Source organism: Castanea sativa, chromosome 11, assembly GCF_040712315.1.
Source record: "Castanea sativa cultivar Marrone di Chiusa Pesio chromosome 11, ASM4071231v1".
Classification (NCBI taxonomy): domain Eukaryota; kingdom Viridiplantae; phylum Streptophyta; class Magnoliopsida; order Fagales; family Fagaceae; genus Castanea; species Castanea sativa.
The window spans coordinates 66068885-66126256 of record NC_134023.1 but is presented as its reverse complement, the minus strand read 5'-3'; the positions used below and the strand labels follow the sequence as shown (position 1 = coordinate 66126256).

The 57372-nt window shown below is 37.7% G+C and overlaps 2 protein-coding genes across 29 annotated transcripts; both read right to left on the bottom strand.

The window, feature by feature from the left end:
• Nucleotides 1-5598: 5598 nt before the first annotated feature.
• LOC142617162 (GDSL esterase/lipase At5g03980-like) lies at nucleotides 5599-11918 on the bottom strand. 27 transcript variants are annotated; one of them, XR_012840917.1, is made up of 10 exons: nucleotides 11743-11918; nucleotides 11277-11392; nucleotides 11065-11151; nucleotides 10549-10667; nucleotides 10144-10317; nucleotides 9748-9842; nucleotides 8756-9556; nucleotides 7661-7743; nucleotides 7429-7563; nucleotides 5658-6089 (listed from the first exon to the last, which is right to left on the bottom strand). XR_012840917.1 is itself a non-coding variant. In XM_075789890.1 (9 exons), exons 6-9 carry the CDS (start codon nucleotides 9902-9904, stop codon nucleotides 6002-6004), a joined length of 429 nt encoding a protein of 142 aa, XP_075646005.1. In that variant the 5' UTR covers nucleotides 9905-9980; nucleotides 10144-10317; nucleotides 10549-10667; nucleotides 11065-11151; nucleotides 11277-11392; nucleotides 11743-11918; the 3' UTR covers nucleotides 5599-6001. The 27 variants fall into 27 exon arrangements, 5 of the variants coding, with proteins under 5 accessions (XP_075646005.1, XP_075646006.1, XP_075646009.1 ...); XR_012840920.1 differs by having other exon boundaries at nucleotides 7429-7526; XR_012840929.1 differs by having other exon boundaries at nucleotides 5658-6055; nucleotides 7429-7526.
• Nucleotides 11919-51850: 39932 nt separating this feature from the next.
• Nucleotides 51851-57125, bottom strand: LOC142615564 (putative disease resistance protein RGA3). Of its 2 annotated transcripts, XR_012840787.1 has the most exons (5): nucleotides 53078-57125; nucleotides 52641-52701; nucleotides 52454-52543; nucleotides 52334-52363; nucleotides 51851-51986 (listed from the first exon to the last, which is right to left on the bottom strand). XR_012840787.1 is itself a non-coding variant. In XM_075788305.1 (3 exons), exons 1-2 carry the CDS (start codon nucleotides 56385-56387, stop codon nucleotides 52670-52672), a joined length of 3342 nt encoding a protein of 1113 aa, XP_075644420.1. In that variant the 5' UTR covers nucleotides 56388-57125; the 3' UTR covers nucleotides 52325-52543; nucleotides 52641-52669. The 2 variants fall into 2 exon arrangements, 1 of the variants encoding a protein (XP_075644420.1); XM_075788305.1 differs by lacking the exon at nucleotides 51851-51986 and having other exon boundaries at nucleotides 52325-52543.
• Nucleotides 57126-57372: the final 247 nt, after the last annotated feature.

Here is a 57372-nt window from a genome sequence, read left to right as displayed (position 1 = left end):
TCTTGTGCTTGTCAAGGGGTGTGGATGAGGAGAGTATTGGAGAAGCTTGGTCATTCTCAAGGCAAGTGTACCTCTGTGTTATGTGATAACAGTTCTACCATTAAGCTATCCAAGAATCCAGTCATGCATGGACGCAGCAAACACATTGATGTAAGATTTCATTTCTTGCGTGATTTGACCAGAGATGGAGTTGTTGAGCTAAAGCATTGTGTTACACAAGAACAAGTTGCAGACATAATGACAAAACCACTCAAGTTGGATATGTTCTTGAAGCTGCGTGAGTCAATGGGTGTGTGTGTGGTACCACAAGTAAACTGAAAGCATTACTGCAATCAGTTTAGGGGAGGAATTGTTGGGGTTGTCAAAGTTCATTCAGTTAATAAATCCTATTATTTAGGACACGTAGGTAGAGTTTGACCATTTCCTTAACCATTTACCATGTTATTAGCCATTTAGCAAGTGGGTTGTTCAACGTGGGTTGTTTGTTTCCTATTTTGTCTCTTTGTAAGGCTTATATAAGTCAACAAGTTACTTTGAATTCAATAAGATATTTGTTTCAGATATTTTCTGAATTGCTTTATGCTTAAAGTTTACAACATTTTCTAAGGAATTTACCGTTACTAGTCTTCCTTTGTGAATTTTCTTAGAAAGCTACCGTTATATCATGCACAACTTTATGAATTTTCTTGGAATGTTACCGTTATCATGCATAGGAAAATGAGGAGGCACCATGTGGTAGTGTTGACTGTTGAGCCCTTTTACACCGAAAGAAAACCCTTTTTGCATCAATGAAGCTAAAGCCAATTTTCTTAGAACAATCACGCACATGCATAGGAAAGTAACAGAGTTTTCAGAGGCAGATCCAAATGAATAATAATGTAGGACAAACAATTTGCCTTAAAAGTCTTTTTGCTTTTTGAATAAATACACACATCTTTGCTTTTTGAGACACAGAGCATGGCTGGAAAAAAACAGAGCCTACAAAGGCTATTTTATGCGGATATCAGGCTAATAGGCATCGTTACAACACTTAACCAAGACGACTTGTCGTATATATTTGTTCTAATTAAAACGACGGTCGTATAACAGATTTTAGAGGATCAGAGTGTTTAAATTCAACACATTTCAAAGAAAAATAAAAGAATGCTGTGTAGATTCGATACCTGACTTCATGATGAACTAATTCAAATAAATTATATTCAAGCAAATATAAAAAATAAAAAATAAATTCTATTTTTTTTACCCACTCATTTTGTTTTATTTAATAAAAACAATGATAAGGCAAGGATTTTTTTTTTTCCACCATGACTATCTGGGTTGTCTTGGGGAATGCGGAATTGAAAAATTTTAGTGGCAGTGTGAGATAGCACTGATCGTTGAACATAACTTTATTTTTATTTTCCATTGCACCAAAGTCTAGAGCACCATGTGAATTTGTGAACATATACCTTGGCCCTTCTTTGCATGATTACACCAATTTAGAGAAGGAAGTGGAAGTGCTTCAACATGCTAGAGAGTGTAATGCTAGAAAGTGTAAAGGCGAAGAAAGTCACCGTTACTAGTTTTCCTTTACGAATTTTCTGAGAAAGTGACCGCTATCATGCACAACTTTATGAATTTTCTTGGAATGGCACCATGTGATTGCTGACTGTTGAGGCCTTTAGCACCGAAAGAAAAAGAAAACCGTGTGGACCCGATTGTACTATTCCCTTTCAGCATCTGCGAAGCTAATGAAAATTTTCTTAGAACGATCATATTCTCAAATGCATGAAAGTCTATGGTATGACCCAGTCTTTTTGCTTTTTGAACTCCCTTCCAGGAAATTTCGCAATACCAATATCATTCATTGTGTCAATTCCGTCAAAAAGGTGGGTCTGACAATTCAGACCTTTTAAATGGAATCTGAATGAGTGAGCCATTTCTTCAGTGGGAACACATTTTGTTGAAAGTTGAATGAGAGTGAGAGAGAGTGAGATAGAAAATGAGATATTAGATATTTTCGAGGGAAAAGCTCTTAGATTAATTTGGGTATTAAGCTTAAGTTAGTTATAATTAGAACTTCTCTGTTCTGTTCTTATATACTCCGCGTGTTTGAGAAACAGAGCATGGCTGGAAAAAACAGAGCCTACAACGGCTATTACATCCCCAGAATATCCAATCAAAATGATCGTTACAGTTTACAACGCCTAACCAAGACGACTTGTCGTACAAATACGCTTTAATATAAACGACTGCAGTATAACGGAGTTCAGAGGACCAGAGTGTTTGCAAATTGCAACTTTGCATTCACTTAATTAAGCTTAATACCCAAATCACTTAAAATTAATTGTACCAGTAAGTTTTCGGTGCGATGCACGGATATTGTTATAATATTTTTATGTAGATTTATTTTTGGAAAATATTATACATATATTATAGCATATTTATTATAAAATTTTATTAGTAATGGATTCATCATAAAAAGTAACAATTATAAACTGCACACATATGTCTATTATAATTATTTTATTCAAATAATGAATAATAGTTAAAACAACTTGGAGTAATATTTAATAATAAAAGCTGATAAAAGCATATTAATTCATTCTATATTACTGATTTTTATTATATGATGTAATAAAAAGCTTCATTACGATTTTTTTTTTCTTCATTCTTCGTTATTGCGGTATGGTAATGCTTGTTATCATCATTAGTTTCTTCATCTTCAATGTTTGAAGTTTAATTCATCCATATTTGTTCAATTTTTGAGCTTTCATCATTTTTTTCCTTTTGTTGCATCATTTGTGTTAATCGCTCATGAATTGACATCAAAAGACTCTTGGTTGGATCTTACAAAATTTGGACTATGTCGCTAAGATTTTTCATAGTATTTGCTTTTATATTAAATTTCAATAATGTTATAGTTTTTTGTATATTTTTTTATTTTTGGAATAGTGTAGCAAAAAGAATTAATATAGCATATTGAATTGTGTTTTTTTTTTTTCTTCCATACTTTTTTATCATTTGAAGGTGCATCAAAAATCTTAGCAACTATATAATTTTCAAAACCATCCTTTAGATTGAATTCATTCAAATGAAGCAGAGAAATCTATTTTTTTCCTAATTTTTTTTTCAAATCACGTGGAATTCGTTCTCCAATATCAACATTTTTACAATAATTTAAATAAGTAATACCTCAGTTTATTTTTCAGCAAGATCTTTTGTAGATTCATTTAGGATTTTCTCAGCATCTCGATCAAATATAACAAAATTTGTTTTGTTAGTTGAATCAAAAACTTCAATTTGAATCATGTATTTGAAGGAGTTTGCAATTGTATATATATAGTAGTTATAGTAAGATAAAAAGATTATAAATATTTGGAGAGTATGTAGTTAATGTGAGTGCCTCTAACTTTGGGATAGAAAGATTTATTTTTGTTTCACATTTTGCACACCAAAATGATTTTGCTTGTGATTTAACATTCCTTTCATAAAGTACGCACAAAATGTAATACCAATCTATTGTTGTATTAGTGTTACTTATTATTGCAATACCTTAGCAATTCACACCTTGCAAAGAACTTTGAAATTAATATGCATTATTTTTTTAATCTAAATAATATGATGTATTATTATTTTTTTACGTAAATGATGAGTATAATTTGAAATGATTAACAAACATTTTTCTTAAGATCTCATTCAATGCATTTTATCTTTACTATTGTCTTCATATTATGTAAATATAAATCCTCCTATAAAAATTGTTTTGCATGTATTTTTGGTTTTTCTTATATAGGATCATGTTTTTTTTACTATTCCTATCATTGAATTGTTTTAAAGAAAATATTAAGTTAATGGCATTTTGTGAGATAGTATATACTATTTATTAAACTTTTTTGTTATTATAAATTTTAGAAATATGCACTTGTCAATTATTTCAGCAACCTCAAGGATCTTAAGATTTATATATATATATTTGTTGCACCAGTCAATGACAGAAATTTGTCTGCATAAATTGCATAAAAAATTATTAATAGACAAAAGCATATTGAATTGAAATTGGAGAAAAATGAAGACATGATTTTATGAGAATGAGATTTTCTAGAAGTATCATCTATATGTGAGGGAGGAAGAAGAGAGTTTGTAAGAGGGTAAGAGTTTTTGCTTTGATTTATAAGTGGGAATGGTCAAACTTGAGTCATAATATGTAAGGTAAGAACTATGCTTAAGTTTTTCATAAACTTTGGTCTACTTTTAAAAGGTAGTCCATTTTATAGTGAACAAATTTTGGTCTAATGGGTCTAATTGTCAAGAACCGCCTATATTTTATATAATAGTAAAAAGAAGTTACTATGATCTATTGAGTAACAGTAAAAAAAACTTAATAAAAAAAAGGTAAAAAATTGCTAAATTTATATAGTGGTAAAAATAAGTTATTATGCTCTATTGGGTAATAATTAAAAAAACTTAATGAAAAAAGGTAAAAAAAATGTTAAATTGTAAAATTGAAGTGTCACGTGGCAGAACCTCATGCACTCTCACATAAGATTTCTGCTTTTATCTATTGGATAACAGTAAAAAAAATTTAATAAAAAGAGGTAAAAAATACTAATTTATATAATGGTAAAAATAAGTTACTATGATCTATTGGGTAATGGTTAAAAAAACTTAATAAAAAAGGTAAAAAAAAGTTAAATATAATACTAGAGTGCCACGTGTCAAAATATCATGCACTCTCACATGAGGTCTCTACTTTTATATATATACTAGTGTTTAACCCACGCAATACGCGGGATCGTTTGGAATCTCATAAAGTAGTGTCCAATATCCCCTAAAATTTTTATAAAGTAGTTTCTTCAAATTACTTCATGTGTGTACTTCCCTATTATGAGAGACTAAAAAAAAACTACAAAAAAAAAAAAAAAGAATCTGACTTTAAGCAACTTAAAATTACATGACAATTTCAAATAGCAAATCTGCCATTCCTAAGAACCACAATGAATCACACCGAAGTAAAACTTGCAAGACAATTTCAAATACCAAATCTACCATTCCTAGGTACCACAATGAATTAAACCATGAGATTAGAGAAAGTTTTACAACCAAAAAGTTTAAAAGAGAAAAATGGCTACAGGTTTATGAAATAGAAAGTCAGAAAAATATTAGTCAAATAATAATGCATAATTAATAGTATGGAATCTCAAATTCCAAAACCAAACCAATATATAACCCTTAAAAGGAACATTGAATCCAACCTTTTAATCACAAAAGAAAAAAGAAAAAGCTGTAATGAATAATCAAGCCACAACATATAAAGAAAACAAAATTCCACCTACAACAAATAAAATGCATACTCAATGGTAGATGGGAATCTCAAATTCTAAAACCAAACCAATTCATAAGTCATTACCCATAAAAACGACATTGAATCTTAATCTTGGCCCTAAATTTCAATTGCAAAACAAAAAATAAAAATAAAAAGCTCACAATCCCCAATAAGCTGCAATGATACAGAGAAAATCTATTAACAACCCATTATTATGTAATCATCTATTCATAAAATTAATAAATAAAAGTAAATCATCTATAAGTACTCAAATCCAAAACACTAAGACACAATAAAAACAATCATACCTTATTCTTTTGAAGGTAATCGATTTTTCTCTTATATTTCTCTATTGTGTAATTATATATTTTTTTTGTTTTATTTCAATAATCTATTGGAAGTGAATCATATGATTCACAGTATTCAGTATTGGGGAATTGACTAATTTGTGTCTTATTTACATTAAATGTATCACTTTTTGAAACCACTCAATCTAAAATTTTATGCTCAATGTTGCTCGATTTGCTTTGCTGGGTGGTTTTATTTCCTTCCTCTGCGTTTGTAAATACAGGACTTTGAGTCCATTTCCTTTTGTAACTTCTCTCAAGCCCATAGATATTACAACCAAGTAGCCTAAAGCCAGAACTGTTTTTGTCAGTCCTACTTAAACTGTGACGCTTTCCCTCCAAAAAGTAGCTAATGTGGAGATTTTGCATCTAGGAACTTGCAAGATGGAAAAGCACATGGAACCTGATTCCACATAACACAATCAATCAGCTTTGACCTGAGGAAGAAAAAACAAATGATAAGAGAAAGATTGGAGGGAGAAATAAAAAGTTATCACAATGAACCAATTGCAAATTATCTACCATCTCAAGCATCAGTGTTGCATAATGAAATATTGCAGATACTTGATTTTTTTTAGTATTCTCCCCAAAAAAAATTCCAAATTTTCATTAAAGCAGAAGAGTACCAATTTGTTGGCATGCCAAAAATAGTGTATACCACCGATACTCAAGACATTGTGAACGCCAATCTAAACCTTGTAAATGGTTTAAGAGGCAGAATCTTGGGAATGGAAAACAGGTGGTGGTTGGGGATGTTGGAGATGCAGAGGAAGGGTCTAAGGAGAGATTTATGAGATTTTGAAGGGTTTATTTAAGAGTTGGGCAATGAAGAAGAAATAGAAGACGGATTGGAGGGTTTTGGGCTACGTTGTTTTGGATAGAAGAAATAGAAGATGGGCACTAATGGTTTTGGGCTGCATTGTTTAAGATTTTGCGTTGTGATTGTTTTTAAATGGTTTTTTCCTACATGGCAGCATCTCCTAAATTGCAGGTATAGAACAATTAATATTTTGTATCTCAATTATAGTTATACTATCTAAAGAACAATAATTCCTACAACGTTTATTTATTTATTTACAATATAACCAAGGACAGTATAACGGAAAAAACTTAGTTTAAAAGTAAATAAATTTTAAAATTAAAAAGAATCTTCTAAAACAACATAAACAATGTTCAGACATGTGGATAAGGGTTATTTAATCCAAACCTAATCCACAATGTATATTGTTTGTTCTTAGATAGGAAATATTGGCATGAAAATCTACAAAATCACCTCCGCAAAAACTAAAAATGAGAGTATTTAAAATGAATGGTTATGCAGTAATCATAATTATTCAGTTTAGATGGATAAGAACTTTAAATGCAGTCAGCCTCCTACTTTAAGTCTATAAAAATTACAAAATCATAAGACTCACCAAGAAGTGGAGAATAACAGTAAACCCAATGGAAACCACAACAATAACTACCATATACTATAACATCAGAATTTTCTTTTTCTCAAAATTTAAAGGGCTTGCTTGAGTTGATCATTTTGATTTACTGAGAAATTAATCAATCCCTTCAGGCAACAAAAATTTGTCATAAGTAGCATAGTTGGTCTAGAATACTGCAAGATATATTGGTAAACAGCCTATTGGGAAGATTCTAGGGATAACCACTCAAATAGCACCATAATTAATGACCCTATGGCACAAAAATAGAGAATTAGGAATCAATAATCATAGAAAGTCATTTTGCAAAAAATAAATTATTTTGCTTACTAAAGAAAAAACTTACTGTAACAACATCCTTTATTGCTTGGACAATTTCTAGAACCATGCGTCTAACCTCCTCAATTGTTTTGCCTTGTAACAATGCATAGTTATAATCATTCCCTTCAATTTCTCCAACCATTAGCATGGTTGTTTTAAGCTTTTCAACACAATTTATCAAACATTAAAAGAAACCCAAAAAAAAACATAGATACTAAATTTAACTTTGTATTATATGCTTAATTCAAATGACCCACCCCTGCAAAATTCTTCCTAAGTCCACCAAAAACCAATGCGGCTTGATCCAAGTAGGGAGAGAAAAGGAACTCTTGTGTTAGAGCTGTGAAATTATAGAACGTAACAAACAACTTTCATTATAATATAACTATGTCAATAAAGTTGGTTAATAAGATGGGTCTGAGGATCTGAATTATAACGCATGAAATCAAGTCAAACAAAAAAATTAAATTAACTTGCATTGTGTACATAAAACAGAACAACAAATCATGCACAGTCCTAAAGCACAGAACAAAGGATAAGGATTTTTCTAGACTCAAACATGCATGTGGTATAAACTTATAGTAGGCAATCAGCAAAGAAGAAGCAGCACAATTTAGCCCCCCCACCCCACTCATATTTTATATGATAATAATATAAATCATATAATAGGTACATTCAAAATAGGATTGACAGGGTAAAAATTCATCAGTTATAGATGTCTCATTCAAACATGGTTTCTTCATGTGGACTTGGCAGCAACAAAAGAAGGAAACCATTTAGGCAATAAACATAAAGATAAAAGAAGTAAAAAAAAAAGTAGGGAAACTATGAACATTAATCTCACGATACCTAACATACACTATACAAATCACATGCATGAACTAATTAAAATATCCTTGTCAGTCCCTAGCAAAGATAGGAAAAACCATGGGACTGCAGCATCATTCTTAATGAACAAAACATGCAACCCACATGATTTTTTTAACACATGATTTTTTTTAAATTGTGATGAGTAAAGAATAAAACATGTTAGCTACGCGAGTTCTTCAACACCACATTATCTTAAAAGTTAAGTTTAAATTTGGGTCAATTGATGTTTTATAAAAACAAATAGCCTAGACAAAATTAAATCTAACACAAATACCCAAAATAAAATAAATCTCTTAAAGCAACTATTTGATTCTAACCAAAAGACTTTAGTTCAAATGGATTCTAACCCAAATTCTAGACTTTAAAGCCGAATTTGTTATTTTTTATTTAAAAGCTTTACCTGCCGATGGGTGGGAATACTATGTTTCTTCATATTCTAGACTTTAAAGCCGTATTTGTTATTTTTTATTTAAAAGCTTTACCTGCCAATGGGTGGGAATACTATGTTTCTTCTTTCTCATTGTCCATCTCTTTTCTCTGTGCGTGACTTACAGTTACCGACTTTCTCTTAATGTTGATTCTAAATGTTGTGGTCTCTTTATATGTAAACAGCGAAAGGTTGTCAGTCATAAGGTTTAAGCAAAAACAATCAAACCAAAATAATCAAAATACCTTAATCTCAGCCAAATATGTATAGCAAAAACAATCTCAGGCCTAAATAATATTTAATGCCAATTTCTTTCTCAAAAAGTAAAAAATGTTTTACAAAATCAAAACTTACTAATAGCAAGTCAGCAAGAGACCAGACGATCGATGGGTTAAGCAATATGTTTTTTTTTTTTTTTTAAATCTTTTGACTATAGCAGCATTAAAGTATGCATTCCTCACTGTCTGCAGCATTGAACAATGTTTCAAAAAGAAACAATTTTGATCCACCTAGCTGCTCACCTTCTTGGCTTCCTACCAAGCCCACCTATAAGCATATGAACTCCCCATCTAATAAGAAGTGACATCATTCAACTTGTAAATCTAGGATTAAGCGGGATGCTCATTAATAGAAAGTGCAATGTAAGGTGAAAACATTAAACTTTTGGGCTCTATAGATTTAATCGAAAGAACAAAATCATTTATTATCATACCTTGTATTCTTGTTTTTGTTAACATTGTAGATGTTTGGATGGGTTGTGGTTATGGCTCATGACCAGTTGTTCCTATTATGGCTCTCTCTGGTTCAAGGTTTTTGAGGGTTTGGTTTCGGGGGAAAATAGGCTAAAAGGAGTTTTCTGTTGCAGATCAAGCCAAATGTTACAAATTGAAAAGTCATTTCAGTTTTTGTTACAGAAGATAGTAATAATTTAACCCACATACAACTAAATTTGACACAGATATGAAAAACAGAAGCAACTCTTAACAAAATTAATTCCTATATCATATTTGTCACCTAACTTAAAATAAATAGATAGAACAAAATTACCGGTAATGGTTCTGAAAGTATGACAGTGGCAGAAGACCAAGAAGGCAGTGGCAGGGCCATCAAATTTCTCTCTCATTGCATTACAGGCTCTTTCTCTGTATATCAGTGAAATAGATTTTTGTTTTACTACAGTGAAATGGTGCAATAAACAACCCATGTCATGCCATAATGTTTGTTATCATCCGCAATTATGTATGCAAGCTCATCAACATTAGTCCAATTACAATTTCCACCTAAAAAATAAAATTAAAGGTAGAATGAAAATCAAAGTCAGCTATACCCAAAATTTAAAAAAAAAAAAAAAAAAAAATTTAATTTCCAAGCAACCATATTCATTCCAGTGTTGGTACATAGGAAAAGGAAAAACAAAAAGAAACTTTAACTTTTCAGACTTACCGTCTCTCTATCGTCCTCTCTCCTTCTGTATCGGCTTATTCCAAACGGTTAATTTAAAGAATCTTCAAATGATGTAATGATCATTCTCTTGTGACTCTAAACTGACTTGGTGGCAGAAATCTAAGTGGGCAAGTTTGCACTCTGATGTAGAGAAGAAACAGAACATAGTGCAAACTGCAAAGCAGATTGGCAAGTAAGGGTTTTTCTTTTGGCCATTTGTGTTTAACGAATGGAAACAGCGGATGCTTTTGTCTAACGCTTGGTTGAGTCTTTTAATTTTTTTTATTTATAGTAAGAGGCTTTCAAACGGTGTTGTGGAAGTAAAAGTAAAAATTTTAAGATTAATCAACGAATGAGAGTATGAAAAACTAAAAAAAGAGGGATTAAAAATTGAACGAATCACACCTAGATTCTTCAATTGGGATATGATTCCAATATCTTCAATCATCTATCCTAGTGATCGCTAACCCTTTTGAAGCAATGGACAAACAAACACCAGCCGTTCTTTTATGCAGCCAAACTCTCTGCATAAAGCCAATTTTTCAACAAATCCATAAGAAACAAATCCATATCAAGTAAATCATATAATATGAATAATCCAAACAGCAAATAAGCCAGAGAACCATATCAGGGAGGAACCAAAACTTTATCATAACAAAACCAAATAATTTTATTCCCCTCTCAATTAATTAAAATAAAATCTAAGATTTCTATATTAAAATTTATTTTCTTTCCCTCATTTTCTCAAAACCCAATAAACGAAAACCCCATCACAGGGTCATATTTATTTCCTAATAAACAAAAACCCCATCACAACCAATGAAAAATCATATCTAAAAACTCGAAACTTTTAATTGTCACACACTGTCTCAGCATCCAAACAGAAAACAAACACACACACAGAGATAGAGAGAGCAATACCTTAGTAGAATTATCGAACACTTTCCGAAGAAGAACTTCATAATTTGAGGGCAACTTCAATTCCCAGAATCAGAGCCACGCAGTCCTCTGGTAAATCACCCAAATTGGGAGAAAATAGAAGAGAAACAGGTGTGAATTGTCAAAGAAGGATCTGCGAATAGTTTTATACAATTTGAAACGGAAATTGAATAATAAAAAAAAAGCATGCCTACCTTTTGAAATGTCTGTTGTTGTAGAGAAGGAATGGGATAGCGTCTGAATCGTCTGTTGCGCTTCCTTTTGGATTTTATTTTTTCCTCCGTTTGTTGGTTTGGAATGGAACATGCAACTATGCAAGCAATAAGACACAAAACAAAAAAAACTTTTGATGAGAGGAAGATTATGTTTGTTGGTTGGAAAACGCTGTTATGATCTAACTGTATATGGAGTTTTAAATTTAAATTGGGAGTAAGTAGTTTCCATTAGAATACAAAATCAAACCAAGTGCAATCCATATATAGAAAACATTTTAAAAAATGGCATGTGAAGTAAGCATGTAGTATAAACCCGAAATTATAATTTTTGCATAGAAAAAGGAACCAACCCATCTATTTTTCAAAAGGAGTCAAAGAAGAACCCTAAAAAATTCGAAAGGAATTTTTCATTGAAAACAGATATACAGAAAAGGAAGATGCTGACCTTCAGAAACGTTTTGTTGCAGAAAAGAGATGAAACAGAGCAGAAGATCAAATCGTGATGGCCGGCCGCACGAACGTCCACTGGATCCCAATTTCTTTTTCCCCTTCTTCCCTTTCTCTGTGTCGCAGTATCGGTAGGTCATTTATTTTAGAGAGAGCAGATATTAAACGCAATCTGATGAAAACAGACGGCTAGGATTTTTTTAACTGAAATGGTTTTTTTTTTTTTTTTTTTAAAACAGACTTTATTTTTAACGTAACCCTTCTTTCTTTTTAATGGTCAGACGTGGCAGGGTTAAAAGTCCAACCATTACACCGTACGAATTTTTTTTTAAAAAGTGTATACGTGTCTGAATTTTAAATAGGTAGTTATCTTATTTGTCAGCACGCCCTTAAATGTAGGAATTAACTTTCTATCAGCTCTGTCTATTATATATATATAGATATAGATATAGATATAGATATAGATATGTTGATTATACTACTCCCAAACAATGAATCATCCCTAAAAAATTATTGTATACTTCTGAAATACCATAAATATGTACTTTCTCCTCTCACATAAATAATAAATCTTATAAATTAAATTAATAATAAGACCTATCATTTATGTGAGAAGAAAAAATACATATCTACCTAATAATTTTCCATCATCCCCGTCTTTGGTCATTAATTATACTGCAATGACTTTAAGCTGATATATGGCAGACGCATGTGCTCTGCATATTTTGCTTTGAAAGTTGAAACATTTAACACAATCTCGTCCTTTAGTGGCAGTGTGTGACAGCACTGATCGTTGAACTTATATAGTTTTTTTTTAAATTTTTTGAGAACATAGGCCTTAGGCCCTTCTTTTATATAAATTTAATTTAATTTTGGAACTTCTAACTAATTTAGGTTTATTTTAAATTAGTTTATTGAAATTGAAATTGAAATTTTTTACTGAAATTAGATAAAAACAATAACTGAAATAATACGTTATAATATATGAATAGTATTAAAAAAATATAATAAACTAATAATTAATAACAAAAATAAACTAAATATTACTTTTTAATTTTTAATTTTAAGGAAAGAAAATATGAAACCAAGTGCAGAGATCACGTTCTTTCGAGAAGAAATGACCAGGCTGCTTCAGCCTTCAGTCATGTCACCAGGAAGGCCAATGACAAATGGACCCAACTGATAAAAGAAGAAAAGGGGCACGGGTTGATAAGAAATAGCATAGATACGTTGGAAACTTAATGTATTTCAACCTACTCCTAAATTTTACTCTTGCTAATAATCATAAGTGTAATGTGACTATATAAAATATTTGAACATGTATTATTCATTTATAAAAAGGCTAAAATTCAGTCAACAACCTGAGATTTGGGTTAATGTGAGTTGCATACAAAATATTTCAAGACTGGCTAACTCGATCCCTAATCACCTTAAGAAAGGAGAAAAAAATGAGTAATGATTTAGGAACTAAGTTGGATTTAAGAACCAAGTTTGTTAATTTAAAAATATCTTTAACCTGACTAGCATTGGAGTAAAACTTTGAAGAGTTAATTGTATTTTACCTTATAAAAAATGAACTTTACAAATTAACAAAATATAATGAATATTCTAGCTATGTATTAGTATTTGGATATTATAATAGTACTTAATATTCACATGAGTATAATTTTATAGTCTAGAATAATTTTTAAGTAATACACACACATATATATATATTATTTGTTTGTGCATACATAATATGTGCATATCAATAGATTTCTACCGACTACAGGCACTGTGACACAAATGGTGAAGATTTTGATACTTCAAATGACGTGGTTTGAATTATTTTAGCATGTGTCGTTACATAAAAATGCTCAATAAAGTCTAATTGATTTTTTTGATAATTTTTTATATTTTTCATAATAATGATATTAAAGAGTAATTTTGGTATCACATACAAAGTTATAACTATTGTCACAACAATTTTACGTAACAGATTGTAATTAGTTGTATGTCACTTTCACATTAACCCATTACTTTTTTCTACGACTTATACACTACCACATGAACATTTATGGTGCTTTATTATGCGATCTTAGAATTTTTTGGTATCAAAACTTTATGAATTTGATTTTTTAAAAGATAATAAAATTTTAATTTGTAATTTTTTATTGATTTAATTGTTATGTCTTTTCATGCCTTTCCAATCTCTCAAAAGGCAATATAAAAATACAAGTCAACAAGGGCTGTTTGGTAGCAGATTTCAAACATCATTATTTAAAATGATGTATCATTATTTAAAATTATGTGAAAATTATGGTTTAAAAAATTTTGTGAAAACACATATTTCTAGTGTTCATAAAGCAAAAAACGTATTTTGTATCATGTTTCAAATAACATGTTTCGATGTTTGAAAAGCATAAAATATGTGTTTAGTGTAAGTGCACAATTGCACCTGGACCCAAGAACAGTTATGGGCTCAGGCCCAATGAGCCTTAAACAATACGAATTTGTAGAGTGTGGGCTTTACACCTAGGTTAGAAGTGTATGGGAAGTAAATGACAAACTAAAGATTACCAGTACCTGGAAACAACAAGGAGTAATGTAAATAGGCCTCCTCGGACGTAAGCCGAGAGCTGTTCTTGTATTATCTCTCTCTCTTTGTCTTTTTTTTCTTTTTAGGTTACAAAAAGTTTCGTCCCGTTTCTGTTCTAGGTCCCTCCTTAAATACTCCTCTTTTTAATACTTTATACACGTGTTGCCCCAATTCCTCCCTTAGCCTAGATATTTCTTTTCTTAGTGCCTTTGAACAGTAACTAGAAGTTTCCCTTCCACTGTTCAAGTGTCACTTCCCCATTAATGCGGCCAGGATGGTAGGTGCAGGGTCTTTAATGTGGAGGTAGCAGCCTTTACCTTTGATATTCTTCCAACATCGGTGCTTCTAGGACATTCAAGGGTTCACCCCCTTTAACCATTGGTCTTGACCGTGTCATTCCCTAACCTTTACCATGAAGTCCCGGGTTCTCTGGTGTCAGTCCGAGGGGAAAAATATCCTCGGCTGGATCCTCGGATCCTCGGCGTATGGGCCGACTTAAAGTACTAACAAGCCCTAAACTCAAGAGCAGGTCGGCCTTCCTTAGCAAGACCCAACGTCCCATATTCCTATCAAGATCTTTTTACTCCCCACAATAGCCCCTCAAAACTCTAATTTTCGACATCCGAGGAGAAAAATAGGGTTTTGATCTAACAAGGATCCATTCCTACCACTTTACAAGTGATGGCACGTGTGGAAATCGTTTCGCGTCCCAGAAGATGCCACTTGGCGGTTTTATTTTCAAAAACGCGCGCATTTATTACTGTAAGTTACTCTTTGTCTCCCACGTTCAACGGTGAGATGGGCATCCAACGGTCCTCGTTACTCCACGAAATTTTAGGCGGGACAAATATAATTTCGAGGCCGCCTTTTCGCACGTCGTGACGCTTCGGGAACCTGCGCCTTCATTTAAGTCATCAGGGATCAATCCCATCAAAACAACAACAATCATTCTTTACCAGCAGAAAACCGTGGAAACCTGTACCTTCAACTTTGTAAGTTCTTGCTCTCTCTATTCTTAACCTTTTCTCCTCGGATACAGTCCTCGGCTGTCTTCGTAAACACCCTCCCCTTTAGAGTTTAACTTTTCGTTCTTTTCTAATGGGTAAGTTTAAGTGTCTAGTTGATACCGTCGCTGGGATGGAGGGCTTTAGGGCTAAGTACCATATTCCCAGCGATGTAGGACTAAAATATTGCCCGGCAGAAGCCGTGGCCGGTTCTAGGAAAGAGGAAGAGGTTATCATCCCTATGATAGCCTTTATAGAGGGTGGGATGACCCTTCCAATGAAACCCGTAATGAGGGAGTACCTTCGCAACCACCGGTTGTGTCCCGATCAATGCCTCCCAAACGTTTTTAGAGTTCTAGGTAGTGTAGATGCTCTGAACGAGCAGATGGGTTTAAACCTCACATGGCACGATGTCGTGTTCCTATATGAGTCCCATAAACTTTCTAAGGTAGGTTATTATATTAAATCTCGGTCCAGCACCGTTAGGCTAATTTCCTGTCTGCCCAAATCAAACAAAGGCATGAAGGACGACTACTTGATCGTGTCCGGGAACTGGCACGACGGCCTCCACTGCCCAGTTCAGTGGGGGGATCCAGGTGCGACGCCGTAGGATTAATCTTCCCACAACACAACTTCTTCTAGCACACACAGAAATGCATATTCGTACTTACTTAAATTTGTTAAACATCTGTGTGAATCTGACCAGGTTTGTTTATTTTGACGTCTTTTTTGCAGATAAGCAGCACGTGCGTCCTCGTCTGAGCCACTGTAACATCGCAGATCTAAACCGAGTACTTCGCTCTGAAGTGTTCGTTAGTGAAGACTTACAACTCCGGGCTGCTCACCTTATTCTAGGATACACTTCCCTTTCCTCGGACTTCCAGGAGATAGAGAACGCCATAATTGCGGGTGACCGAAGACGAAGGAAGATAAACGTAGCTCGGCCCCACTTCCTGGACGATCACGACCTCCCGGACGCTCCTAACACCATTTTGTACAACCGGCCAATAGCAGCAGTTCCCCTTGCTGTGCACTCACAAGCAACTGTCGTTCCAGAAGAGCAGGTGTCTTCTTCACACACTCTTGACGACGAGATAGATCAATTCCATCTCGAAGACACCGAGAGACCTCGCGGGAACCAGTTTGTGGTACTTTCCGACGAGGAGGAAGAAGCCACCGAGGCCTCTGGAATTGCAGGGTTTGTGGTTGCCCTTCCCGAAGACGAATTAGAAGAAGACATGGGAAGAATGGAGGGTCTCCTCACCAACAGGGCTGCTAAAGTTGCAGAGAAAAAGAAAACGGGGACGTCCCAAGTTCCCCCAGCTTTACCTCCTCCTCCTCCTCCAGCTGAGCCAAAACTGCCAGCCGAGGATCCCAAGAAGAAGAGGAAGGGGGATAATGAAGGGATGATTAGTAAAGACCCCAAGAAACCACGCCAACAACTCCCACCGGCCCAGCAGCAGAAGCTGGACAAGGGCAAGGGTAGAGCCCGTTCGGTTGAAATCGGGGAATTCAGGGACGAGGCTGAAGTGCGCCGAGCACCGACCACCTGGTCCCCCGATCTAAGGCTGGACGGCGCACCCATCTCCTGCCAGTCCAGTATAAGGGCGGTTCAACAAGGCCACGCCCACCACCTGGCCGAGGTCTTGGAACGCCCTCTTCTGCTGCCCAAGGACATGGAGACCTTGGAAAAGATGGGCCAGCCACAACTATTCCTCTCACTAAAAAGAGACTTAGCGCTGGTAAGTTTTTCTCCTTTTTTAGGAAGATTCCACTTTTAATAATATTTATAGGTAAGTTTGTTTTTTTTTATTATTCCTAACTCCATCATACTTTGTTACAGGCTATTCAGGAGGTCTTTGTAGCTGAAAAGTTTATTGAAGACACTCGGAAAGTAGCCAGAACTGAGCTTGAAATTAGGCTGGAGACTGAGAAGTCCTTGGGTACAGCCCTTGCCGAGAACGAGAAGCTGACCTCGGAGGTAGCAGATCTGAGGAGAGAGAAAAATGGGGTCGAGTCAAACTTGAAGACTATGAAGACCCAGATAGAAGGACAGCGCAAGCTCCTTCGCGAAAGAGATGAAGAGCTCTCCCAAGCTCAAAGGGAGTGCTCGGATCTGAAGAAGCAACTGGCTTTGATGAAGGAAGAAGCTGGCTCCTTCCATCTCTCTCTTCAAGCTGCCAAGCAGGCAAGTTTCGATGAAGGGGTAGCAACCACAGAGGAGCAGCTGACAGAGGAGTTCGCGGCTTTATGCCGTGAATACTGTCAAAAAGTATGGGGGGAAGCTTTAAACGTAGCAGGAGTTCCCCAATTTTTGGATTTGAGGAAGTCCGAGAACGTTTGGCTTCCCCTAGAAATATAGGAGATTGAAGAGGCTCCTGCTGCTACTCCTATCCCCGAGACAACTCTTCCTGCTCTACCTCCGGTGGTCCCACAGCAAATTCCTGATCCTACAGAACCTTCTGGTTCCAATAAAGAGAAGGAAGGAGGAGTGGATGCAGAGAAGGACTTGAGCCAGACAGTGGAACCCAACGTCCTTCCAACAAAGACAGCGGATAAAGGAAAGCAGGTTATGACTCCTTTTGAGCTGGAGTTGAGAAAGACCGAGGGCACTAGTACCTCTCAGCAAGATCCCCCTCCAACAGCTTAGGACTTAGCTTAGGGCTTCTCTTTTTCCATTTTTTTGAATTATATATGTAATGCACACTCAACTGATTAATGAAGAACGATTCCATTTTTTTGAATTGTATCTGTTTTTACTTTACTCTTTTTGTACTTATTACAAAAGTTTCCCATTAAGTCATATCAGAAGTTTCTCAGAGTATAAAAATCTAACTCCAAGGATTGCACAATCATAACTTCCACATAATCATGCGTATATTATTAAAGATTTAATACAAGGTGACATGGTTAATACATTTGAACAATGCCTCAATTAAAAAGAAGAAAGGACCTCATATAATGATTAAACCCTTGTAAGGCATATCACAGTATCTAGTAAGATGTAAGATCCGAGGACCATTCCTTACACAAATTTACTCAACACTTAAAGATATAAAACTTAAGATCCGAGTTAATAAACAGTAACGTATTAACATCCGGACACAATCAGAAGTTAACTTTAATCAAAGTCATAGTCCGAAGATAAATCTTGAGCAATCTTTCGTTTAATTCTTAAAAATTGTAACTGTAAATGTTAATTTTCCCAAAGTAGGAGGTCCGAGGACCCGGCATAACTAAGGTTCTGTTTAACAAATGATAAGGCATCAATTTCCACAAGGTTTGTGGTCCGAGGACTGCACTTAACCAAGTTTCTGTTTGATTCTTTAGAATAGTAACTTCAAATGTTAATTTTCCCAAAGTAGGAGGTCCGAGGACCCGGCATAACTAAGGTTCTGTTTAACAAATGATAAGACATCAATTTCCACAAGGTTTGTGGTCCGAGGACTGCACTTAACCAAGTTTCGTTTTGATTCATCAGAACAGTAACTTCAAATGTTAATTTTCCCAAAGTAGGAGGTCCGAGGACCCGGCATAACTAAGGTTCTGTTTAACAAATGATAAGACATCAATTTCCACAAGGTTTGTGGTCCGAGGACTGCACTTAACCAAGTTTCTGTTTGATTCTTTAGAACAGTAACTTCAAATGTCAGAGCTAGCCATAACTTTGAAGCATTAATTGACAAAAGCTCATTTGATTAATAATAATACCTTCTAAGATTATTTACATTCCATGGACGTGGTACAATTCGTTCGTCTAGGTCAGCTAGCCTATACGACCCTATGCCTGCTATTGAAACAATGCGATAGGGGCCTTCCCAGTTAGGTCCTAGCTTACCCCATGCTGGGTTCTTAGAAGTGCCTACAACTTTCCTTAATACAAGATCACCAGGTGCAAGTGGCCTTAGCTTCACGTGGGCATCATATCTTCGTTTTAGCTTCTGCTGATAATAAGCCAATTGGACCATAGCTGCCTCACGCCGTTCCTCAAGTAAATCAAGATCTTTCTCTAGAAGTCCCTGGTTATTCTCTGGGCTAAAAGAACTTGTCTTTAAAGTAGGAAAACCAGATTCTAGCGGTATCACCGCCTCGGCTCCATAAGTCATAGAGAATGGCGTTTCTCCAGTGGACCTGCGCGGTGTGGTCCGATATGTCCACAGGGCATGAGGGAGCTCTTCTACCCATTTGCCTTTCGCATCATCCAACCTCTTCTTGAGCCCGTTGACTATGACCTTGTTAACGGTCTCGGCCTGCCCATTTCCTCGAGGATAAGCTGGGGTAGAGTATCTATTTGTGATGCCCATGTCACCACAGTACTGCCTAAAGGCGTTGCTGTCAAATTGAACGCCATTGTCTGAGACAAGTGTATGCGGTATACCAAATCTAGTAATAATATTTTTCCATATAAATTTCTTGGAATCAACATCTCGGATATTGGCTAAGGGCTCAGCTTCAACCCATTTAGTGAAGTAGTCTGTCCCTACGAGCAGCCATCTTTTGTTTCCAGCAGCTCTCGGAAATGGCCCTACAATGTCCAAGCCCCATTGTGCGAAAGGCCAAGGGCTGGAGAGAGGGTTAAGAACCCCTCCAAGTTGGTGAATATTAGGGGCGAACCTCTGACATTGATCACATTTTCTGGCATAGTCCTGAGCCTCCCTCTGCATATTGGGCCACCAATAACCCTGAGTCAGGGCTCTATGGGCTAAGGACCTTCCCCCAGTGTGGCTCCCACAAATTCCCTCATGCAATTCCTCCAGTAATGCTTCTGTTGATTCAGGGTGTACGCACAACAAATACGGTCCTGAAAAGGATCGTTTGTAGAGCTTCTGATCCTCGGACAACCAGAAACGCGGCGCCTTTCGACGTACCTTTTCTGCTTCAACCCTGTCTTCGGGAAGAATGTCATTTTTAAGAAAAGATATGATCGAATCCATCCAGCTAGGACCAGGCCTTATTAGATGGATGCGAGGTGCATTAGCAGTTACAAGAGAAGGTTCTACCAGATCCTCAACGAGAATAACCCTTGGTAGACCTTGAGCCGAGGAGGTGGCCAACGTAGCCAAAGAATCTGCATGAGTGTTTCCACTCCTAGAGACGTGAGCTAAGGCAAAAGAGTCGAATTCAGCCTGCTGACGTTTAACCTGGGCCAAATATTCCTGCATTCTGGGGTCTCTAGCCTCCATGGTCCCCATGACTTGGCCGACCACTAACTGTGAGTCCGAGAACACATGGATTTCCCTGCCACCCATCTTATGTACCATTCGCATGCCTACCAAGACTGCTTCATACTCGGCCTCATTATTAGTAGCCGAGAAGGCCAATCTCAAAGATTTTTCAAAAACAATTCCTTCAGGGGACATTAGAACAAGTCCAACACCAGACCCTTTATGATTAGCAGCCCCATCCACATAAACTTTCCAAGCCGTGGGCGATACGGCTGTGATCACACCAACTGATTTTTCACCCATGTGTGCTTCCTTTGAAGTTTCTTCTAACAATGGTTCAGTAAACTCTGCCACCAAATCAGCGAGGACCTGACCCTTCACCGAGGTACGAGGTTTGTATTTAACATCAAAGGCTCCCAAAATGGTTCCCCATTTTGCCACCCTGCCAGAATAATCAGCACTACGCAACACAGCCTTGAGAGGCAACTGGGTCAAAACAACCACAGTATGAGACTGGAAATAGTGAGGAAGTTTGCGCGTGGCGTGGACTACTGCCAGAAGCGCTTTTTCCAAGGGCAAATAGCGCACCTCGGCCTCATTCAAGGACTTACTAACGTAGTAAATTGGTCTCTGCACTCCATTTTCATTCCTTATAAGAACTAAACTCACCGCATGAATAGCCACGGCCAGATAAGCGAATAAAACCTCGTCCACCTCAGGGCGAGATAAGATGGGTGGCCGAGAAAGATATTGCTTAAGCTGTTGGAAAGCTACCTCGCAGTCCTCGGTCCACCGAAACCCTTTCCACTTGTTCAACAACTGAAAGAAAGGACGGCACCGATCAGCTGACCGAGAAATAAATCTATTCAGCGCAGCAATCATTCCGGTCAATTTTTGAATCTCTTTTGGGTTCCGAGGCGGCTGCAAATTCTGAATAGCCTTAACCTGCACTGGGTTTACCTCTATCCCCCTATGAGTAATCATATATCCCAAGAACTTTCCAGACCCCACACCAAAAGAACACTTGGAGGCGTTAAGGCGCAACTTATATTTCCTTAACATCTGGAAGGTGTCGGCCAAATCTGTCATGTGCGAAGGTACCGTCTTACTCTTCACCACCATATCATCCACATATACTTCTATGGTTTTCCCCGATTCTTTGTTCAAACATTCGGGTCATCATTCTTTGGTAAGTAGCCCCAGCATTTTTTAACCCAAATGGCATGACCTTATAATGATAATTCCCGGTTGGAGTAATGAAAGCAGTCTTCTCCTGATCTTCTAACGCCAAGGGAATTTGGTGGTAACCCTGGAAGGCGTCCAAGAAACTCATCCGAGGATGTCCCACGGTAGCATCTACCAGTTGATCAATCCGTGGCATTGGGAACGAATCTTTAGGACAGGCCTTGTTTAGATCAGTAAAATCTACACACACTCTCCACCTGCCGTTCTTCTTTTTAACAACAACAGTATGAGCCAACCATTCAGGGTAGAAAACTTCTTTGATAGCCCCCGCCCTTTTGAGTTTAAGAACCTCTTCCTTCACAGCTTCAGAATGTTCTCGGGAAGATCGCCGAGGTGGCTGCCTCCTCGGAACAATGGCAGGATTGACGTTTAAACGATGACAAATAAAGTTCGGATCTACGCCTGGAGCCTCATAGGGGTCCCACGCGAAAACATCTAAATTATCCTTCAGAAATTTCAACAACTCCATCTTCTCTTGGTGTGGCAAAAGTATGCCAACTTGGAAGAACCTCTCTGGATCATCTGTTATTACAAACTTCTCTAACTCCTCACAAATAGCCTCGTCTCCTGTCATCGCTCCAGGTGCCTCCGGAGCTGTTAATTGCTATGACTCCTAGATGGGCAAGGTTGATGACTCAATTTCTGACTGACGAAGCACCGCAGCCGATATGCATTGCCTAGCCACTACCTGACTGCCGAGGATTTCCTCAACATGCTCCCCCGAAGGGAATTTCACTTTAACATGTAAGGTAGAAGAGACAGCTCCCAAAGCGTGCAGCCATGGCCTGGCGAGGATGGCTGTATATGAAGAGTACGCGTCAACCACAATGAAATCTACCTCGACCGTTTCTGTGCCGGATTGAACGGGTAAACGGATCTGTCCCTTCGGCACAACGGCTCGCCCTTCAAAGCTTATAAGAGGTGAGTCATAAGGAGTTAAATCTTCCAACTCCAACCTTAGCCCCTTAAATAGATCAGGGTACATGATATCTGCACCGCTGCCCTGATCTATCATCACCCTTCTCACATCATAATTCCCTATCCTGAGGGTAACCACAAGAGCATCATCATGGGGCTGGATAGTCCCCACTTTATCCTCCTCGGAAAAACCCAAGACAGGTAAAGTGCTCTTTAATCTCTTCGGTCTGCTACCCACATCCTCGGCCTGCGGATGGGATACCGCCATAACCCTAGTGGGACCTGAGCCGGTCCTACCAGGTGCAGCGAAGATAACATTAATTGTTCCCAATGCTGGCCGAGATGAACCGTTCCTCTGGTTGTTTGAACCAACTTGACTGACCTGCCCAGTGGGCTGACACAAGTGCTGCTTTAACTTTCCCTCACCGACGAGCTGCTCTAGATGGTTCCACAGGGTCCGACAGTTCTCAGTAGTGTGGCCCACATCCTGATGGTACTGACAGAAAAGGTTTTGATTTCTTCTCGCAGGGTCCCCTGCCATCTTGCCGGGCCATCTGAAGAAGGGCTCTTCACGAACTTTTTCTAATAACTGATGCACTGGTTCTCGGAACACAGTATTTACAGCCTGAGGTGTTGCCGAGCCGGATTGTCCGAAGTAATCCCTCCTCGGCTTGTTGTTGTGATACCTGTCCGACCTGAAATCCCTTCTCTCCTGCGGGATAACCTTCTCCTTTCTTTTCCCCTGCTGCTGGTCTTCCTCTACTCTTTTATATTCATCAATACGATCCATAAGACGGCGTACGCTACGGACGGGCTTTTTCGTCAAAGACTTTCTTAGGTCGTGATCAGTAGGGAGGCCCACCTTAAAGGTATTAAGCGCCACCTCATCAAAGTCGCCGTCTATCTCATTAAACATCTCCCAGTATCTGTCGGAGTATGCTTTTAGTGTCTCCCCTTCCTTCATGACCATGGATAGCAACGAGTCCAATGGCCGAGGGACTCTGCTACACGTAATGAACCGCGAAGCAAATGCCCTAGTTAGCTCCCCAAATGACCCTACAGATCCCGATTTGAGACCGTTAAACCATCTCATAACCACAGGTCCCAAGCTGGAGGGGAAAACTTTACACATCAAAGTCTCGTTGTGAGAGTGCACTGCCATCCTTTGGTTGAAGTGACTCACGTGCTCCACCGGATCAGTCCGGCCATTATAGATGGTAAAGGTGGGCTGGGTGAACCTCCTAGGAAGCCTCCCCCTCTCAATCCTCCGTGAAAACGGAGATTTAGAGAGTTGGTGCAACGCCCTACTCATGGTATCGTTGCCTAAGCCCCTAGATCGAAGCTTCTTACGTCTGCGGGTTGGTTGGTCGTCCTCCTCACCGGAGGATGTTGCACTAGTGGGGGAATATGACCTTGAACTGTAGCCAACTCCCCTATCCTTCTCTGAGGAAGAACTAGACGAGGACGGGGAAACCTTACGTTTAGCACGGCGTAACTTCCTCTTCAAGCGATTGATTTCCTTCTGCATGGATTTAGAACCCTCATCGTGGGTAGTGCTACCCCCTCCATGAGTATGGCTAGCCCCTGGGTATTCTGTATGGACGCTTCCCTCACGATCCCTACGTTGTTCAAGACGTTCGAAATGATTTTCCGGCTGTGATCCTTGTGACTCTGCATGATGAGAGCCTAAGCCTGCCATAATATCCCTACCCCTTCTAGACTAGATTCCCACAGACGGCGCCAATTGTAAGTGCACAATTGCACCTGGACCCAAGAACAGTTATGGGCTCAGGCCCAATGAGCCTTAAACAATACGAATTTGTAGAGTGTGGGCTTTACACCTAGGTTAGAAGTGTATGGGGAGTAAATGACAAACTAAAGATTACCAGTACCTGGAAACAACAAGGAGTAATGTAAATAGGCCTCCTCGGACGTAAGCCGAGAGCTGTTCTTGTATTATCTCTCTCTCTTTGTCTTTTTTTTCTTTTTAGGTTACAAAAAGTTCCGTCCCGTTTCTGTTCTAGGTCCCTCCTTAAATACTCCTCTTTTTAATACTTTATACACGTGTTGCCCCAATTCCTCCCTTAGCCTAGATATTTCTTTTCTTAGTGCCTTTGAACAGTAACTAGAAGTTTCCCTTCCACTGTTCAAGTGTCACTTCCCCATTAATGCGGCCAGGATGGTAGGTGCAGGGTCTTTAATGTGGAGGTAGCAGCCTTTACCTTTGATATTCTTCCAACATCGGTGCTTCTAGGACATTCAAGGGTTCACCCCCTTTAACCATTGGTCTTGACCGTGTCATTCCCTAACCTTTATCATGAAGTCCCGGGTTCTCTGGTGTCAGTCCGAGGGGAAAAACATCCTCGGCTGGATCCTCGGATCCTCGGCGTATGGGCCGACTTAAAGTACTAACAAGCCCTAAACTCAAGAGCAGGTCGGCCTTCCTTAGCAAGACCCAACGGCCCATATTCCTATCAAGATCTTTTTACTCCCCACATTTAGTATGTGTGTGTTTGATTTTTAAAAAACCTAACCACCAATACAAAATAATATTTATTATTTGAGGAGAGAAAAGAAAATCATTTTATCGTGTGTTGAAAAAGAGAGCTAAGGCAGGTCTGAAGAGAAAAAGAGGAGAGAGAAAGGGTTTTGTCACATTAATGTGGGACTCATGGGATTCAAAATATTTACAGTAGTGCCATTGCAAGCATTGTTTGAAACTCAAAAACAGGTCTCAAGTAATTTCAAAAAGCAATGTTTAAAAACCATCTTTTGAACAACATAACTCAAATAACACTTAACAAAAATACCCAACCAAACAGGTTTTTTTTTTTTTTTTTGGAACAGCAGCTTCAAGTGTTTAAACACTAAAAACCATTGTTTAAAAGCATTAACCAAATAGCCTATAGTGTCTCAATCACACCACACCAACGACCAAACACACAATTGAACCTGTTGGCTCAGGCTCAGGCTCAGGCTCAGGTCTCTATCATTATTTTCTTTTACAATTTGAACACAGCCACACGTGTCTTAAACCGTGTATTTTTCATCTGGTTGTCAATGGTAGATTTGTAATAGACAAAGCTTGGTTAGTGCACTAGTATTCTTAAACACACTTTATCTATTTTACTAGGCTATTTTACACCTCACTCAACATTTTAGTTCTTATTTTTACATATAACTCGATAAAATAATATAAATTACCTAAAAAAATAATAAAAAATACTATTCGATCTCTTTTCTCCCACTCTTTTTTTTCTCTTTACCCACAACCATAAGATTAAAAAATTATTTTTTTCTTTACAACCCATGAACAGTAAGAGCACTAGTATTGGGGTGTAAACACTCTGGTTACTATTTTACAACCCAAGACACCCAATACCAACTCCATCTCGGTTTGTAAACTTATAAAAACTAGCATTTAACCCGCGCAATGTGTGGAAACATTGTACATATTTAAAATACCATCAACTTGACATAACAATACAATATAATACATTAAAATATATCCGGGTAATGTAGTACATCTATTCATTTTATAGACCGATTAAATTTTGTATCTCAATTATAGCTATACTATCTAAAAACAATAATATTTACAACATTAATTTATTTATTTACAATATAACTACAGAGAGTATAAAGAAAATGAATTTAGTTTAAAAATAAATAAATTTTAAATTTTACAATTAAAAAAATCGTATAAAACAACATAAGCAATGATCTTAGCATGGTCTGCAGACTTGTGGAAAAGGGGTATTTATGGGTTCTTGGTCCATGATAGGCAATATCGTATATTGTGGGTTCTTGGTCCATGATAGGCAATATCGGCATGCAAATCTACAAAATGACCTCCACAAAAACAGAAAAGGAGAGAGTTTAAAATGAATGATTATGTAGTAATCATAACTATTCTGTTTAGATGGAGAAGAATTTTAAATGCAGTTAGCCTCCTACTTTTCTATAAAAATTACAAAATCATAAATGCAATACAAAACAAACATCAACTGATTTGATCTATTTGTAATAAAAATAGAATATATGAAGTATTTACGTCTATACAATGCTCTACTTACATCTAGAACAACATTAACATTTTGTTCATAGCATTTATTGATTTTTAGCATGGGTTCTTGGTTTATGATAGGCAATGTGGGCATGTAAGATATACTTAAATGCAGGCAAATCTGCAAAATCACCTACACAAACATCAAAAGAGAAAAAAGAAAAGAAAAGAAGAAAAAAAGAGAGTTTAAAATGAATGCTTGTGTGGTAATCATATTTGTTCAGTTTGGATGGAGATGAATTCTAATTGCAGGTTCAGTTCCCTCCTCCTTTGAGTTTGTAAAATTTACAAAATAATAGATGCAATTCAATCAAACACCAATTGAACTCCAAATGTTTTCCGGTTCATGGCAGTCAGTTGTTATTTGTCTAATACCATTTTGCACTCCAATTTTCTTCAATTGAACAAAGACACAGAGAAAATGATAAGATGGCAAGAATGACATTAACACATTGAGATGTAAGCAAGATCTACCTAAAAACCCCCTAACCATAACTACAATTAAGCAAACAACATTAGGTTAAATTACAATTGAGTTCAAAACTGGAATCACAAATGTTACATCACTTGAATTTCATGTTGATATAAGTCTTAGGATACTCGGAATATCCTATGACAAAACCAAAAATTTAATGAAAAGGATGGTATAAATAAACTAAAACAAATCCTCCAACAATTATAAAACCATAACCTAAATATAGAATATTACGGGGGTGTTTGGTAGAATAATTTGAGATGAGATTTTTGTAGTTTTTTGAGATTTGTGTGGGTGAAAAAGTGTATGGAAATGTGTGTAAAGTTGTTTAAAATGTAAAAATGTGAGTTTGAAATTGTGTAACAAACAGTCCCTAAATCTCTCATAATCTGAAAGAAATCAAAAAATAAAGTAAATAACAAAAGCATGGTTGTCAAAATCCCGATCTGGATCCTACGATCCTACGATTTTACGATCTCACCTGCTCAAAACGATTCGGATCTTTTAAGGATCTTTGCGATCGTTCAGGATCGATAGGATCACACGATTTTGACGATCCCAAACGACCTTTATTTCTTGTAATGTTTTTAAACTTAATAGATTGCTCAGTTGGACTTAAATGAAAAATAAAATCCCAATAGATCGAATTTTTCAACTCTAATGTAGAGAGTGTGCCAGTTGGATCCGAATAAAAAATATTCCAATAGAGTGTCATGTTTTGAGATTTTTGACCTCTTTAAATGATGCTTATAAATGAATATAGTGATGTATGGTAATTATATTAATGAATGTATAATTTATGTGATTATTTAACATACAAATGTTTATTTTTTTTGTTTTTTTCTCAAATAATATAGAATCTTACGATTTACGATCCGATCCTACGATCCACGATCTCACCTACCTCCTACGATCCTACGTAGGATCCCGATTTTGACAACCTTGAACAAAAGGGTACGATGAAACGAACTTGAGAACTGTTTACCTTTGTTTTACTTTTTAATTCTTAGCACCAAACAGATTGCCAATCTAATTTTAAGAATGGAATACAATTTTAAAAAACTCTAAAACAGAGCATTGTAAACAATCAAATCAACAGTTAAAAATATTTTAACAAATAAATCTCTATCAAAACGTAAAAGTAAATAACATTATACTTTTAAATTTCATAGTTTTAACAAAGTGACAAATCCTTCATACTTTTTCAGCTAAGATGAAGTTGAAACGATGGAGTGAAGGGAATTTTTTTTGTTTAGTTCCATCGATCTCTTTCTTTTCCTCTTTCTCTGTACAGCAGGCAAGTCTTTTGATTGCAATTTAAGCCGTTTATTTTTTTTATTGATAGTGAGAGGCTTTCAAACGGTGTTGTAGCAGTAAAAGTCAAAATTTTAAGATTACTCAAATGAGACTCAAATGCATGGCCCCTAGTCACACCATACTAAACCACATCCATTATAGCAAAGTAGGCACATAAGGTATATAGAGTCAATCCTCTTAAGAGTGGATAATACACAGTTGTGGTGCATGATTAGAATACAATCTGATCACGACATATCATGAATAGAATACACATCCTGCTGACATAATCATGATGCCACATTTGAAGAGGCATTTTTTATTTTTATTTTTATTGTTTCATTTTTGTATGATACCTAAGATTGTACCATGTGTAATAAATTGGGAAAAAAAAATGAATTCAACAAACTATTAAAAAGGTCATACCCATTGTCTAAAGTTAATACTTGATTCTTCAAAAGAATGATAGATTGAACAAATTGAAAAGCATTCCCCAAAGAGATCCACGTTACTTCTTCTAAAAGACCTAGAAAAGGAAAAAAGTTAAAAAACCCAATAATCTATTGCTCTGTTTTGATCTTTGAAGTATCCAAAAGAGACTGGAACTCACTTAAGGACTTTCATTCCATTAATCTGAGTTTTAACTGGACACCATAAATAGATCCCCACACATCAATTTAACCAAATACCCAAAACAAAACAAAACAAAACAAAAAAAAATAATAATAATAACTCAGACACCTTAATTAGAATACAACCCAAAAAGTCAAATTAAAAGCAACCCAGCCAAATTATTAAAACCTGATCTAATTTAACCAAATACCCAAAAAAAAAATCTAACTCAGACACCTTAATCATAAATATAACCCAAAATGTCAAATAAAAAACAATCCAGCAAAGTTAAAAAAACCTAATCAAATTTAATGTATAAACTGAAAAGCAAAGAGAAAAACTAACCGGTAGCAGTTCCTAAAATAAGCATCAATGCAACATTCAATTCTATACTTATTTAATCCCAAAGATTTTGTTAAGATTAGAAACAAAAGTACACAAACTAAAATCAATATTTTTAGTGATTTCTATAATCTAAAAAAAACAAACAAAGAAACAAAACAAAAGCAAATATCTAAAATTGAGAAAACAAACATTTTGATAGAGAATCCAAAAACCCATAACAAAAACGAATCAAAACTAAACCTACCGAACAAAAAAAAAAAAAAATCAATTAAACGTAACGTTTTATACCCAAACCTACAAAATTGAGGACAAAATGTACCGTTGTCGATGCCGATTCCGGCGATCTGATGGTCTGAATCTGGAAATGGAACGGACGGTGGTCATTAGAGGATAGTATGGATTTTCTTTGCAGGTTTTTTTTTATTTATTTATCAGATTGAACGGACAACAGAGAACGGAGAAAGGAGAAAGGCTTAGTAATAGGAGAAAGGCTTCATCGCCTCTCTCTCTCTCTATTTCTATCGTATCTCTGTGTGAATAGTATTTTAGCCGGTCAATTTTTTTTTTAATTTTTTTTAATTTATCGATTTTTAAAGTTATACTTATCAGAATTTTGGATAGGCATTTTTTCCTAACGTGCCAAACCTCATGCTTCTGTTTTTATATATAGTATTAGATTAGATTTGTAACCTATGAATAATATTTTTAAAAAAATTATTATTCATTTTCAAACACCACTTTATTTATTTTACTAACTTATTTTATAACTTGTTCTACATTCAAGTTTTTATTTTTACATACAACTCAATAAAATAATATAAATTACTAACAAATTTTTACTAATTTTCATTTAAATCCAATAATAAAATAACCTTCGGCTAGATATCAAATTTGTTGTCTATTGAGTATATAGACTTTGTCTCATGCATTAAAAACTAAAAACTTTTATTTGCTGTGACTTTACTAAAAACTTTTTCAACAAATCTAGTTATTTATTTATTAAAGATAGGTTTTAGTTATTTGTTATATATTTAGTATAAAATCAACCAAAAATTATGTCTTTTGAAACATGCTAAGTATAGAAACTACCAAAAATTATGTGGCATGCACCCAATTAAACAGACACTAAAACAATGAGTCAAGCCTCACCTTTGGTCATTAATGATACTGCAATGACTTTAAGCTGATATATGGCAGATGCATGTGCTCTGCATATTTTGCTTTGAAACATTTAACAGAAAATATGAAACCAAATGCGGAGATCACGTTGCTTCAAGAAGAAATGACCATTGGTTAAAAAAAAAGAGAAAAAGAAGAAATGACCTGGCTGCTTCAGCCTTCAATCATGTCAGCAGGAAGACCATTGCTTGTGATTGTGGGAAAAGTCAGCAATAAGTGATCCAATGGAGCCCAATAATAGAAGAAGAAAAAGGGGTCATCACAAGTTGATAAGAAATAGCATAGGTACGTTGGTTTTGTCTTCGTTGAAACAATGCCAGGCCTCTCGTTGTGACACATTGAAATTATTTTGGGAAACAACCATGGAAATCCGAGCCAGTTAGACTTTAAAGACTTTGAATATTTACCCAATGGATCATCAACCATTTCGGCCGTGGTTACAGATCAATTATTGCAGGCAAATGGGCCCGAGTCCAACACTCACTTTTCAATCCTATATGCTCATCCAAATCCAATTACTCAAAACCGATTGAATTATAAATGGTTTAAAATTGTTAAAATTTAATTATTTTATTAGTTTAAAAAACATAGATGAGATATACTTTTTTTTTTTTTACACTTTAATTTATTAAGAATAAAAAACAAGTACAAGAACCGGTAGATTGCAAGTATTACTAGAAAACAAGCTTTAAGAGTAATAGAAAGTTTAGAAAGGGAATGAACTGCAAAGTTAAGAGATTTTCTAACTTAGCATAATTCACAGTTAACAAAATACAGTCTTAAATCAAAAGCATTGCTCATGATAGTAGAAATAGACCAAATCACTTGGTTCTTCTTCTCTAACTAGAGTATCAAAACATACTTTTGTATCCCTTTCCATTATGATATTGCACCAATTTTCAGACTTACGCAAGTTTAAACTTTAAAGCCCACAAAATTACCACTGTTTGAGCTTCAACAGGAGTGCATAAGTCATAAATCTTGGTCCAAACCTTTAACAGCTCACCAATTGCATTTTTGACCACCACAGTTGAAGAGGTGAAATCATGTGACTATGTGAGACAACAACATCCACATTTAGTTTTATATAAGTTTTAGGAGGGGGTTTGATAACAGTATCCACATTTGGAGACTTAATAAAAACTAGGATGTAGGATGAGTTGTAAAATATATAAAGTGGTGTTTGAGGATTTTTTTTTTTTTTTTTTTTGCATTCTTGGATACTAGTGCTCTTATCAACTCATTTTACAACTCAGCCCGCATCCCAATTTTAATTTTTATATACAACCCAATAAAATAATATAAACTACCTAATAAAATAATAAAAATTACTCTTCTCCTACTCTCTTATTCTCTTCAAACACAACCACAAGATTTAAAAAAAAAAAAAGATTCTTTACAACCTATGAACAATAAGGTTGCATATATATGCAACCTTACTGTTCATAGGTTGCAAATCCTTTTAAGTTTTAACAAACTCTGATGAAGTGGTTTTAGGTGTCTTGGGTTGTAGAATAGCAATTGGGGGTATTTACACCCTCCAGTACTAGTGCTGCTGTTCATGAGTTGTAAAGAAAAAAGATATTATTTTAATCTTATGGTTGTGTGTGAAGAAAAAAAGAGAGTTTGAGGAAAGAGAGAGAGAATAATACTATTTATTATTTTATTAAGTAGTTTATATTATTTTATTGGGTTGTATGTAAAAATAAAAACTAGAATATAGGTTAAGTGATAAAATAAGCTGGTAAAATAGATAAAGTGGTGTTTGAAGATACAATTTTTTTTTTTTTAATCCTCAGATGCTTGTGCTCTAAAAGGTTGCATGTGCAACACTACTGTAGCAAGGTGGCAAATTTTTTTAAGAGCACAAACCTTGATGAAGTGGGTTTTTGGTGTTTTGGGTTGTAAAATAGCAACCTGGGGTTTTTAAACTCTTATTAAAAAAATAATTATTATAACTATATATTTTAAAATTATAATCGTTGAATTGTATATTTTTTTTATATTCTTATACCTAATTTTGTATCGATAGAATATTATTTACTATTCAATTCATAAAATACAAAAAATTGAAATTTAAACACTTGGTTAATGACATAATTATTGATCTTTGATTTTCTTAAAATTTTCACAAGAAAAATGTAATTTAAAGGTAGATTTGTCCAAATTCACTAATCATTAACTATAACCAAGTTTGTCATATGACCCTAATTTTGACCCAACAACTATTTTTTTTTACACAAAAAAATTATAATAATTTTCATAATAGTTGAGTAGGTGTGGGGAGTAAAAGGACCCAAGTGGGCTTATGGGCCTTTAGGCTGTAACATGGAGGGCCGACCTGCTCCAGGGTTAAATTTTATGAGTTGGCTCATACGCCGAGGGTCCGAGGATGCAGCCGAGGGTGAGTTTCACCTCAGACAGATCCAAGAGAACTCAAGATGTTACTATAAAGGTCAAGACACAACTCTGGATAAAAGGGGACATCCAGAATCTTCTAGATGCATCAGTATTAAGGAAAATATCAAGAGTAAAGGCTGCCACCTCCGCATTAAAGGCTCTGCACCTACCACCCTGGCCGCATTAATGGGGAGGTGACCCCTGAACAGTGAGGGGGAAACTTCTAGTCACTGTTCGAAAAGTATCAAGGAATGAAGTATAAAAGGGGGGGGGGGGGAACAAAGAAAGGAATTAAGAAATTGTAATCTTTGAGGAAGAAAGAGAAATAATAAAGAAGTAGTCCTCGGCTCACGTCCAAGGAGACCCATTTGCAATTATCATTCATTGTTTACAAGTGTTTGCACATAAAAGTTTGTTATTAAGCTCCCAGTACTTCTAACCCAGGTTTTAAGCCCACGCTCTACAAATTTTATTATTTAAGGCTCATTGGGCCTAAGCCCGTGATTGTCTTTGGGTCCAGGTGCAATTGTGCACTTACAATTGGCGCCGTCTATGGGAATCTAGTCTAGAAAAAGTTGGGACACCATGGCAGGCTTAGGCTCTCACCATGCAGAATCACAAGGATCACAACCGGAGGACCATTTCGAGCGTCTTGAACATCGAAGGGATCGTGAGGGAAGTGTCCATACAGAATACCCAGGTGCCAGCCATACTCATGGTGGGGGTAGCGCCCCCTAGGAGGACGGTTCTAAAGCCATGCAGAAAGAGATCAACCATTTAAAGAGAAAGCTACGCCGCGCCAGACGTAGGCCTTCATCATCCTAATCTAATCCTTCCTCAGAGGAGGATAGGGGAAGTGGCTACAGCTCAAGGTCGCGCTCTCCCACCAGTGCAACGTCCTCCGGTGAGGAGGACGACCAGTCAACTCGCAGGCGTAAGAAGCTTCATTCTAGGGGCTTAGGCAACGATGCTATGAGTAGGGCGCTGCACCAACTCTCCAAATCTCCATTTACACGGAGGATTAAGAAAGGAAGGCTTCCTAGAAGGTTTACCCAGCCCACTTTTACCATCTACAATGGCCGGACTGATCCGGTGGAGCACGTGAGTCACTTTAACCAGAGGATGGCGGTGCACTCTCACAACGAGACCCTGATGTGTAAAGTTTTCCCCTCTAGCCTGGGGCCTGTTGCTATGAGGTGGTTTAACGGCCTTAAATCGGGGTCTATAGGTTCGTTTGGGGAGCTTACTAGAGCATTCGCTTCGCGGTTCATTACGTGTAGCAGAGTACCTCGACCATTGGATTCGCTATTATCCATGTCCATGAGGGAAGGGGAGACGTTGAAAGCATACTTCGACCGTTATTGGGAGATGTTTAATGAAATAGATGGCGACTTTGATGAGGTTGCGCTCAATACCTTTAAAGTGGGTCTTCCTACTGATCATGACTTGAGAAAGTCTTTGACCAAAAAGCCCGTTCGCAGCGTACGTCGTCTCATGGATCGTATTGACGAGTACAAGAGGGTGGAGGAAGACCAGCAGCAAGGAAAGGGTAAGGAGAAGGTTATCCCGCAGGAGAGAAGGGATTTCAAGTCGGACAGGTACCACAATAATAAGCCGAGGAGAGATTACGTTGGGCAGTCTGGCTCGGCAGCACCTCAGGCCGTGAGCACTGTGTTCCGAGAACCAGTACATCAATTGCTGGAGAAAGTTCGTAAGGAGCCCTTCTTTAAATGGCCTGGTAAGATGTCAGGGGACCCTGCGTTGAGGAATCAGAACCTCTTTTGCCAGTACCATCAGGATGCGGGTCACACTACCGAGAATTGTCGGACCCTTTGGAACCATTTGGAGCAGCTTGTCAGTGAAGGAAAACTGAAGCAGCACTTGTGTCAACCTACTTGGCATGGCAGCCAGTCCGGTTCAAACAATCAGAGGAACAATTCGTCTCGGCCAGCATTGGGAACAATCAATGTTATCTTCGCTACACCTGGTAGGACCGGCTCAGGTCCCACTAGGGTGATGGCAGTTTCCCTTCTCAGGCCGAGGAAGCGGGCTGCAGGCCGAAGAGGTTGAAAATGACCTTACCCATCTTAGGATTTTCGGAGGAAGATAAGGTTGGTACCATTCAACCCCATGACGATGCCCTTGTGGTCACTCTTAGAATAGGGAGTTATGATGTGAAGAGAGTGATGATTGATCAGAGCAGCGGTGCAGATATCATGTACCCTGATTTATTTAAGGGGCTAAGGCTGACGTTGGAAGATTTAACTCCTTATGACTCGCCACTCATAAGTTTCGAAGGAAGGGCTGTTGTGCCGAAGGGACAGATTCGTTTGCCCGTCCAATCTGGCTCAGAAACGGTCGAGGTGGATTTCATTGTGGTCGACGCGTACTCCCCATACACAGCCATCCTTGCCAGGCCATGGCTGCACGCTCTAGGAGCTGTCTCCTCTACCTTGCATGTTAAGGTTAAATTCCCCTCGGGAGAGTACGTAGAGGAAATCCTCGGCAGCCAGATAGTGGCTAGGCAATGTATATCGGCCGCAGTGCTTCGTCAGTCAGAAGTTGAATCATCAACTTTGCCCATCCAAGGGTCGTAGCAATTAACAGCTCCGGATGCACCTGGAGCGACGACAGGAGATGAGGCTGTTTGTGAGGAGTTAGAGAGGTTTATAATAGCAGATGACCCAGAGAGGTTCTTCCAAGTTGGCATACGTTTGCCACATTAAGAGAAAATGGAGTTGTTGGAATTTCTGAAGAACAATATAGATGTTTTTGCGTGGGACCCCTATGAGGCTCCAGGCGTAGATTCGAGCTTTATCTGTCATCATTTAAACGTCAATCCTGCCATTGTGCCGAGAAGGCAGCCACCTCGGCGTTCTTCCAAAGAACATTCCGAAGTTGTGAAGCAAGAGGTGCTCAAACTCAAGAGGGCTGAGGCTATTAAAGAAGTTTTCTACCCTGAGTGGTTGGCCCATACAGTTGTTGTTAAAAAGAAGAACGGCACATGGAGAGTATGTGTGGACTTCACACATTTGAACAAGGCCTGCCCCAAGGATTCGTTCCCAATGCCTCGTATTAATCAACTGGTGGATGCCACTGTCGGACATCCTCGGATGAGTTTTTTGGACGCCTTCCAGGGTTACCACCAAATTCCCTTGGCGTTGGAGGATCAAGAGAAGACTGCCTTCATTACTCCGACGGGGAATTATCATTATAAGGTCATGCAATTTGGTTTGAAGAATGCTGGGGCTACCTACCAAAGGATGATGACTAGAATGTTCGAACAGCAATTGGGGAAGACCATTGAAGTATACGTGGATGATATGGTAGTGAAGAGTAAAACAATACCTTCACACATGAAAGATCTGGCCGACACCTTCCAGATGCTAAGAAAGTACAAACTGCGCCTTAACGCCTCAAAGTGCTCTTTTGGCGTGGGATCCGGAAAGTTTTTGGGATACATGATTACTCATAGAGGCATAGAGGTAAACCCAGCGCAGGTCAAGGCCATTCAGGACCTGCAACCTCCTCGGAACCCAAAAGAAATCCAGAAATTAACCGGAATGATCGCTGCATTGAATAGGTTTATCTCTCGGTCAGCTGACCGATGGCGTCCTTTCTTTCAATTGTTGAATAAGTGGAAAGGGTTTCAATGGACCGAGGACTGTGTGTTAGCTTTCCAGCAGCTTAAGCAGTATCTTTCTCGGCCACCCATTTTGTCTCGCCCTGAGGTGGACGAGGTTTTGTTCGCTTATCTGGCAGTGGCTGTCCACGCGGTGAGCCTAGTCCTTATAAGGAATGAAAGCGGGGTGCAAAGACCGGTCTACTACGTTAGTAAGTCTTTGAATGAAGCCGAGGTGCGCTATCTGCCCTTGGAAAAAGCGCTTCTGGCCGTAGTCCACGCCACGCGCAAACTTCCTCATTATTTCCAGTCTCATACTGTGGTTGTTCTGACCCAATTGCCTCTCAAGGCGGTGTTACGCAGTGCTGATTACTCTGGCAGGGTGGCAAAATGGGGAACCATTTTGGGAGCCTTTGATGTTAAGTACAAGCCTCGCACCTCGGTGAAGGGCCAGGTCCTCGCTGACTTGGTGGCGGAGTTTACCGAACCATTGCTAGAAGAAACTCCAAAAGAAGCACACATGGATGAAAAATCAGTTGGTGTGATTACAGCTGCAATGCCTCCGATTTGGAAAGTGTATGTGGATGGGGCAGCTAATCAGAGAGGGTCTGGTGTTGGACTTGTTTTAACGTCCCCTGAGGGAATTGTCTTCGAAAAATCTTTGAGATTGGCGTTCTCGGCTACTAACAATGAGGCTGAATATGAAGCAGTCTTGGTAGCCATGCAAATGGTACGTAAGATGGGTGGAAAGGAAATCCATGTGTTCTCGGACTCTCAGTTAGTGGTCGGCCAGGTGATGGGGACCATGGAGGCTAGAGACCCCAGAATGCAGGAATACTTGGTCCATGTCAAGCGTCAACAAGCTGAATTTGACTCCTTCATCTTAGCTCATATTTCTAGGAGTGCAAACACTCATGCAGATTCTTTGGCTACGTTGGCGACTTCCTCGGCTCAGGACTTGCCTAGGGTTATCCTCGTGGAGGACCTGTTGGAGCCAACCCTTACTGTCGTCAGTACAGTTCATATTCATCTGATAAGGCCTGGCCCTAGTTGGATTGATCCGGTTACAGCTTTTCTTAAGAATGATATTCTTCCTGAGGACAAATCTGAAGCAGAAAAGATACGTCGAAAGGCGCCACGTTTCTGGTTGTCCGAGGACCAGAAGCTGTACAAACGATCCTTTTCAGGACCGTATTTGTTGTGTGTGCACCCTGAATCAACAGAAGCATTACTGGAGGAACTGCATGAGGGAATTTGTGGGAGCCACACTGGGGGGAGGTCCTTAGCCCATAGAGCTCTAACTCAGGGTTATTGGTGGCCCAATATGCAGAGAGAGGCTCAGGACTATGCCAGAAAATGTGATCAATGCCAGAGGTTCGCCCCTAATATTCACCAACCTGGGGGGGTTCTTAACCCTCTCTCTAGTCCTTGGCCTTTTGCTCAATGGGGATTGGACATAGTGGGGCCATTTCCGAGAGCTGCAGGTAATAAAAGATGGCTTCTTGTGGGAACAGATTATTTCACTAAATGGGTTGAGGCCGAGCCCTTAGCCAATATCAGAGATGTTGATTCCAAGAAATTTATCTGGAAAAATATTGTCACTAGATTCGGTATACCACATACACTTGTCTCAGACAATGGCGTTCAATTTGACAGCAAGGCCTTTAGGCAATATTGTGGTGACATGGGTATCATAAATAGATACTCTACCCCAGCTTATCCTCAGGGAAATGGGCAAGCCGAGGCCGTTAACAAGGTCATAGTCAACGGGCTCAAGAAGAGGTTGGACGATGCGAAAGGCAGATGGGTAGAAGAGCTCCCTCATGTTCTGTGGACGTATCGGACCACACCGCGCAGGTCTACTGGAGAAACACCATTCTCTATGACTTATGGAGCCGAGGCGGTGATACCTCTGGAATCTGGTTTTCCTACTCTAAAGACGAGCTCTTTTAGCCCAGAGAATAACAAGGGACTCCTGGAGAAAGGTCTTGATTTACTTGAGGAACGGCGCGAGGCAGCTATGGTCCAAATGGCTTATTATCAACAGAAGCTAAAACGAGGATATGATGCCCACGTGAAGCTAAGGCCACTTGCACCTGGTGATCTTGTACTAAGGAAAGTTGTAGGCACTTCTAAGAACCCAGCTTGGGGTAAGCTAGGACCCAACTGGGAAGTCCCCTATCGCATTGTTTCAGTAGCAGGCATAGGGTCGTATCGGCTAGCTGATCTGGACGAACGAATTGTACCACGTCCATGGAATGTAAATAATCTTAGAAGGTATTATTATTAATAAAATGTGCTTTTGTCAGTTAATATTTCAAAGTTAAGAGTACCTCTGATGCTTGCAGCTGTTATCCTTAAGAATCAAACAGAAACTTGGTTAAGTGTCGTCTTCGGACCACTAACCTTGTGGAAATTGATATCTTATCATTTGTTAAACAGAACCTTAGTTATGTCGGGTCCTCGGACCTCCTACTTTGGAAAAATTAACATTTGAAGTTACTGATCTAAAGAATCAAACAGAAACTTGGTTAAGTGTCGTCCTCGGACCACTAACCTTGTGGAAATTGATATCTTATCATTTGTTAAACAGAACCTTAGTTATGTCGGGTCCTCGGACCTCCTACTTTGGGCAAATTAACATTTGAAGTTACTGATCTAAAGAATCAAACAGAAACTTGGTTAAGTGTCGTCTTCGGACCACTAACCTTGTGGAAATTGATATCTTATCATTTGTTAAACAGAACCTTAGTTATGTCGGGTCCTCGGACCTCCTACTTTGGGAAAATTAACATTTGAAGTTACTAATCTAAAGAATCAAACAGAAACTTGGTTAAGTGTCGTCCTCGGACCACTAACCTTGTGGAAATTGATATCTTATCATTTGTTAAATAGAACCTTAGTTATGTCGGGTCCTCGGACCTCCTACTTTGGGAAAATTAACATTTGAAGTTACTGATCTAAAGAATCAAACAGAAACTTGGTTAAGTGTCGTCCTCGGACCACCAACCTCGTGGAAATTGATATCTTATCATTTGTTAAACAGAACCTTAGTTATGTCGGGTCCTCGGACCTCCTACTTTGGGAAAATTAACATTTGAAGTTACTAATCTAAACAAACAGCAACTTGTTTAAGTCTTGTTATCGGACCGCAAACTTGATTAAAGTTAATTTCTTATTGCGTCTGGAAATTAGTGCCTTACTGTTTGTTAGATCGGATCTTAAAGTTCTATATCTTTAAGTGTTAAGCAAATTTATGTAAGGAATGGTCCTTGGATCTTACATCCTACTAAAAACAATGCTGCACATTATAAGGTGTTAATCGTTATATGAGGTCTCTCTTTTTTAACCAAGGCATTGTTTAAACATATTAGCCATATCACTTTTTATTAAGTTTTTAATAACACGCGAATGACTGCGTGGAGGTTATGATTGTGCAAAACTTGAAGTTAGATTTGTTTGCTCTGCCCTTTTTGACCATGTACTAATGGCAATCTTTATGACCAATATAACAAGAATAAAGTAAAATGGATGCGACATAAATGAGAATCAAACGAAATAGTTCTTCATTAATCACTTAAATGTACATTACATATTTAACCCAGATGTAGAAAAAGAGAAGTCCTAAAGCTAGATCCTAAGCTTTTGGAGGGGGGTCTTGCTGAGAGGTACTGGTGGCCTCGGTCTTTCTCAACTCCAGCTCAAAGGGAGTCAGGACTTGCTTTCCTTTGTCTGCTGTCTTCGTTGGAAGGACGTTGGGTTCCACTTTCTGGCTTAAGTCCTTTTCTGCATCCCCGCCTCCTTCCTTCTCTTTGTTGGAACCTGAAGGTTCTGTAGGATCTGGAATTAGCTGTGAGACCATCGGAGGCAGAACAGGGAGAGTTGACTCAGGGGTAGGAGTAGCAGCAGGAGCCTCTTCAATCTCCTGTATCTCCAGGGGAAGCCAAACGTTCTCGGACTTCCTCAGATCCGAGGATAGAGGAACTCCAGCTACGTTTAGGGCTTCCCCCAGACTTTCTGACAGTACTCCCAGCACAAAGCCGCGAAGGCCTCTGTCAGCTGCTCCTCGGTGGTTGCTACCCCTTCCTCGTAGCTTGTCTGCTTGGCAGCCTGTAAAGAGCGTTGGAATGAGCTGGCTTCTTCCTTCATCAGCGCAAGTTCCTTCTCCAAATCCGAGCGTTCCCTTTGGGCTCGGGAGAGCTCATCATCTTTTTCGTGAAGGAGCTTGCGCTGCCCTTCTATCTAGGTCTTCATGGTCTTCAGATTCGCCTCGGCCCCATTCTTCTCTCTCTTTAGATCAGCCACCTCCGAGGTAAGCTTCTCGTTCTGAGCAAGGGCTGTGCCCAAGGACTTCTCAGTCTCCATCCTAATCTCTGCTCGGTTACGGCCTTCTTCCGAATGTCTTCTATGAACTTCTCGGCTACAAAGACCTCTGAATGGCACGTAACAAAGTATGATGGAATCGGGAATAGTAAAAAACTTATGAATATTGTTAAAAGTGGAATCTTCCTAAAAAGGGGTAAACTTACCAGCGCTAAGTCTCTTTTTAAAGAGAGAAATAGTTGTGGCTGGCTCATTTTTTCCAAGGTTTCCATGTCCTTGGGCAGCAAAAGAGGGCGCTCCAACACTTCGGCCAAGTGGTGGGCATGGCCTTGTTGAACCGCCCTTATCTTGGATTGGCGGGAGATGGGTGCGCCGTCCGGTCTTAAGTCGGGGGACCGGGTGGTCGGTGCTCGGCGCACTTCGGCCTCGTCACGATTTCCCCGCTTTCAACCGAGCGGGCCCTACCCTTGCCTTTGTCCGGCCTGGCCGCTGAGCCGGTGGGAGTTGTTGTCGTGGTTTCTTGGGGTCCTTGCTGATCGTCCCCTCGGCTTCCCCCTTTTTCTTCTTTTTGGGATCCTCGGCTGGAAGTTTTGGCTCAGCTGGAGGAGGGGGAGGTGGCAAAGATTGAAGAGCTTGTGACCCCCCCGTCTTTCTCTCCACAACCTTCGCAGCTCTATTGGTTAGGAGACCCTTCATCCTGTCCATATCCTCCTCGGATTCGTCCTCTGGTTGGGCAACGACTAACCCTGCAATTCCAGAGGCCTCGGTGGCTTCTTCCTCTTCGTCAGAAAGTACGACGAACTGATTCCCTCGAGGTCTTTCGGTGTCTTCGAATTGGAATTGATCTATCTCTTCGTCTAGTGTATGTGAAGAAGACACCTGCTCTTCTGGAACAACAGTTGCCTGAGAGTGCACGGCGAGGGGAATTGCCGCTATGGGCTGGTTGTACAAAACGGTGTGAGGGGCGTCAGGGAGATCGTGGTCGTCCAAAAAATGGGGCCGGGCTACGTTTATTCTCCTTCGTCTTCGGTCACCCGCGACTATGGCGTTTTCTATCTCCTGGAAGTCCGAAGAGATGGGAGTGTACCCCAGAATCAGATGAGCAGCTCTAAGTTGTAAGTCCTCGCTGACAAACACCTCGGAGCAAAGCACACGGTTTAGATCGGCAACGCTGCAGTGGCTCAAGCGTGGACGCACGTGTTGCTTATCTGCAAAGAAAGACGTGAAAGTGAACAACATGGTCAGATTCACACAGCAAGTGATAAAGTTAAACAAATATAAATACATGTTAGTGTGCATGTTTGTGAGTATTAGAGGAAGTTGTGAGATGGGGAGGTTAATCCTAAGGTGTCGCACCTGGATCTCCCCACTCAACTGGGCAGTGGAGGCCGTCGTGCCAGTTCCCAAAGACGATCAGGTAGTCGTCCTTCATGCCTTTGTTGGATTTGGGCAGACAGGAGATTAGCCTAACGACACTGGAACGAGATTTAATGTAGTAACCTACATTGGAAAGTTTATGGGACTCGTACAGAAAGACGACATCGTGCCAGGTGAGGTTTAGACCCATTTGCTCGTTTAGAGCGTCGACACTACCCAAAACTCTAAAAACGTTTGGGAGGCACTAATCGGGACACAACCGGTGGTTGCGAAGGTACTCCCTAGTTACAGGTTTCATTGGGAAGGTCATCCCACCCTCTATAAAGGCTATCATTGGGATGATAACTTCTCCCTCTTTTCTAGAACCGGCCACGGCTTCTGCCGGGCAATATTTTAAACCTACATCGCCGGGAATGTTATACTTGGCTCTGAAGCCTTCCATTCCACCGGCGGTATCAACTAGGCACTTAAACCTACCCATCAGAAAAGAACGAAAGGCTAAACTCTAAAGGGGAGAATATCTACGAGGACAGCCGAGGACTATATCCGAGGAGAAAAGGTTAAGAATAGAGAAAGCAAGAACTTACAAAGTTAAAGGTGTGCAAATTTCCACGGTTTTCTGCAGGTAAAGTATGATTGCTGATGTTTTGATGGGATTAGCCCCTGGGGAATTAAATGAAGGCGCAGGTTCCTGAAGCGTCACGATGTGCGGAAAAACGGCCTCGAAATTATATTCGTCCCGCCAAAATTTTCGTGGAATGATAAGGACCGTTGGATGCTCATCTCACCGTTGAACGTGGGAGACAAGGTATAACTTACGGTAATAAATGCGCGCGTTTTTGAAAATAAAACCGCCAAGTGTCGCCCTCCGGAACGCGAAACGGTTTTCACACGTGTGGTTATTTGCAGATAGTGTGGAGGAAGTGTTCGTTGAATCAAAACCCTATTTTTCTCCTTGGATGATGAAAAATAGAGTTTTGAGGGGCTATTGTGGGGAGTAAAAGGACCCAAGTGGGCTTATGGGCCTTTGGGCTGTAACATGGAGGGCCGACCTGCTCCAGGGTTAAATTCTATGAGTTGGCCCATACGCCGAGGGTCCGAGGATGCAGCCGAGGGTGAGTTTCACCTCAGACAGATCCAAGAGAACTCAAGATGTTACTATAAAGGTCAAGACACAACTCTGGATAAAAGGGATAAAAGGGGACATCCAGAATCTTCTAGATGCATCAGTATTAAGGAAAATATCAAGAGTAAAGGCTGCCACCTCCGCATTAAAGGCTCTGCACCTATCACCCTGGCCGCATTAATGGGGAGGTGACCCCTGAACAGTAAGGGGGAAACTTCTAGTCACTGTTCGAAAAGTATCAAGGAAGGAAGTATAAAAGGGGGGGAACAAATAAAGGAATTAAGAAATTGTAATCTTTGAGGAAGAAAGAGAAATAATAAAGAAGTAGTCCTCGGCTCACGTCCGAGGAGACCCATTTGCAATTATCATTCATTGTTACAAGTGTTTGCACATAAAAGTTTGTTATTAAGCTCCCAGTACTTCTAACCTAGGTTTTAAGCCCACGCTCTACAAATTTTATTGTTTAAGGCTCATTGGGCCTGAGCCCGTGATTGTCTTTGGGTCCAGGTGCAATTGTGCACTTACAGTAGGCAAGTTTTTACTGATTTTTATTTGAATCTAGTAATAAAATAACCTTCCGCTAGATATCAAGTTTGTTGTGTCTATAGAGTATATAGACTTTGTCTTATGCATTAAAAGCTAAAAACATTTATTTGTTGTGACTTTACTAAAAATTCTTTCAACAAATCTAGTTGTTTATTTATTAAAGATAGGTTTTAGTTATTTGTCAAATATTTAATATAAAATCAACCAAAACTTATGTCTTTTGAACATGCTAAGTATAGAAGCTACCAAAAATTATGTGGCACCTAATTAAACAGACACTAAATTTGATCAATTATTTATTTTAATTCTTTAAATTCACTTGGATAATACTGTTGATCATTTGATTCATATTTATCTTCAGCCATTTAAATATGATTTTTTAATTCTAAGATTTACTTTTTATTTTCTAAATTATTGAAAATGTTACAATTATCAATTTGTAAAATATTCTTTTATCATCACCAAACAATTGAAAGAAAATCTTTAAAAATATTTTTGAACAAAAAACAGCAACGAAAGAAAATAAATTCATGCCATTCAACTTCTATGTACACAGGTTATAAATGTTTTGTACATAAAACATCACCCAGACATACAATATCACAATCATCGAATTAAATAATTAATTTTAAATTTATAATATTCAACTCGACTCGGCTCATTTACAACCTTACATAATCTAATGATGACAATCATGCTCATTCATAGGAAACTAACAAGAATTACGTACCATGTGAATGGTGGACCTCAATGTGATGAATACCAGTGTCTATTATTCCCAATCAAAGTTGATGAATATGTACATAAAATAAAAGTTGATGAATAGGTAATGTTGCAGACTTGCGGGTAACCCATTGATTGCTTTTGAATTTTGATTTCCATAAAAGTAGGTGATGTGCTTACTATGTTTTAAATCAAAATGGGCAGGGGTGAGGCCTGATTGTTGCTTGCAGGTCATAAAGGTAATTGCGTGTAGACTGTGTAGTAGGATTTCATGGGTTTCAAAGCATGATACGTGAAGTCAAGACTTGTGGGCTGAAGGGCCCAATCTGTGAAGTAGAGGTATAGATGATGAGTGGGCCACAGACACATTTTGTGATTGGCCCAACCAAAATATGTTGAGTTAGAAGCTCCCTGTAGCTAAACAGCTTAAACCCCTTTGCAAGCTAAAATTCTAGCCTAGCCTAAGATGCAACACTTCATTTAGGGTGCCGTACCTGTGTCGTATTCATGTTGTACCCATGTCATACCGGTGTTGTATCTACAGTTTCATGTTATGATTTTTCAAAAATTGCACGAATTGTTGTGTCATACTTGTACCTTCATCCATACCTATGTTTGTGCATCCTAGGTTCTACCTCCCCCATCACTTTTAATCAACCATATGATCCTAATTCCTATCCCTACAATGAATCAGATCATTATGGACTCCTGCATTTTGCTGCATCCAAATATGGTAGATGAATGTAGCCCAAGCAAGCTTGCACAAGATATACCTCAAGGCTTTGCCCTTATAACAATGAAACCCCTATTTATGTTGGGAAAAAAAACCACTATAACATGCAGCGCAATTATTTTCAATTTTTACCCTTTGCACAAATTCTATGGTCACTTGAAATGAAGTAGGCATGCACAATAATCAACTCAAACAAAAATATCCAACAATCCACAACCAAGACATCAAGTCCAGTATAAATCTTCCCCTATTGAATAAAGAGTTTACAACAATCTTCTCTAGAACAAATGCTAAAGAGACCAAAGAATTAAGCGTACACAGCTCTAGGATTACAGCAAATATTTATGACATTAAAGTGGATTTCAACAAAAATAACAAAAAAAGATATCACCAAGTGGGTCCTAGCTTCCGAGCACATAGAGAGGAATTTCAAGCAATCTGCAGACTAACCAAGTATGTTTTCTACAGTTGCTGCCACATTCTTCAAGTAAAAAAGTAATAAACTAATAATAATAATAACAAATGATCCTCATATCAGCATTGTAACCCCCAATAAACTCTCTCTTCACCAAGATACCCTTTTATGCTCAGTTCATTCCTTCAAATGCATATTGCTATGAGGCCAATTACGAACGACTGCAGTGACAATGCATGCTGCGACCTCAAGCTAGCCAAAGTTTGAAAATGGCAGGGAATTGTGAAAATTTGCCATGGATTGGTTATTCAAGCCTGACAGCAATGGCCAGAAAAATATTTCCCAAGTTTATAAAAGTAAGCAATGGAGAACATGACACAAAATGTAAAAAAGAGATTCCACTAAAATTGTGTACTCTTCCAACCACATGAAAAAAATAATGATGCAAAGCTCTAGACCATTAAACTATGGTAGAAAATAAGACAATAATGGAGACAAGATATATTTTGAAGATAAGGTGTTCTTTCTAAAGGTGAAATTTGGTTAAAAACTTATTCAAGAAAATTGATTGAAATGAAGAACTGATATATTTCCAGGTTTCAAAGTAGTGATTTTTTTTTTTTTTTTTGTTAAAAGAGGATTTGAGGGTAATTTTTCAAATACTCAAGGACAAATCAAATCAGGTTGAGCTTAACCCAAACACTTTTATATATATATATATATATATATATATATATATATATATATATATATATATATATGTATGTATGTATGTATGTATGTATCTAAAGAAATATTTTAAAACCCCTAAAGCAAAACATTGTACTAAACTTCTAAACGAAGCTTTCGTTTCCTAAAATTAGTAAGTACATATACTCAATTATCAATATTTCGTACTTAGAGTCTTATGAAAGAAACTGCAGTTAGAGAGAATATTTCTATCATTAAAACCTAGGAAACAGACACGTCCACATATATCAACCAATCAAGATTTTCAAAGCAAAAGAATTCATTTAAGGAACTCTATATTCAACAAAATAGAAATTTAATCCCAAAGGGGACTAAGAGAATCAAGAGATGAGAAATTTAATTTTTTAAGTGTTAAGTTAATTAAAACTTCAAAAAGTGTTTGCCTTAACCCTTCGTTATCTTTAACCTCCCTGCTCAAGTTCCATCAGGTCTGGCAGATATTCAGATGATCTTAACAATTTCGTCAACCTCCTAGGGCTCTATAGATTTCCTCTCTCTCAGAATGCCTCTCATCTAAGGAATAGAACTCAACAACAGAATCGTTGACCTCAATCAAGCTACATCCTGGCAGTTTTCTCAATACTGTATCCCTCATTGCAACTTTTAGTCATGCATCATGATGGGGTTTGATATTGTTATTGGTACTGGGTCATACATGAAACCATCCTTGGAAATTACTCTGTAGGTGATATATGGTGGTGTCTGTGAATAGCCAAATGTAAACATCTCGCCTGCATGGGAGGTTCTGTATGTTAAAAGGACTTCTTCCATTACCATGGTCGCTAAATCTTACCCACCAAAAATAATAATTTTTTTTTTTGGGGTATTGCAGGAGGGTTGATAATTGAAATAAAGGAAGTAAATATGTGCAAGTGTGCAGCACAATATTCAGCAAATAAAAAAAAGAAAACGAAAAAGAGTTGAGCAACACATAATGTTAGGTAAACATATTTGCCAGGCAAGGTCTAAAAGAAGTATGCATTTGGACACTTCATTCTTTGAAACCTAGCCCTGTACCTGCATCCTAATACATGGGGACTTGATGGATGGAAGAACTATACACACACTACTACCCAACAAAGAAGAACCTGAGCAACTAGAAAATTAAGCAAAATTATATATGGGATAATGTGTTTGCACTCTACTAAAAATTCTGTGCACAATTTCAGCAGATTTATTTTCCTCTGAGCAAACTTTGCATACTAGATTAACTAACCTGTTCCATATCCATATGAGACATCTAATACTTTCAATTTTGCTCTTAGTAATTGCATGTTCACCATGAATAATCCAAACAGCCCTTAAGATCTCCAATCTGTAATGACATTTAAAAAGGAAAAATATGTATACAACAGGACCAACAAATCAAACATATACAACTGATGATTTTCTATTCAAGATTTTAATTATGCAGAGGCAAAACATGTAACTAAAAAAGGGGGCATATCCTACTGAGGTTAACCATGCAAATGAACATACCAGAAATAAAAATAAGAAAAAAGAAGCCCACAGCTTACTGGTATACCTTCATAAATTTAGCACCTCCAAAATACTCTTCTTGTTTGATGCGAGATGTCCTTACATAGCAGGAGTCATAGGTTGCTTTCCCATCTTTGATGTGCAAACCATGAATCATGCTGAAAAAGTTAAAGATATCACCAAATCCCTTCTTGCTTTAACAGTCTAGTATTGGATAAACTAACATTCATGAACCTCTAAAATTAAAGAAAAAGTGGAAAGAATACAAAACACATTGGAACATGACCAATTTCAATATATCCAAGAGCAGTAAACTAGCAAGGATGGTTATAAACAATCAACTGCTGTCTACTGAACAAACAGACACACGACTCACCAAAACCAACCAAAATACAAGACTAAATAGTTTAACAAACACCTTGAAAATAGCAAATGACATGGGTAAATTACAATCAAGTTTCCTTTCCCCCTTCACTAATAGAGTGAGACCTAAGCTTGCCAAGGGATCGTAAAGAAGAAGAACAAGCTAAATATCTTCTTTTGAATCCTGATGATTGAACATTTCACCAGCATGTTCAAAGTTGTTTTGCTTACATCATGATTATTTTTCACTCTTAAGATCAGGTATTATTAGAAATCATAAACACTTGTAACTCACTAGTTTTTTTTTCTTTTTTTTTTTTTATAAGTAAAGAAAATTTTATTCAAAGACATAATAATGAGTCACCCAAGTATACAGGAAGTATACAACAAGTGACCAAAATAATCAAATTCATAAATAACAAGCATCCATCAAATCATACACCGAGAAAATAGAATGACTTCCTATGATGGACATCCAATTTGATAGAGTTTTAAAGAAGAAAAGTTTTAAATCAGCTATAGTCCTTTCAGAATCTTCAAAACACCAGTTGTTTCTCTCCTGCCATATGCACCACATCAAATAATGAGGGACAACCATCCAAATAACGCCATTAAGATGATGACCAAAATTTCCTTGCCAACATGCAAGGAGCTCAACCACAGTTTTTGGCATCTCCTAGTAGATACCAAACAAGGTAAACACCATAGACCACAACTCATAAACAATAGGACAATGTAGTTGCATTAAATAGTTAGCATGGCAACTTGTAACTCACTAGTTAGCACGGCAGTTGCATTCAATAAGATATTCTGGCTCGGCACATGCCCCACAGAGAAATATCATAGGGAAAATTTTCATTCTTAAGAAGCTTGATTTGGTTATTCTAGTTTGTTTTTTGATTGATAAGTCACACACACACCCAGTGGGTCTTGAAACCACGACCTAACCTTCCACCTTTCTCTTACAAGGGGAGGAGGTGCCATTTGAGCTAGAGCTCATTGGCAGGCTCGATTTGGCAATTCAATGTAGTTAAACTAGTAAAACTTCAGCATTTAATGTCAAGATAGTATATGAATCAAATGGAAGGAACCTCAAGTAAGTGTGGAAGGGGGGAAAAGAACAAATGTATCATTATACCTCTTAGAGGACTTCAATTATGTAATTTCAGTTACTAAAAAAATATTCATTTGGCTCCACTGCCAAACTGCAGTTGTGTCAGAACAATCATGGTATTTTCAGTGAATTTCTCAGAACTAGGCACCATATAAAATCCAAATGATCTTGGCCAACTAAAGACTGAACTACAAGGGTTTTCTTCACATATAGCCACCATATATGATGACTAAGGAAAATAACATAGAGCAGCCAATTGGCATTTTTTTCTTTGTTATATGGAGCTTTTTCCTTTAGAGTCTATGACACAAATACTTTTATAATGCAGAGAATTGGGTGTTGAGTAGCCACTACAAAGCAACCATAAATTAAACACACAAAGCAGAGAAACATTAATGGTATTCTAGAGTGGGAAAAGCGGTACTGAAGTTATATCTTTGAACTCTTTCTTCAAGAAAACTTAAAAGAAATACTCTTTGGAATAAGGGAACAGAAAATCACGCACCCATCTCCATCAAACCTGCAAAGAGAGCAACAAAGGGAATAAGTGCAATGGTCATCTGATTAATATCTGATTTCATTCACAAGAACTAAAAAAAAAAAAAAAACCCTTCATATATGGTAGTTAAATGAATATGCTTCTTACTTAGAATTAAGTCAAGTAATTACAGTAAATAGTTCCACAGACGGGCTTATATATATATATATATATATTAATTAAGACATATTCTACATTCCAAGTCATGGGCAATAGAGGCAATAAGATGCAACTTGATGCATTGGAGAAATAAATGAATAATTGGTCAAACTGTTGGCTACATTTACTTGAAACGAAATATATATACATTTATAGTAACGAGATAGCACATATCAAACTCAAGGTGATAGGAATTCTTCAAATTGACAGGTTATTACATGACAAGGAGCACTATTACCCAGCAACAAGGCTGTAGTATAATACAAAAGAAGAAGCTAGAATGGTAATTAACCTGTTTCTTAGGTAGCATGAAGCTTATTTAATAAATTTTCATTTGCAGCGTTGTAAACAACATCAATTACTATTGCTCTTGCATCACTAAGAAAACATTATACACCACAAAAATTTGTTATGGATGTAAATCACGTAAAACATAAAAAGATGACAATCACTTCTGCACATGGGCTTTGAAATGAGGCCCTTAAGCTGCACATCTTTTTGATAATCTAACAAGTAATGGCACTGAACTATAAGGTTCTTGACTAATGGGGTTTCCTTTGAGAAACCACAAAAGTGGTTAGCCGTGAATGCTGTCTAGTTCTAAACTTGTTCAATATGGTAATTTTTCAGAATGTGGAATTAATTCTTAATTAACCAATTTTGGCATAAAAATTAAGTACAAAAAACTTTCCTGAAAATCTAAGCTAATGTTCTTATGCGGTTTACACCAATCAAATATAATCATCATCGCCTATTGAAAGTCTTTTTTTCATGTTTGAGAAAATGCTTTACCAGCTTAGTAGAACCAGATGGTATATCACCTTCTACTCCCCTTTCATAAAGTATATATGGTGCTAAGCAGCTAGCAAATCCTAATGTTTGGTGCAAGTCAATTCTTAATCCAGTTAAATCTACAATGGCATTTTTAGTGCTTCTTCTGAACTCAATGCCAGAGCTTGTTTAGCCAAATTTGTGTAATGCATTTCAACTTGTCTAATAATTTTCTAGCGTAGAAAAAAATAAGCCTCTGGATTCGTAATCAGCTTTTGAGATTCATGATATAATACATCATAAAGCTTTTGCAGCTGACTTAGTGCTCAGGCAATTTGGATACTACTTCTTGTCCTCTGTTTTTGGATGAATGAGGAAATTTTATTAACACAAAAATTATTACATGAAGTTCAAAAGACTGAACACTACATTTCAGCAGAAAAAACGGCCAGCCCCTACTGCAAAAAGACAAGCTACCAAGCTAAGTTAGGAACTTCAAAAAAATTAGGCAAGAACAATAATCTACACAAAGCAGAAATATCCAGCAACAAACCACAATCAAAACACCAAATTTTTACGTGGAAACCCTTCAATGAAAAGGGAAAAACCACAGGACCTAGTCCAGTAAAAAATCTTCCACTATTGAATAAAGAGTTTACAACAATTTTCTCAAACAAAAGCTAAAGACTACCAAAACAAGAAGAACACAATTATTAGATTACAGCAAATCTACATCACACTAAAGTCGATTTCAACAATAACAAGAACACCAAGTGGGCCTTAGCATCTGAACAAATGGAGAAGAATTTCAAACGACAAGCTGCAGATTAACCACGTACTCTTTCAACACTTGCTGCTTTAATCTTCTTGTAAAAGAGTAATCATAAAAGAGATGATCCCTACAGCACTCCAAATGCTCCCTGCAAATAACACAAGATATCAGCATACAATCCCAATGATGATGCATGTTGCATCCTCAGGCTAGTCAAAGTTTAACAGTGGCAGGGAATTGTGAAAGACTACCACGAACTGGTTATTCAAGCGAGAGAAAATGGCCAAAAAGGATATTTTTCTTAAGTTTCTAACGGTAAGCAATGGGAATATAACACAAAATGTACAAAGAGATTCCACTAAAATTTTGTATGGATCTAACGGCATGAAAAAAGTTGATGTTAAGCACTAGCCCATTAAAATATGGTAGAAAATAAGATCATGATAGAGACAAAATGTTCTTTATAAAAGGTTTCAAATAGGCTCAGATATTTACCCCTGGTTTGTTTTGTGCTTCCAATTTGATCTGCATTTAGGATCAAACCAAGTGAGAAATCACCATAACACAAGAAGAACAAAGAAGAAGAGGAAAGGAATTAGCATTTGAATAACCCACTTCCAGCTATTCAAAGTTCATTGGAAGAATTAAGGACTTGAGCAAGGTATTCTTCATGTAAAGACTTCAAAACAGCACATCCATCAGCATCTGTAAAAATCATTTAGAATAATGAATCAAATATATTGAATGAAATTTTATTCAAAATATTCATTAACCTTTGATTATAGAAAGTGTAACCAAGTACCTTTCGTACTCCATCCAAAATCCTACAATCTATGGTAGTGGTGGACGTGTATGTAACATAACTGTGAACAGAACACAAGCCATCAAATTAAATAACACTAATAGTAGTAGAACTTCAAAACAATTCAACAGTTTGGTTGCTTTGAAATCAATCAAATTGACCAAGATTCTGTACATCTCAGAAATTTTTGTTATTATTAGAAAACTTTAGAAAACCAAAAGCTTTGCTAAAGTGAGCCCCATTCAATTATATACACTGGTTCCTATATTTTTGAAATCCAAAAGAAAAAATTCATTCTTTTTTTCAAAAAATTGTATTGAAATCAATAAATGATAGAGAATAGAATTCTAAAAAGTTCACTTTCTTTCATTTTCAACTGTTTTCTCAGCCAGCAAACAAAAATTCAATACAAAAAAATGGGTATATAGAATGCGTACCGTCAGTGACATGGGCGATCTTGTACCAATCCTGACCGGTTTCCTTTTCGCATCTTCTCTGTAACTCGGGACAATCGACAATCCACAGTGTTTGTAAAGACGACAGATCGCGCATCTCATCAGGCAGTGATTTCAGATTGAGACAGTTCTCAATTATAAACCATTTAAGTGAGATAAGATTCCCAATCCACCGAGGCAATGTTTTCAGATTCTCACAATTTACAATATAGAGCCTTTCCAGGGTTGTAACGTGTTGAAGACCTACAGGTAAGGAATTCAGTTTTGGAAGGCCGGAGAAGTGCAGATGAATGAGGCGATTGAGATGTCGCCATTCCATTCCGTCCACGTCACTTCCTAGATTTAACTCCTTCCAAGAGTAAATGGATAATCGCTCGAGAGAAATTAGATTTGATACCCACCCATCTGGCAGAGACACAACATCTGGCAGATTTTGTATAAACATAGATTTTAATTTGGAGAGATGAGAGGACGAAGAAGAGGAGGAAGAGGGAAGTATTGTCTCTTGAAAAAGCTTTGAGCTAACGTTACTTAGATATAGGTCTTCTCCGAGATAAGGAAACAAGGGCATGGAAGTCAGATTAGGACAATCATAAATAGAAATATAAGAAAGACAAGGAAATGAAGGCTGTGACCGGCTATGCTGGTGTTGTTGATGATCTGTCATTGATGGGCTCCTCCACCATCCCTTTAAGTTAGGGCATTCGCCAATCGAAAGAGACTTTAACGATGGAAAGAAGGGTAAAGTAGAAACTTCTTCACTTATATCATGATCTGAAATGCATTCCAAATCTTTCATTCCGTCAAGCCATAATACTTCTAGAAATGGGAGTTTAGACAATGGTGGCAGGTGGATGCATCTGTCACATCTCCTTAGAGTGATGTTAACAAGATTTTCGATGGAAGGAAGCCAACTTGAAAATGTCACACCAGTGTAATCACACACTTCCAAAATTTTGAGATTTGGATGTGGCTGGAGGCTATCTAATAACATCTCATCATGTGCTTCTTGGTGAGCCCATGTTAATTTCAGTTCCTCAAGATGTTGCTTTTCCCTTAAATTTTTGACCTCGCCATCTGAGTTAGCATCTTCCAACTGTTCTGAAATTTTGATCTCAAGTGTTCCTCTGAGGTTGTTTAGCCCATTCAATTTGCCTAGTCCACCATTATTCCTCGCAATGAATAATGGTAATGACTGAAGACCAGTCATTTTCCATAATTCTTGAGGCAATCTCAACTTATAACAACCCCTATCATCAAGGTGTCTAAGGCTAACCAATTTTGTGATGTCCCTAGGCAATTGTTCAAGATTTGGACAACACTGAAGTTTTAGTGTTTGCAAATTCAACAATGTTGTAATTGAATCAGGAAGAGTTTCAATAGGATTAAAAGAAAGATCTAAGTACTTCAAATGTATTAACTTCCCTATGGAATTTGGCATTATTTTAATATTCAATGCATGTAAATCTAATACACGCAACATTGGGAAACTCTCAATTAGTGTACTCAATGTTGACTCATCCATGGTAGCAGATTCATAACTCCTATGTGTGAAATTGAGAGTACTCAGTGTTGACTCATCCATGGCAGCAGATTCATAACTCCTATGTGTGAAAAGAATTGTACGTACCTGATTGCTTGCTTTAACCAAACTTAAAGTTTTAGTAAAAGATGAGTTACTAGAAAATGATACATGACGAGTTCTTTCATCCAAATAGTCAAGTCTACAGTCTGCCCTTGCAATTGATAGTGCAAGATCATGATATAAATCATGCATCTTGTATGTCACTTGTTCATCAAAACGATACTCTTGATAAAAAAATGACCTGCAAAGTAGATTCTTGATGCACTCATCTGCAACATCTTCTACTTGCTCTATATTATTTGGCAATTGGATTAACCCATGTGCCATCCATAGTTGAATCAATGTCATCCTATGAATCTCGTAAGATTTAGGAAACAAAGAACAAAAGGCAAAACAACCTTTAATATATGATGGAAGATGATCATAACTTAACTTTAGAATTGAAAGGGTATTACCACCTCCCTGTTCAATTACATTTTCTTGTACCTTATCCTTCGTCTTTAACCACCCATCTTTTTTTTCAAAATATAATGCATTTCCAATGGACTCTATGGCAAGGGGTACTCCTTGACATTTGTCTACAATCTCCCTTCCAATTTCTATTAGATTAGCGTTGTTGGTCTCTTGCCTATTTCTAAATGCTATTTTCTCAAATAAAAACCAAGAATAGTCTTTAGAAAGACCTTGAAGATCATATATTGAAACAGGACGTGTAATCTTTGCAACCAATAGGACTCGCGTGGTTATTAGAATCTTACTTCCCTTTGCACCACCAATTAAAAGGCTTTTAAAGTCATTCCAATTTTTATCATTTTCGTTCCAGATATCATCCAACACAAGTAAAAATTTCTTTTGATAAATTTTGTTAACAAGTTCCCTCAATGGATCCATGTCATGGACTTGACCCATGAGGACTTCAGGATTAAACTTACGACGTTTCTTTCGCATTAGTTCCATGCTATCATCTTTATCAATACCATTTATTAGTTTTTTAGCAATTGTTGTCACCTCGAAGACATTTGAAACGCATACCCATATTTTTAGCTCAAAATGTGTATTGACTTTTTCATGATTGTATACATTTTGAGCAAGTGTGGTCTTGCCTAACCCCCCAATTCCCACAATAGCAGTGGTAGATACATTCTCATCATTATTAGGCTCCAATAAAAGTTTTATGATGGCATTTTTGTCATCATCTCTCCCAATAACTTCTTTATTTGGTAACCATGGGATAGTCTCCCTGTTCAGACTCACTTGAGGCTTCACATGGCCCTCATTAAAATGAAAGTTATTTCTATCTTGCGCCATTGCAATTAGATTTTGCCTCAATTCGATTATTCTAAGACTCATCTTACGATTTCTAAAAACAAGTGGGATACTTCTAAAGAAATTGCGTACCTTTTCTGCAGTATTCCCACTCGTCCCTTTTTGCTGCAAAGCTAATTCAACGTGGAACTTATACTCACCCAACAAGTCATCTGCATCATAAAAAGCATCCTTGAGCTTTTCAAGCCAGTCACTGGCTTGATGGTTGCGGTTCGGCTGCTCCATTGCATCCAGAAGGACAGCTTGTATTCTGGACACTGTGTTCTTGATGCTTTCAATGTCATCTTTAACATTCCACAGTGGTCCAAAATTTTCAAAAGCCGCAGAGCCCAAATTTTCAATTATGGTCTGTGCAACTCCGCAGAGGATTGCTTCAGCCATTTTTCCGTAGTGAGAGAAAGGAATGCTTAAAGAGCAAGAGGGAAGCAAGAGAGGGCGGTCTTCAAGTAATTCAGTGCTAGAGTCTAGAGAGTAAAAGAAAAACTTTCTATTGAGTGAAAGGAAGGCTAGAAGAACGAGAGGAAAGCTAGAGAGTGAGCTTGAAGTGCTTCAGTATTTTAGAGAGTGAAAAAGGATTGCTTCAGCCATTTGTTCGTAGTGACTAGTGAGACAAAGGAAGGCTAAAAGAGTGAAAGGGAAGCTGGAGAGGGTGGGCTTCAAGTGCTTCAATGCTAGAGTGAATGAAATACTTTCTAGTAAGTGAAAGATAGGCTAGAAAAACGAGAGGAAAGCTAGAGAGTGAGCTTGAAGTGCTTCAGTATTTTAGAGAGTGAAAATGATTGCTTCAGCCATTTGTTCGTAGTGACTAGTGAGACAAAGGAAGGCTAAAAGAGTGAAAGGGATGCTGGAGAGAGAGGGTGGGCTTCAAGTGCTTCAATGCTAGAGTGAATGAAAAACTTTCTAGTGAGTGAAAGATAGGCTAGAAAAATGAGAGGAAAGCTAGAGAGTGAGCTTGAAGTGCTTTAGTATGCTAGAGAAAGGAAGACTTAAAGAGCAAGAGGGAAGCAAGAGAGGGTGGACTTCAAGTGGTTCAGTGCTAGAGAGTGAAAGAAAAGCTTTCTAAAAGAGTGAGAGCTTGAAATGCTTCAATATGCTAGAGAGTGAAAAAAGAAGGCTAAAAGAGCGAGAAGAATGCTAGAGGGTAATGTTGCTGTGAAGAAGGAGACGAGGAGGACCGAATATTTGAAGGGGAAGAAGGTTACGGTTACTAGTTTTCCATGTATGAATTTTCTTAGAAAGTTACATGAATCATGCACAGCTTTATGTTTTTTTCTAAGAAATTATCGTTACTAGTCTTCCTTTGTGAATTTTCTTAGAAAGCTACCGTTATATCATGCACAACTTTATGAATTTTCTGGGAATGTTA

What these genes read in the sequence shown, in the direction of transcription:
- LOC142617162 (XM_075789890.1), bottom strand. Translation starts at nt 9,904, where the DNA reads ATGGGTTGTTTATTGCACCATTTCACTGTAGTAAAACAAAAATCTATT. An exon ending in TACTTTCAGAACCATTACCG is followed by an intron (nt 7,744 to 9,747) that starts GTAATTTTGTTC and finishes ATAATTTCACAG; the next exon opens with CTCTAACACAAGAGTTCCTT. An exon ending in CAATAAAGGATGTTGTTACA is followed by an intron (nt 6,056 to 7,428) that starts GTAAGTTTTTTC and finishes ATGTGGAATCAG; the next exon opens with GTTCCATGTGCTTTTCCATC.
- LOC142615564 (XM_075788305.1), bottom strand. Translation starts at nt 56,387, where the DNA reads ATGGCTGAAGCAATCCTCTGCGGAGTTGCACAGACCATAATTGAAAAT. An exon ending in GATCGCCCATGTCACTGACG is followed by an intron (nt 52,702 to 53,077) that starts GTACGCATTCTA and finishes TTCTGTTCACAG; the next exon opens with TTATGTTACATACACGTCCA.